Raw genomic sequence first — 72,089 nt, 5'->3', positions numbered from 1 at the left:
GTTTCATTTCTCATTATCCTGCTCTGGTTGGATTGCTAACAAATTAAGCTAATGCCCCCAAGCGGAGCCTGCCCTGCCCGTGAGGGTCACTGCCGAGCGATCTCTCCCTGCCCTCACCTCGACCCACCGGCCTTTCCTTACATTTTCTCTCCCTGCCCAGCTGAGGAGGGCAGCGGTAGAGCCGCGTTGGTGGGCACCTGGCACCCAGCCAGGGTCAACCCACCACAGTCTATCAGCTATGGAAATGTTCCCCACCAGACCCATCTTCCTTTCCCTTTGAAAATCTTCTCTGTCTTGGCAAAGGCATTTGTAGCAGGTACAGGAGAGAAGGTCATAGCTACTTGATTGCATTCTGGTAAATGGGAAACACTTGTAGCTGTGGGTCCCCTTAGGATCCATACTCACCCGGGGGATGTATGGATTTATGTGTCTATGTATGTAGACACTACATTTTGAACAGATACTCTAGGAGCATTTTGAGGTTCCCAGATCCAGGTAGGCATCCAGCCACATCCTGACTCCATTTTGGGATGAGATACTGCCTTTCCTGTGCCTCTTCCACCTTCTCACTCCTTAGGTATGTTGGTTTCCTCTTTCGAAAATGAACATTAGTGAAGTGAGGCCATCAAGGACTCACAGCATCCTTCATTTGGTCCTGTGTCTGGAGTAATTTCTGTGAACAGATTATTCATATGTGGACAGGGGTTCATACAACCATTACCCTGACTGGAAGGATAAAGAACATACATATTTTTTGTGTGTTTTCAAAAGTTATTTTAGGAATCTGTGTGTCCTGTCCTTGCTTTTTTGCCAATGATAATAATAATGCCATAGATACTGCAAGTTTCTTTTTCTGTGCTGTAGATACTTGCATATCATAGATATTATACTTCATTTTAAAATAAGTTTTAGATGAAGAAATGCATTGTAGATTTCCAAACAAGCTTTTCAACGACAAACATTTCATGTTTGTAATTTTCTTTAATATATTAATGTGTTTCCAAGACAGAATAATTCCTTAAGTATATTACTTTTTGTCATAAAGATTAAAACCAGACTAAATGAGATAATTGTTTTATTTTTCTTTTCAAGTTTTTCAATATTTTCTTTTCAAGATTTACAGAATGAGGTTGGAAAATTGTGTGTAGGCTGATGTTCTGTGTTGTAGCTGGTTATTACTCAGTGAGTCACAGTAAGTTTCCAGAGCTTGCCACACCTTAAGGTTAAACTGTCTCAAACCAGGCAGCAAACTATTAGCAGAGGTGCTTTGAATGTATTTTTTATTTTAAATGTAAAAAGACATACGTGTGTAAAACTTTACTGAGTCTACTCAAATCCTGTTTCCTTAGAAAGCCTTTCCTGATCACCGTCTGATTCCTCTGATAGCAATAAGCATGACTAAAAAAATAATTTAATTGAGATAGTGATCAGTGTTTCCCAGGAAGAATTAGAGGCCTCTCTACTGATAGGAATGAAGCCAGTATCCTATGGCATAGCTATATCTAGTTGTATTTTGGGATTTTGGAAAGACACGTCAGAAATCCACAGTGTACATTCAGGAAGGATGTACAGAGAGGTGAAACAGAAGAAAGGAACTATGTGGACGTTCTTCTTTTCTATTCAGTACTGATGCACTTGTCCGCATATGGCAGTCTGCCTGGCTCAACACTGCCAGGTGGTATTCCGAACAAATACAGGCAGTTCTGGAAACATTACACTAAAAGAAATGTAGTATCAAAACTATGACAGGTTGTCAAAGTCATATACTATCATATAACTTTTTTCAGTAGGGGCTTCATTCTGAAAATTGTTGGGTGCTTCAGTACTGACCAAACACAGAATGTGAATCTGCTTAAAGCGTATGAGCCACTCCCCCAGCCTCTGGGCAAGACCAGAATTGTACTTTGGACAAATCAGTCTAGGGAGACAAAAAATGGGATTTGCTACTAAAATCTAATTCAGAACTTAGTTTTGCACTCTCTCAGTCAATGCTGGTAGAAATTGATGTCCTGTCTGTGATTCCAGCTTGACAAATTGGAACTCAAAGCACTGTCATACATTGTACAGGTACTCCTAAAGTCTGATGTTTTACATGTGCTACTTGAAACTAGGTTATAGAAAACAATTTCCTACAGCCTTTCTGCAGTGATTTACTCTCCACTGTACCTGTGTGCTACCTAGTACTGAGGCACTCACCACTGCACTGACATTGCACCTGCCAGCTCTCTTCCAGTGCCCAGCTCATCTCCACTGGCAATACCCTCCTCATAGCAAAAAGGCCATCTTAATACAGGCATAGCTGAAAATAATCCTTAGAAATAATCTGTAGTTAAAGTAATATAATAGCCGAGGTCACTTATTATAGGAAATAAAAGCCAAAAACTGATCCAGTGGCCGTGGGACTCTGTATGTGGACATAGTTTTGAAGGGAGCTGAATGAACAAATTTGTTCCCAAAAGTTTGGTTGTGTCACATTCTGAATTTGTTTTGGGGGGCATTTGTCTCCTTGTTTGTATTCACATTTTTTTGAGTACCTTAAACAAGAGGTTTTATAGTAGAAGTGTTAATCACAACATCTCTTTGTAAATAGAATTAGAGCCTACTAGATTGCCGTAGCAGCCCTAGTCCAGTCTGCATGCTGTTTTCTATTGGCTTCTTAAATCTTTCATTTTTAGCTGTGTTCTTCTGGGGGTGTTGTATTTTCAAATGTGAAATTTAAGATATTTTCAAATGCAGTAGACACGCGCAACCCCCACCCCCCCAGATTTCCTTTCCTCATTATAAAGCAGTATTTGTAAATTTTACATTTAAAGTTACCAGAGAGAGAGAGTGTGAAACCAGATTAGGTAAATAAGTGTTGGCAATATTGTCTAATTAGGTGAAAAGTGTACTAAATTTACCAGAAAAGAAGAGGGGATTCACAAGACAAAAGTCTGTCACAGTAAAGAAAGGCAAACCCCACAAGAACGGGTACCTGAAAAATCTCTAAAATATGTATACAGGAAGAAAATTCAACAACCCCCCTTTTTTTTTTTGTTTCCTGGATATTGACATGTTTTTTGCTTGGGCTGGTGGAGTAATGGAATTTCAGAGGATTTTCAGAAGCCTTTCTGCAATTGCTTGACTTATTTTATTTGTTCATATGCAGGTGTTGAATGTTAGTATTCATACTAGTTTCAAGTAGCTACATTGACATATAACCCATGTAAACAAGTAAGTAAAACAAGGAAAATAATATTCTCCCAAGTTACTTACCATGTTTCTTCTCTTTGCACATTTAATGGTAGGCACTGATCATCTTTTGGCAGCCTATACTGCAACCCTTCACACTGTACGGCAGCAGAGGGACGCTAGGGAATGTTTTCTTTTTCTTTCCCATTTTTATCCTGTTCAGTTGCTGCCAATGACACTTGTTGCTCCTTGGAGAACTTGTCCTGCAAGTGGGAGCACAGAAGATGGTTTTGAGTTCACTTTCAGTTAGTGCTAAACATTTTCTACTTTGTGTTAGGGCTGGTACTTCAACTCCTGTTTTTTTGATGTATCTCAGATTTCAAAAAATAATAGCCTGTTAGGCATACAGCAGTAGGAGGTTAGTGAAGAGAAAGCTTATCTCGTCCTGTGGAAGGGGGTTATATGCAAACATGCAGGAACAGGTTGCTTTCATAGCTAGTTAAAAACTCTCCTCAAGGATTTTAGTGGTGATGTTAACAAAGCTAATACAGCTTTCCACAGGGACCTTGCAGAAATGAAGCCTTGAGCTGGAATGCAGGAGTGCCAAAAAAAGCAACAATACCTTTGAGGAACCCTGGAAAATTGATTCATTGAGTGGAAAATATGTTTAGGCAGGTTTTCTCTCTGTGTGGATTAAAATAATACTTTTAATATCCACTGCCAGGTCTGTAATCCTCTGTAAATGGCAGCTGAAGCGAAGACTCCCTGGAACTGTTGTACCACCATGTTGTACAGGTTGCTTCCTTTCGGTTGGCCTTGCCATGCTTGGCTTGAGGGTCTTTCAGTAGAGGAACATATATATGAGCACTTCATGCCATCACAGCCCCTTCACCTCTATTTCTGTGGCATATTGCAAAGCCACCAAAGTATATAGCTGTCAGGAAATAGTTGCAGAGACCTCTTGAATGGCTCAACTCATCAAAACCAATGTTGCTGAACTTCAGAAATTCTAAGACTATGTGGAAAAAGTTTCAGCCCAAAACCTTCCTTCTCATTAACTGATTGAGTTTTCAGGGATGAGATTCAGTTCTTGGCTGTAGACACTTACACCCAGGGTCTAAGCACTGACCTCCCAGCCATGAGCCAAGCTGCTGGTAGGGTAGAAGTAAGCTAGTCAGCCCCATTCGTGCAGTCAGGAGGGCTGCTCCCCTAGCCAGGCAAGGGTGTCTGTTTTAGAGAGAGCAGAATAGCTCTCCACCCTCCTCTGCCCATATTGACTAGTCTCCACCAGCTATAATGGGAGCTCAGACACCTGGATCACATGAAGACACATTTAGAAAGTATATTTAGGTGTCTACAGTCTCGACCTGAGTATCAAACACTTGTGGCTTAGGGATTTGGCTGCCTAAACATAGATAGCCTGTGGTGTCTGAGACATCCAAGGGGCGCTGCAGGGTAGGACACAAAGCCTACAGGACCTGTGGGCAAGGAGATGAAATCCAGGCAGGAATCTGCAGGGAACCTCAAGTGCCTCTAAATATCTATGCATGGGCCACAGACTTGAACCTTTAGTGATAATTCACATTTATGGATGCCTTCTAATCATTTTTCTTCTTTTTAGTCTTGTGTTGGCTTCTTCTTTTTGTTATTTATTTTCCATTTTCCATGAGAAGTGGCTATGTATCCATCAGTACAGTCAGGAATTTAGTGTGGCCAACTACAAAGAGGAAGCTAAAGCTTTTTATTACCTGATGCATATTTATTAAAGGGTCCGTGAATGGCTGATTCATCACTCTCAAAATAGAAGATCCTTTCCTTGGCCTTACTGCCTCCCCATGCCTTTCCCTCCCAGATGAACCCAGAGAGAAAAAAACCAGCAGAGGAATGATAAGGCTTCAAAGAGAAGTTGACCTGTAATATATGTAATAAATACACCCCGAACCATAATTATTTACTCAGTTTGTTGTTTTAAAACAATTTTCTGATGCATGTCTGCATCAGTGCTGGCCATGGAACTGGTTTCAGGAAGCAGGCTGACCATTGCTTAAATCATTTGAGAAAGGTCTCTGTACATCTGACGTAAGTGAACACATTGAACAAATAAACAGATGTGGAGTTTTCCCCCTCAACAGCCTTTCGTCTGGGGGCCCTGCAGCTGGGGATGGAGAATATGTTTAATGGCAATGTGACAACTACTCATACGCTTCCTGCTCTGCCATATGCCCTGGTTGCATCCTATATGATTTTCCACGTGGTGGGAGAGGCAGAGCAAACAGGGACTGACAATCTGTGGTCACTTCAGACATGCCAGGAGTGCTGGAAAAAGACTTGTAATGGGGCTGGGGAATGGATGATGATCTCTTATGGCACCTATAAACCTTGCTTTGCTCTGAAAAGTTGGAGCTTTTCTTTCCATGCTTAAAAACTGTCTTAGGTAAAGGTACATCTATGGCAGGCTGCTGTAAAAAGAAGCAGAACCTGAAATTTAATAGTCTGCTATGAGGCTTAATGTTAGTAGTGGTGGAAAGAGTGCCAGGGCTTTTTGAGAGACTGAGATATGATTAGAAACATAACAAACCCATCAATGACAGCTCACAAGGGTGGGTTAAGTTTGATGCCATATGACTGTTACCAATAGAAAGACTGAAAGCATGTTTATTTTTTTTTTTCTTACAATGCCTTTTTTTTTTTTTTTTTTTCTGGTGTCCCTGTTCTCTAACAGTTTAATATTCTGTTCACATAGAAAGTAGTAGGCACAGACTCAAATTTCCTTTCCATGGCTGCTTTAAAGAAAGCATTAGGGCTGAAAGAAGAACATGATTTCAACATTCACATTAGGTTTTAAAATGGAAACATGAAAAGCTCACATCCATATCAGGAGGCTCTACAGGCAATTTCCTAGGCAAGATAACTCTGATTTTTCAAAGTCTGTATTTTCTGTGTTGGCAGCCTCACCATGGGCTCCAGGGCTCCAGACCATTTGTCTCCAGGTCATGAGGGGGCTGAAGTTCAATGCCATAAATATGTGATCCCTCACTGCTGAGCATCTCTCTGAATAAAAACGCAGTCATTGTTCAAGTAATAGTAAAGCTGAGCACCCAAGTAATACTTTGATTCTTGATTTAATGTCACACAGGCAGATAGCAGTAGGGCCAGGACCAGAGGTATTGGCTTAGTTCATTGACATTACATAGGTATAGGTTTACTCTTATAAGCAAGTGTAGAAAACAGATAAATAACCAGATGAGTGTTATTTTGCAGCTCAGAATGAAATCTCTTTTGCAATCTGTGTGTCAGTTCTAAAGTTAAAGATTGGTTACCAGGAAACAGAAGTTAATTGTTCTCAAGCTTGTAAAAAAACCCAACACAACATGGGCCAGCTAATTAAGATGATGAAGGTAAAACCTGGTATGTCTCTACAATCAGAGAGGTGAGACAACGAGTGGGTCTAAAAACAGCTTGTTCCATGACGCACGCCTGTGCCAGATTCTGTTGCAGTTTGGAGAAGCAATTATGTAAATATAGACTTGCAAACAATTTCACAAAGTGACAAAAACAGTGTTAATTACCAAAAATGTTAGCGATCTGCCTAGCCAACCACAGAGTGATGAAATCATGCTCATGTTAAAAACGAAAGACTGATGTAACCCCCTGGTTTGGTTTTTTTTTTCAGAAATATTATCTTTCTTTGTATCTTTGACTTAATTCTCAAAAGCATCTGGATCTATTTTTTTTTTTTTTTAATCTAGGCCCAGGAAAATGACACACATGCACACAGCCAAAATAATGTGTCTGTTCCTGTTAACAGAGGGGAATGTCATGAGTAGTGCCTCTTTAGATCTCCAGACCTAAGAATCAGTTCATTTGTGTTCAAATTCTCATCCTGAACAAAATAAGATTTTTATTTTGTTTTTGGCAGAACAAAGATGCAGTCTATTTTCTTGCAATGTGAAACAGTAGTGTTGATAGTAACTATTTCATTTTTTTGACTTCCACAGAGTTTTTCTTACATATCATTGTACAAAGCAGTGTAATAAAGCTTTTTTTTAATCTTCATTTGATTCTTTGTCTGGCTGCCTGTAAGCTCGGCAGTTCAGTGTTACAATTTAAAAGGATCATTTCTCAAGAATTCAATCAGTGTCTTCATTGTACTCATTTGTTATTTGGGCATTATAAGCATAATTGATAAATAGTAAGAAACAGAGTACATCCTACTGGTACTAAATACTGGTATCCAGTTACTCTACTTTCCCCAGATTATGGCTATGGCTGTCATACAAGACTGACTAAAAACATTCTTTGGAAGAACTGTAGAAGTTCACATCAAGTTTAGAAAAGGTTCTGGATGCAGTTAACCATAAATAATGGTTATTTTGTAATATTCAGAAACATCTTATTTCCATGGATAAATTACTACTTTCTCTTTCTCTGGTGAAAATTTAAATAGTAGCTTCAAACAAAAGCTGCTTCTATTCCTGCCACAAGGTTATACAACACAGTGTTGATACAATTTGAAGGAGCTGACTTACTGCTTAAAATATGGATGCTGCATATGACTTAAATAATATGAATTATGTGCTGAAGTCATTACTGAGTTGTTACCCAGGCAAAACATAGTGTTGCTTCAATAAATATTTCAGGATTCAACACTATAATTCTTAGGAGACATTTTACAGAAATAAGATGGATAGTAACTTAAAAATTGCTATTGAATTAATATCTCACTGTTTAAATATTTAGCCAGAAACTTACTAAAATAGGATAGTTTCTCCATATATTTGTTAACCAAATAGTAAATTTACAAATGACAGATCATATCTCCTATCTTCGCCCTCCCCCATTAAATAAATGTGTATTAAAAAATCGTAACTGTTCTTCTAAAACTCTGGACAAATCTGTATAGCTGCCCATGTCATAGCATGGAGAGTGAAGTTTTGATGGGTATACATGTCTGTGAACAAAAGTAATCCTTTAATTCATTCTGATCTTTAATCTAAGATAGGAAGAAAAGTGTCTCTTTTAATCATAAAAGATTTTCTGTAAAAAACATCTGACAAATCTCAGAAACCTTTAACAAAACTTCTACAGAAGTGGAAATTCAGGCACAGGGGGATAGTGTGTGTTTGATGATAGTCCATAACTCTGAGCTCCTGCATTTCAGTCTCTTCATTTTGGAGTTCAAGTTTGAATGACAAGATACATTGAAGATTTCTAAGTGCTACACAGCCAGTCAAATGCAAAGCCCAGAAAATCTCCAATAGTTTTGACATTTCTATGACTTGTGATCCCTAACTAACAAACCAACTAGTAAAGGATATAACTCAGTCAATTATACATGCTATAGTGTGGTGTTACGCTTAGATAGATTCTAGGATGCATGACTAAAATGGACATACAGTAACTCCTGCCTGTGTTTAAAGGCTGCAACATACATATGCATGCCAAAGATACAGCTTTCAGTTGAACATGTGACAATATTTTTAGAAGATCAGGCTCTTACCTCATATCTACGTATGTATTTCCTATAGTGACCATAGGCTAATGGGATTCCCAACCTCCAATTATAAAGATAACCACAAAAAAACACGTCTGTACTTTGAGACTAGTAATGGAGGAAGGAAACTTTCAAACTTCACTTTTTAATGTACTAAAGAGTGGTGAGTTTGGTCCAAAACTAAGTAATTCAGCAGAATAGCTCCCACTGATTTCAGTGGGCTTTGAACCAGGGAATGGTCTCTAAAATGTTCTGTGCCTCCTGCTCAAATATGAGAAGCACAAAATGAAGGGAGAGAGCTTTTCTTTCTCTATTGCCTAGTGTTTGTGGTGACTCAGATACAGCGGACTGCTAGGAAATTGTACTTATACCACAAGGACAACACTTATTGCAACTCCTTAGTCATCAGAGAGAGAGAGGCTCAATTCAGTTGTAAAATTTGGTACAAGGTCACAGTCTGTAGCTTTTGGATTATTAATTTACTTGTTTAACCTATTGCTTTTTGAGATTAAGCCTATCTAGGAGTGGAAGATTAAAGCGTTTCTAAGATTTGTTCAATCCAGAACTTTGTGGACTAACAAGTTATTTCAGCAACACCCATCATTTCCAAAAGCTGATGAAATGAATCACAGGAATGAATCTGGCATCAGACTGCTACCAAATCAAATACTTAGCCAGCATCATGGACAAGTAACTGCATCTTACAATTGCCTAACACAGGAACTATCCTTTTTAATCTTGATTTTCAATCTGTTTGGGTCCTTTCACTCAAAAAGAAAAGCTGCTACATTTTATCTGTCTTCAGCACTTGTACTGCTGCCCATCACTTTGGTATCCACATTCACATCCCCCCAAATGGATGCACTACAAATCTTTGCACATTTGAAACCTTTAATTTAGTGGAGTGAGCTCAGCTTTTGGGCTGTGTGCAGCCTCAAGGATTTAATTAAAAAAAAAAAACAACAAAAAAAAATCCAGATTTTAATACTTACTTGATATTCACAAAGAACATTTTGGTTGTGTCATGCTGTGCTAATAGGCTGAAGGATTTCTTGGTTGGTTTGACATTCTGCTGCCCCTAGGTAGCAAAATGCTGCGGTCTCCAAGGACAACCCTCAAAAGTCAAAAGAGCTGGGTACCGACTCCCCGTGGGGCTTCCTTTATGTGAACTCAGCCAACCAACAACTCCATGACTTCAGCAGATGTTTTTGGCCTTCAGACCAATGTATGAATTCACCCATCTTCCCTCATTCCCTCAGTCATCTCTCTGGCTAAAGCCAGCATGGTTAAATCTGGATCCCTGCCGAGGACAACCAGGAACGAAGAGCCGGCCCACTGAGGTTTTCCAGCATGTACCAAGCAGATTGTAGTCGGGGGCAAAGGGTCCATGCTATATAAATGCCATAGAGCCTGTACCAGTGTTCTTGGCTCCCCATTGAGCTCTCTTTGATTGCAGGTTTTAAATATGTTATGTATTTCCAGATGCATTATTTATGTTTTCTTGTGTTGTGCAATTTGTGGCAGAATGAGGGGTCTACTGGAAAGCAGCCCTTGGTTTAGTGGCCAGCCCTGTAGCAAAATATTAGTAATACAGAAATCTGCTGCTCTAAGTGAAATTTGATTTAAACATAGATGACAGAAAGCACTCAAATAATTTATTATTTTTTTAAAGTTGGTGACATTCAGATGTGATTAACTAAAACTGTAGCTATTTTTAATTTTTCTCTTTTCTTTCTCATTATGTCTCATGTTGTTTCTTCTCTTTTTTCTTTCTTTTCCTTTTCCCCTTTTCCTTTCTCGGCACCTCCCCCTTCCCCTTCCCTTTCACTACGCTTCATGATAGGAGTGAGGATACAAGCTCTGGCTTGATCTGGCCATGCCTGAGCACTATCAGATGGCTGGAAGCTGGTGGTGGCTGGTCACCCTTGTGGCAGTGGTTCAAATGACTTTTTTTTTAGCCAGTGTGGGTAGGAGGCTGTGTCTGCTTCTGAGTCTAGACTTGGATACCATGAGCTACGCACACATCAGCTGGAGTTCAGGCAGCACTGCCATAAAACCGTACCTTCACCCCTTCCAGAAACTGAAGCTAGCACAGCCGACATGTGGTGCAATTCTGTGCCAACTTGTGACACTGGTGTTTCACAGTCAGGCATCCCAGATCTTATGGTTTCCAACACAGTTTAGCTCTACTTGCTTTCCAGTTTGATTTACTTAGTTAAAAAAATGGACTCTTGCTTCATGCCATACTGCCTTGCAATCAGTGGAAGCATTCAACCAGGACCATCCTGACTTTAAAGAACTGTAGCTTCCAGAAATGCAACCCTCATGATGTATTCTAAAATAGCGCTTTTTGTTTTCCATCCCAAATAGTTTTAGTGTAAATACTCATTTATAGATATGTGTATAAATTCCAGGAGTCTGGAAGCAAACGTGTACTTGAGGCTAGGTAATACGTGGCAGTACCTGCTAGCTAGCCTTGATCTTAATATTTGCTTGGCTATCTCCAAGCATGATTTCATTCTTGGTGCAATTTAATTTTTGGTGTTCCCTAAAATGCATTGTTTTTCCTACTTGTGTATTGTCACTATAAACAAAAATTAGGAAGTGAAAACAATCTGCAAAGTTACAGGAGTGATAAGTGATCATTGCATGATTATGACAATCTTTTTTTACTCGGATGACCATTAATTTGCATAAACTATCAACTTTGTGATCATCCTGCTGTGAATGCTATGTATTGCATACTGAAATTTACCGTACTGCTCTGTGTGACCACAAAAGGAATCCCCAGGGCCATATTTAATTTCACAGTCAAATGCACTACTTGACTAGCAGTCTTGAAATCCATGTGTATCCTATAGTTTGGATTTCCTCTGGGAACAGTACTGTGCAGTTAATTTAGCCATTTTGCTTTGTACATGAATCCCAGCATGAAGACTAGGGGGGGCAGGGGTTGGGAAAAAATATATGTGCAAGTTAAAAAAAAAAAAAAAAGAGAGAGAGAGAAAAAAAAGAAGACAGAGCAGAACCCTTAATGTTTTTTGAACAAGATGTAATCAGTTGCCATAATACTGTACTGTTTGTTTGACTTTTTTTTTCAGCGTGGTTACTGTTACTTCATCCCTGAAACATTTCCAAGAGAAACGAGGGATTGTCCACGAGATAATCACCGCTGTGTCTGACTCTTCTGCGTGTAGTATGGTGTGTCACTAAGAGATGTTATCTATATGCAGCCTGTGAACAAAAGTCAAGAATACTAACTGGTGAGTATAGCTTTGAGTGCACATCATTCTGGAACCGGGTAGTTTCTCTGAGAAGTTTCTTGCTGCTAGGCAAAAGTAGTGCTCTTTTTCAATATTGATATTTCAGTGTCTGTTCTGTTGAATGTGATGGCTTCTTCAATATTTTCAATGATAATTTAGGAGAAGGCCAATTAATAATTCCTGAACTGACTTGCCTGCAAGTCAGGCACAAAGTCCACTTGTGATCCTGAGCTGACATCAGCTCAGTCCAAGGGACACAGATGCTTATATGCGTCCGTGCTCCTATGCTCTCAGAGGTGGCCAGCTATAGCTGTGGTCCCTGATGTAAGCTGGATTGTCCCCACAGATAATTTAATTCTTTCCCTGCCTGCAATAATCAGCATGGGCAAATTCCCCACCCCATAAAATAAAAGACAGGGTTCACCAACATGGCGTTCTCGACATAACCATCTTCTCATCACATATAAATCCACGTTATAAAAGTGGATGTTATGAAACTGCCAACTTTGAGATGGGGCAAGTCCCCCAGCTCAGAGGTGTCATCTGGCAGGGGCTTTGCTCCCTGAGAAATATTGAGGATCTCACACAAGCTACGAGGGCCACCAGGGCCAGCTTTGAGGTGGGCATGGTTGCTCCTTAGCACAACACCTAGAGAGTAAATCTGCATGTATAGACAGCTTTTTTTATGGATGCTTTGTATATTTACAGAGGGATCTATCTCACCCAGCTTAGCGGCCACCTCAGTTTGACATGTTTGATGAAGTATTCCTTTCTAACAGGGTTTTTAAATTCCCTCTGTAGTCACTGGGGACAGAAAAATGCCTCTGGAAACATTCAGAAGATTGAGCTGTCACCCAACACAGTTTCAAAAAGGCAGGCTGGGTCCTAGCCTGTATCTGTATATAAGCATTAGTTTACAGTGTATTTTTTTTTAATTGCAGTTCTCATTAACTAAATAAAACCAAATCACGCTAGTCAGTTCATGCTTAAAAGTTCTCTCCTTCACATCAACAGAGTTCACTTGACCATCAAATAATTATACTTCCAGAACTGGGTCCATTAGAAATCTTGTGGGTTTTATCATTTGCCATGACTGCAATTTCAGCATCATGGAGGAGTTTGCTTTTATAATCGTAACAGAAATCAGTGTAATGAGAGTTGAGTTGCTGATGGGTCTGCTAGTAAAATCTACAGCTATTGAATTTTAGAATGATCATTTTCCAAAACCTGCAATGTTAGTATTAGAAAAAAAAGTACATTTCTGATATTTTTGATATTGGATGAACAATATCTGAAATCCAGCAAATAACAAGATAACAAGGTCTTTACACCTTTACTAGCTTGAGTAGGTTTTCACTTCACAGACAATCTCATAAAAGCATATTTTTGATTGTTGTGCCTCAGCTGACAAGGTCTGATGAGTGATGGCTGTTGGCCACTAATGTAAAATCTGACATGAGTTCGTTGTAATCAATTCATAGGTAATCAACTAGCTGTAATCAATCCATACAAATGATGAAATCCAGTCTTGTGTCAAAACACCTTGCAAAAAAGTTTTCCATGCCGCTTGATTTTATTAGATTTTCTATGGACCAGTGAAGTAGGTAATATGTTTGATGCATTTTATGCATGTCAGCATTTTTTTGGCTAAAGTTGAAGCATTAAATACCCTGGTAGAGAAAATTTGCTTCTGTGTTTTGAAAATGTCCTTGAAATTGTCAAGTATGTGCAAAAATTGAGTGATGATGATTAGCAAAATCGATTAAAAAATAGCAAAAAGCAATTATGCAAATTAGCAAAAATGCTTATAAAAATGTTGCGTAGGTGCAGTTTGGAAAGAAAGCCTTGACTTTGTTGTTTCTTTTCTGTCTCATGACTTAAAATACAAGCCATTGCTCCTACGTTGATGGGAAAAGTCAAAACATATGCTTTTCAGCTAACAAAAAATAACATGCAAAGCGTAATGTTATTGCAAGTGTAAAACTAAATGGAACTTTTCCATAAGCCATATTCAGAGCAGCGTCGATGGCCACAAGGCCAGCTTCAGCTTGCTTCTGGGGGTGTTTGAGCCCACATGGGCCATAATCCAAACACAGTAGAAATACAATACAACAATGTTTTCCCCTCCCGATGCTTTTCACGAAACCACCAGAAGTCATGCATTGGGATCACAATATCGGTCTAGCTAAGAAATTCAGACTTGGGAAAGCAGCTGGTAAAACTGCTTCATGCATCATGCTTTACAAAACTTAACTACTTTACATTTGAAGAGGCATAATTATCTGTGCTAAATATCGGTGGTTAGAAGCCACACTGAAAAAGAAGTAACATTTTGATGGGTTGTTAGGGAAGGGAAGAGATGAATAGTTTTTGGTACTTTGACAAATAATAATTGTGTAATTAAATACCTCAAATTGCATTCTTTATAGTGACTACGTGGAAACAGCACTTCTTACCCAGCCTACCTATTCTTAAAGTGAATTTAGTCATTGATGCCTTTAATTAATCAAAAGAACTATTTAACCATTTTAACATGTAGAAGCTCTGCTAAAACAGCACTGACTGGGGAGGGTGACCTGGAGAGTCTTGGATTCATTTGTCATCAACAGAGCTGTTGAAGGAGAAATGACTGACGGTGTCTCAGCCCTTCATCTGCAGGCAGACTACTCATGTCCTCATGTGAAATCCTGGGAATAGGATGGAAAGCAATGGCAATGAGCATTTGGCCTGTAACATTACCACCACTGGTGTTAATCGGCAAGCCAGGCAAAACATGGCTTGGCTTTCAACTCCTCAGATGTGTTGACAGAGCTGACAGTTAAAAGTACTCTCTTTTTTTAACTTGTGAAGTGAATGCGTTTTACCTGGAATCACTGAGTCACAACAAATATGGAAAAACCACTCCCATGCCATTTCCCAGAGTAGAGTGGTCATTTAATAATAGCACGTTTATACAATATTTGTTTCCACTGTCCACATTAGGGCCTCAAAGTGCTTTGCAAACATTAATAAAACTATCCGTAATCCTTTCTAGCTATGCAATTTATTTCCACTTTGTTAACCAGAGGCATGAAGAGACTGTTAATAATTTTTAGCTGTTACATGCAGTAGTTCTAAGTTGTGGCTTTCAATGTTCTTTAAAAAAAAAAACAAAACCACCACCCATGTTATCATTAAGCCCATTTTACAGATGGAGAAAGAAGGCATCAAAAAGCACCAAGACTAATTAATGGCCATATAACCATCTGTTTCGATACTGAAAGCCACCCTATCCATATGTCTTGATACCTATATGCTAGCATGAGCATTGTGTACATTGTTCTCACCAGTCATGGGGGATTTCTGGGGCAGTGGGAAGAACTGCAGGGCCAAAGGAGGAGAAGCAGCCACCCTGTGGTCATATCAGTGTGCTTTTTTAGGTTGCTTCCAAGAACTTGTTCAATGAGCACATCCCAAACTTGATAGTCCTGTGTACATCCACATGCTGGGCAGTTGCACACATTCATATTGCAGCAGAAGCCAGCAGGTGCTGCACATCTATGCTATAGACCCTGTGGTACTGACAAAGCCCTGGAGCAATTTCAATGCTGATTTGCTTGCTACATATATATATTTCTAAAAAACCAAACCAAACATACAACTGAACCATGCAGCCATATGTATCTTCTCTTTCTCCAGAGACTTGGGGAGCAGGATTGCTTGGATGACATGGGAACCTCCCTCCATCTTCCTACTTTTTGGCTAAAGGCTGAGTGAGGCCCATAGAGCTGGTTCGTGATCTGTAGTATTCACCACAAGCCTAAGCACAGCCCTAAAAATGGTGGAGGGCAGGTGTGAGGGGACTGTTCTTGGACTGAGGGATTGTGAGCAGGGGACTTGGGTCACTGAAGCTTTTACCTCAGGCACTGAGTCAGAGGAAAAGTCCCTTGTCATCAAGTGACACACACTTTATTCCTGGCAAGAGGCAGAAACTTTGCTGTCTTGGACAATACCATTGCTATTCCAGGCTGTGGATGATGAGCAGGTTTTTAAGCCAATGGCCTCGATGCCTTGCGATGGTCAAGACATCACCTGAAGCACCAGTCAGAGATGGCTTTGTCTCCCCATTTTGAATTGTTCTCAGCCCATGTCTTACTGTACTAGAAATGTGGGCTCTATGGCAGCTTCTTGGCTTCCAGCGGTTTGGGGATGAAGCTGTCCCTTGAGCCACTAGAAATGAGCGGCTGGTGGCTGATGGCTGCAAGGTGCTGGGTGGCACTCTGCTTCTTGCCAGTCCTAGCCTGAGGCTTCAAGAGAGCTTCAAGAAGTGGCTGCAGTGGGCTGAGTGAGCTCTTAAACTTCTTCCCATGGTATTCCAGCTGGGTTACTCTCATGGTGGCCTTTAATATACTGCAAAGCCAAAAAAATGTGGTAGATAAGAAATTTGTCCTTGATGGCTTTGCTAAAGATGGCACTGCTAATGATGCCAAACCAAAGCCACTTAGGGCATCTTAAGTTCCCAGTTGTTCTGTGTTTTTTCCAGTTTAAAAAAAGCTGAATTATTATTATAATTAAAGCTGAGTTATCCAGCTTTTCTTTGATTATGATAAGCTGAAGTGGGTACTCACCAATACTCTTTCTTGCCATACTTTTACCTACATTGTTGTAGACATACTTGCTACCAATGCCTCTTGGAGGAAAGAAAATCTAATGCGTGCATATGGTCAGTTTTCTTGATACCCTGTAATGTACTTTGACTTCCCTAACAGCACTGATGTGTGGGTATGCCTTGACCCTCTTATGCTGAAAATTCTTAAGTGTTTCTCTAAATTCATTAGACAACAGGAGTCTGCAAAGCAGACAGTTTTTCTTCTTTCTCTCTTTTTAAGTTTATGCATTACTGAAATGATTTTCATAAAGGGAAGCAGTATCAGTGTCTCTCCCTGTACTGGATAACCATGCCTAAGCAGTCTTGAGAGTGAAGTATCTTGGGCTCCTGGTTTCACCTTGGAGTGTTTCAAATGATACTGTCTCATAGCTGTTGCCTAAAATAGAGTTTGAAGAACGGCACTTAAATTAATACTGTTACATTTGGATCCAGGGTATCTTCACAGAATCACCCTTCCACCATGAGCTCATGAGTCAGCAAACTTTAAAAATAATTACTAGATTGTAAGATCGGAGTCTATGCAAGTGGTCTTAGACTTGTGCAGAGAAGTGTAAAGCCCCCAGATTATGAAGCTCACATGATACTGTTAAATCTCCATCCAAAAAAAAATGTAGGAAGAAAAGTTCAAATCTGAATATATATCAGAGCTATACAGGTCAGATTTTAAAATTATATTACAATTTTAATTTAGCTTTATTCATTGCATTTTTAGGTTCATACACCCAAAGATCACAGATGTAAACAGAGGCGTCATAAAGGAGGTGGCAAGTAATCCGCCAGCAAGATCTTAATGGATACCTTTTATTCCTGCCCTTTGAAGTCTTTTAAAGAATAATTGCGCTTGCTAAAAAAAACACAAGATGGCAGTGCTCAGTTCATTAACAAACTAAAGCAAAACTATTCTGCTGTACAGTGAAAATGAAATAGAGAAAAAAATATTAAGACACACACACTAGCAGTGGGTTCTTAACCCTTTCTGCCCATCCCACACTAAGTTTCCCTCTAAAGCGTAAAAGAATGTGACAGTAAAACCCACAGCGAACACCCACAGCCCTGAAGAACAGCCAAATTCTGCTTTGTTACCCGGAGATACAGAAGTGTTTTGCTTAGCCAGCTAATCTTCAGACCAGTGAAAGAAAGTGAAAATGACACCTGAATTCATCCCAATTTGTAATTTTTATATATATATATATTTCTTGTCTATGCTTGAGGCTTAGAGCTTCCAGGAATACACATATTCAAACTGCAGCATTTTTTTTTTTCTTTTTCGAAACAATATGTACGATAACAAATAGATGGATTTAGCCTCCTTTATGATTTTTTTCCACTTGTCTGGTAATACAGTGAATTTAAGGATTTCCTGCATCATTGCAGTGCAGCATTGTATTATGGTATTTTTAAAGAGGTCATTTTTTTTCTTAATGAATTTTCCCTCTGAGTGCACAACATCTCTATTAGGACACCTTCATTATTTAGCTTGGGAGCAGCTCAGAGCATGCCAAGTTGAATATCTAATAATAGATAGCACGAATTCTCCTTAGTTAGAGCACCATTCCATAGATGCAGCTAACTGCTGACAAAACAAACCCCAACCAAGGCACCCAGGCACTCAGGTCTCAGTGCCTGAAGGTCAGCACTTGGCTTCAAACCCAGTTTCCCACTTCTTGGGTTACACTCTGTGGCAGGTAAAGGAGTGGGGAAGCCAACAACCCTTCTGCCTGTCTTTGTGCTGAAAGGACATGGGTTCACAGAAACTACGCTGTCCTATAACACCATGTCTTTCACCATACCCCATCCTCTGCCTATGGTGCACCCAAGACTAAGTAGGATGGGCCAGTCTCTTACTTGTAGGGATACCCACAAGGTTAGTTGGGCAGCTGGTACATCTGATGCCTTTGTCAGGGTCACTGTGAAGCCATCACAGGACCACAGCACCCTCTCCTGAAGAGAATGGGACCATCTTGGGGGGGGGGGCGGGGGGGGGGGGGAAGGAAAAAAAATAGCACGGTATATAATGGTTACGAGTACTCAGATATTTCTGCCTAGTGTAGGGGAAAAATAATGGCAAAAACTTATGACAAAGTCCCAAGAGGGACATGAGTCTACTCAGTGACCAGCCTAAGCGTGTGTGGGCATCCTTACCCTCTAGAAGGGGGGAGGGCAAGGTATTCCTGGGACCCCAGAGTACTTCCAGAGACATGAAAAATCTAGCTACTTAATGATGAGTTCCCTTAAGTGGAAACACAGTGCTGAGAAGTGGGAAAATGCCCTTTTCCAGTATCATCCTTCCCCTCACAGTCCCCACTTGGCAATGGGTTGCAGCCAGCAGGGCATTTTAGTGGTGCTCTACACTTGGCAATGAGCTAATGTCCCCAAAGCCATCAGTTTTTTCCAGCCTTTTCCTCCTGGCAGCAAGGAGGAAATCTTCAGTCTTCAGGGGCACATGGTAGCCAGAGTTCCTCGCAGGCAGAGCTGGCCACCCTCAGCCCCATGCCTGCATGGTGAAAATGCCCACTCTGACGGTGGCAGAGTGCTCAGTGCCAAAACATAGTTGGGGCACATGTTGAGCCAGCATCCTGGCGGAGGATCTCTCCAAATGATTTAACTTCTATGCTACCTGGCTTTGCAGCAAATCCCAGCTTTCCACAGGTGCAGAAAGAAGCCTGCTGTTCCTCTTTGCTGTACAACAGTTTGGAACCAGGAATAGCTGACACCCATCCGATACCCTGGGTGCTGTATCGAAATCCAGAAAACTTGCATCTTTGGATGATTAAAATAATCCTTTGTTATGCTGGAGCAGGACAAATGGTGCATCCGGAATAACAGGAAAATAGTTGATGTCCTTTTAATTTTTGCTATGCTAACAAAAATGGTTAAAATAAAAATAGCTCCTGTAACAAAAATATGGTTTAAGAAACTACCATAATTTTAACTTGTTCTTAAGTTTTATTGAACATATTTTCCTCACATTAAATACAGATATTTCTTGTTCTATACATTTGCATTCAGAAGTATTTCACTTTACCAATGAAAAAGCAAAAAAAAAAAGGGGGGGGGGGGGAAGGAGAATTGAGTCACCTGCCATACCTATAGAGCACTGGCAAAGTAGTAACATGCTCTAAAAATGAAAAAACAACTGTTGCAAAGTCAGCACCTGCTGCTTTGAGTTTGGTATTATTATTTTTGCTAGTACTTCCATTTCTCATGGTTTGTAGAAGCAGATGTTGCCATTTGGGAATGTCTCTAGTTAACAAGACCCCTCGTAATCAATCACAGCATTTTTCCAACAGATTAATTCCTCATGGTAAGGTATGTGCTTGCACAGAAAATTCACTATGCACAGGATCTGAGCTAAATGAATGTAACATAGTTCCCCAACCCTTCAAGCTAAAATAGCAAATGACACAGTTATCTAGCTCCTCATTAGGGGAATGCAATGGCTGATTAACACTTCACTCCTTCACATCTGAGACCAAGACATCCACATTCCCACAGGACATCAGAATATTTTCTTCTATCCTTGTCAAAACTGCACAGTCAGAAGGTAATATGGCTGTCTCCCACAGGCTACTCGGCTACGCTGGCAATGTTTTTACAAAAGAAGCCATACTATGATGACTCAGTCTGCAGTACTTGTCTGTTCATACTGTGGGATTATGCTGCTCATTTTTGCGTGGACAAAGCAAGCTGGAGTACTCAGTTACTGTTTACAAACAACACATCAAATCAATGTTGGTACAAACAGAAGCAGAATTTGAGGGAGCTCACAATGTCAGCCATTGTTGTGGGATTTTAGGACTGCTTGAATGGGCTGCAGACAAAGGTGCTGAGCTTGTCTGGAAAATCCATGACCACACAGAGGAAATGAAACCCAGAGAGTTATTTGTGGTTCTTACCACTGTAGCTAAGTGTGGCATGAAATTAATTGCTTAAAAATTGCGCCTTGCCATTATAGTCACTGTTCAGACATGTCATTCATCGAACTAGATTCATGGCCAGATAATGTACTTGGAGATGGTGATGCAGGTGTGTGCCTTGCTGTAAGCCTTCTCCCACTGCCACAGCTCTTACACTGTGGTTTTGTAATAGATGAAGCTCACGTAAGCTAAGATGATGTGGTCCAGCTCTCCTTTCCCCTGCCCTTGAATGTCTGTTCCCGTCCATTTCCAGTGCTAGTACTACTGAGTGTGAACATGTGGCAAGTCAGTTCAGGAAGGTAATATAGCTAAAATCCCACCGAATTTGTCTCAGATGGATACATTTCACGAATTGGCACACCCTGTGATCACTGACGTCACAGCCTGGGACACAGCTGGTGGGGAGTCAGACCCAGCATGTAACCCCCCAAATGAGATGGAGAAGTGATTGTTCGTGAGTGCATTCAATGAGGACAGTTGGGATATGCTAATCTATTCCTTGTGATTTTTTGTGATTCCAACTATTTCCAGCATTGCAGGATGGGCCTGATTTCAGAGGTATGCAGAGAACTGTCTTGGGCAGTTTTCTGCCTACTTTTGTCTCTGATAGATTCCTGGAAATGTTGACACGCTGTTGAGGCATGTTGTGTGACAACTTCTGCTGGTGCTGAACCCCCTACAGGTCATTACTTTATGGCTTGTTTCTCATAAGCAGCAGCAGCACAAGACATAAAAATGGCTATGCAAGACCTTCCCCACCTCTGCCACTTTCGTATCAGTCCCCTTTTGTACCAGTTCTCCTTGCTCTTGGGGTGACTGGACTGTTATGACACTGGCCAGGTTCTAATTTTAGCCTTACTATCAGCTTCCAATTCCCAAAACTCAATTTTCCCTACTCTGTTCAAAGACTTAAATGGATGTAGAAGTAAATCTGTGGTCATCCTAAAAAAAGAATATAAAACCGAGAAAATTATCTTAATGAATGCAAGGACATGCAAGACAGTAGTAAGTTGCTTGTCTAGGGATGTGCCAACTTCTTATATCACATGAGTTTCTTTTTACTGGACCCATCCTTCTCAAATCACTGTGCTTTGTGCCATGGTAGGAAATCTCCACTTTTCCCATCGATCCTAAAGTTTCACAGCCACTCTTCTATCCTTTCCTTTTTTTACTGTCATTTTTTGCTACTATTTGTTCTATTTTTTCTACTTTTTTTTTTTTTTTACTAAATGTTCTACTAAAAAAACTAAAAGTTTTTTTCAAGACAACACTGCTCATCATAAACTTAGAGTTACAATCATGTGCTCTAAAATAGTTTGCTACCTTTGGCCATGCTTCAGCAGAAACTAATATGGCCTAATAGTAGGACAAGGACTAACTCTTCACTGAGAGGCTGGTTGGTCACTGGAACAGGCTCCCCAGGGAAGTGGTCACAGCACCAAGCCTGTCAGAGCTCAAGAAGTATCTGTGTGATGCTCTTGGTCATATGGTTTAGTTTTAGGTCGTCTTGCGAGGAGCAGGGAGTTGGACTCAATGATCCTTATGGGTCCCTTCCAACTCGAGATATTCTATGGATAAAGTTGAAAGTAGACAAAACCAGACAATCAAATCCAGTTTTGAATAATTAAGGGATGGACAGATATTATGGTGACAGGGAACAACTGGTCCCCATGGCCAGAGATGGACCGAGAAAAAAACACTCTGCCATTATTGACATATTGACAGGACTGCTGGGATGGATCAGCATTTTTCCTGTTGAAAGGATGCGTTCTTCCCTGCCTCTTTTTGTTACTTGACAACTTTGTAACCTTATCCCTGGGTAAAAAAGAAGTCAGACTTTGTCCTTTACTAGTTTACGCATTCCCATCAAGACTGAAGATTGCATGCCTGGGACTTTGCAGTAACAGTATCCAGCAAGAGGAGAAGCAATACACTTATTATGTGTGTCAATAAAATCAGCAAGTAAGTCTTGGAACACACACATGGAGCAAAACTGCTGAGTAAGGGAGAGTGACTTTTCCAATTATAACAACACATTAACATGCAGGTCAGAGGTTCAAATATTAAAAAGCAGTTAACAGGTCTCTTGAGAAGCACCGGTAAGGCACAGCAGCTCTGCACATTTGCAGACAATGTAAAAAGCCACAACATTATCCCTTAAAACCAAACACTTACGTGCAGAGCTCAATTAGTAAAAGCTGTTCAGGAACTGCAATGTTAGTTCTGCTGAGAGATGCCCTGCCTAGGAGCAGAAGTAACAGCACCGTGTTACTCTGCAGGACCCAAAGGTGCAGTGCAAGGCAAGGAGCCTGCTGAAGGCTGAAGTAAAAGCTGTCAGAAAGCCAGCAACTGGAGAAAAAAATCAGCCTTTTAACACAGACAGATGACCTTTCTCGTGACTGGCTTCATTTTTTTTATTGCCACAACTGCTTGAAGCAGCAACACATTGGTCTTGATAATCTTGAACCCAATTTCAAGCATGTTGTGCATCTCCAATTAGAGACAGATTTTTTCCAGGGAGACCTCTACTCCCATTTAGTTATCAAAACTGAGTATCTCTTACAGGTCTTACACAATTCATTACTCTCTTCCAACCTACAGACAGTTGGACTCAGTGTCATTGGGAAACATGTGTCCTTCACAACTTCTAGCTGAAGGGCTCTTATCAAATTTATTTTCCAACATGGATGGTTTGGTGTAAGGGGGTGCAGGAGCTGGCAAATGTACCCCGGGTTCCGCGCCTGACCTGCCTGAGTTCAGGTTTCCCACTTATCTCTTGGCCCCATGCTGTGGATGAGCCCATAGCCAGCTTCTCTGCCTTATATTGTTTTATGATTTTGACATCTGCCCTATGAGACATATGCTGATGGACTAAGGTCAGTATGGAATCCAGAGAAGGGCAACAAAGCTGGCGAAGGGTCTGGAGCACAATTCTTATAAGGAATGGCTGAGGGAACTGGGGCTGTTTAGTCTGGAGGAGACTTAGGGGGGATCATATCACTCTCTGCAACTACCTGAAAGAAGGCTGTAGGCAGGTGGGGGTCGGTCTCTTCTCCCAGGTAGCAAGTGACAAGACAAGAAAACAGCCTCAAGTTATGCCAGGGGAAGTTTGGATTGGGTATTAGGAAAAATTTCTTCACTGAGTGGTCAAGCATTGGAACAGGTTGCTCAGAGAAATGGTTGAGTCACCATCCCTAGAAGTATTTAAAAACTGCATAGATGCAGTGCTTAGCAACACGGTTTAGTGGTGGATTGGCAGTCTGAGTTAATGGTTCGACTTGATAATCTCAAAGGTCTTTTCCAACCTAAATGATTCTGTGATTGTTTCCAGTTTATCCAATTTGCTGTACACGTTGAGTAAGAGAGAGCTCAAATATTCTGTGTTGTGCTCTGAAGTTGCTTGAGCAGGAGCTTAATTTCAGTCAGTTTGAACATTCCAACATTAATGATTCTATGATTCTATGGTATACTGAATTTGAGATCACTGTTGTACTGCATCAGTGCTTGGCCTGCAGTTAGGTGCACATATGAAGTGACAGTCTTCCTAGATATTCCCTGGTTTAGGGGAGAAACTTAGTTCCCGTTAAACCCTGTTTGCTTGCTTAGTATTATACTATAACTGCATCTAAGCCACTAGAGAAGAGGCTTTAGTTTGTCTGTAAACCCCATGGTTTTTGTGGGTTTGTTAAATGATTTCATGCCCTGAACTTTGGGAAATAAGGGTCTGTTCTAGAGCCCACCCAAAAGATTGGTGGACTTCCCAGCGCAGTTATCAGGAAGCGTGAAGGGAATGCAAAACCTACATCTGACCAAAAGAATATGTAACCAAAGCTTCTGCGTGCGCCATGCCAAACAAACAAGTGCTGAGCCTAGCAAATTTTACAGTCAAGATGCTCCATCATGTGCATGATAACTTGGTAGATGCAGTTAGATGTTTCCTTTCAGTCCCAAAGCAGAGGATGTTCTATGGTGAAATTGTTTCTGCTAAGCAAAGTACCGCCTGGCTCTGTCTGAGATAAAGCTCTGTCTGTTGGAAGGAAAATCTCAGTCAGTCTGTGGCTATGTCATCCTTGCTCTGGGTAGAAGCTGTTTTGATGGGTAACATCTGTTATTTTCATTGAAATCTGAAAGACCTGTCTACATGTTTTGGTGTTTTTTTTCTTCCTCAATATAGGATGTGAGGGAGGGAAAAATAACTAAATTGACCTTTCAGTTGACTGAGATGCAGTGTAAAAAGACTCAAAGAAATGAATATCCTTACAATTATGCATAGTAAGGCATTCTTACTCAGTTTTTTCTCATGTAAAGAAAACCAAGAAAAACAGAGCTATTATGACTTTACCCACCTACAGACAAAGCCTGAGAAGATCCTATTTCTCAGACCTTTGTCAAATTTTCAGTCGATCTAGTGGGAATTCTTTTTCCTCCCTTAAAAGATAAATACATTAAGTAGTCTCAAAGGACAATAGCTTTTCATCTGAGAAAACAAATGCCATCACTCTGTCTCGTTCTCCAGTCTTGTCATCCTTCCCCTGCTCCATCTTTTATCCCTGCCCCTCTAGCCATGGGAATATGTATTTTGCTTTGCCATTAACCTCTCTTTTCCTGGGATCTTATAACATCTGCGGACAATATATACTGAGACAAAAATTGCACTTTAGGAAAATTGGTACAACTATAACCTATCTTTCTGTTTTATTTTAAGCAAAATGTAGTAGAAAACATAAAAAGAATGAGAGACTCACAGCCATTTAAATAAAGAAGTCACTGATAATGAAAAAAATATTTAAACTTGTCATTGCAGCCTCCTGAATCTGCCAACAAATTCACATTTGACCCTGAACTGCAAAAAGGAGAGGAGAGGAGAGGAGAGGAGAGGAGAGGAGAGGAGAGGAGAGGAGAGGAGAGGAGAGGAGAGGAGAGGAGAGGAAAAAGAAAAAAGTTAATTACATTTCAAAAGTGATATTGAAAATTATGAACACTCATATTACAAAAAAAAAAAATAACCTGCTCATGGAAATTTTACAGCGAGTAGCTAGTATCTTTAGCTCCTATCATGAGAGCTGGTGCTGGCTTTAAAACTCTGCTATTAGTACCAGAAACCACCTTACAATCCTTTACACTTAAGCATTCCCATCTATTGGATCACTATTTTTTGATGACCCAGAGCAGGGATGGATCATGAGTCTTGTGCTGCAGTTTTAGGCCATAAGATCAGCACGTGCTGTTGTGTTGGCTGGTGGCAAACCAAATCCCCACCCATGGGGAAAAAGCAAGCTGATAGGGGTTGGTATTGATTGGTGGTCGTCCTGTAGCCCCAGCCATTTACAACTCATACTTTGTGGCTCTTGTCCATATGAAGCTGTTGGTGTGTGGCAGAAAAAGTCAGTTTGCTTGGTTCTGTGCATCATATGAATGGCTCCTCCAGCTCATTTGCAAGTTGATGAGATTGCCATCTACACAAGCAGATACTTGTGTAGATACTACACTACTGAGGCAACAGCATAAAAGTGTGAAAGTTTCTACTGTAACCAGCTGTGTTGCAAAATTGTGGCAGTGGGTTAGCCTTGACTGCTCTGCTGCTGTAGCCACACAAGCCCTATAGCAGGAATTGCTAATGTTCCTGACCCTATGCAGAGCCACACCGCAAAATCTTCATCAGGCTGATAGCCACAGGAGGTTCACCACAGACCTTGGAGTGATAGATAGAACAGGACCTTTAGGAGTTTGCAGCCAGGAGATATTCAGGGATCTCCCCTCTCACTATAAAATGGGTTGGGTGTACAGCTGAGTCCCAGAGGACCCCACTGGTTTTAGGCTAAAAAAATTTGTGGAAACACATTTCTACCCACTTCCATGGGATCACACAACATACTTTCATTGTGGGAGACAGCTTTGAATTGCTTGAGGCTTGCCTTGTGTGTCTCCTTCCTAGATTTTTAAAAAAGGAAACTGAAAGGATAGAAGTCCCAGTGCTCAGCAGCGTTGTGCAATGTGAATGTGAGGGACTGGAACATTTTGATCCAGTACATGGGCTTCTGCCATTTGAACTAAAGGAGAAACTGCCTTTGTTGGTAATTCAACATAATTGCAGGGAAAACCCCTTAAAGCTAGATACTGAAACATCTGTAGTGCAGAAAGACTTCTTGTCTGCCAGCTGCTAATATCTCACTAGCCATGTCCAAAACAAATGGTTTTGACTAGATTCTTTTCATCTGAAGTTACCCTTAAGTTGGGGTATCAACAATTTCAACCTGTAGAATGAAAGATCTACTGACTGATAAGAAGCTAAATCAGAAAGTTATAACAAAAAGTGTTGAGCAAGCCTACAGACAGGCAGAACCACCTAGGTTATCTACCTAGGTGAGAAAACCATCCAAACACACTTCCAGATTCAGGATTAAGTCACAAGGATGTTGCTTTGTGCAAAATTTCAATGACCTGTTTATTTTTTCTTTCTTGACCTTTCTCACTTACATTCTCTTGAATTCTGTGACATTCATTCCAATGTATCTAAAACTGGATTCCAAAGCCAGTGCTGATGAGGTCGGATCATGCTCAGATTTCTTGGCATAGCTGCCTTACCTTGGTGTTGCAACTGCCATAGTTTATGATTTCAAGAGAATGATATATGATTTAGGCTACCTGTTACCTAAGGAAGACAAACTATGACTTCATAGCCAAGAAACAGAGAGAAGGTGTTAGTGATGCATAGACCTCTACTGCAAGTACCTAACCTGGCATTGACTTCACATTGAGAGCTGGAAAATTGCAGCCTACACTTCATGTATTACTCTGGATCTTTGGCTGTGCTTGCGTGCTTTACTGTAGACAAAGCTGATTTCTCCTTGCTTCCTTATAAACCAGCAAGCTCAAGGTGAGATCTAGAAGAAAAGCTATGTGTGGGCATTTTAGGTAATCTGCTGTCTTCCCACCATGCCCTCTTCGCCCTCTGGCTTGTGCTATGAAAATGGCAATTTATATTTGTAACTCCTGCAAGCATCATCAAGAATAATTATTAATGTTTTATCTACAGTGCTTATCTTCCCTAACATCCCAAGAACCACACAAAGACATTAAAAACATTAAACATTGAAGAACGCAAAAGATAATGAAGATAAAACACAGTCACAGAAATAATTAAAGCAAAATCTGAGATGCAATAGAAACCTCTTCCTCCACACACACACAATTCCTCCCTGCTGTCAGCTATCATTAAGCTGACTCCTGCAGCTGTGCTGCAAGACATGCTGGGTTATAGGCGCATCGATACTATGCAAATACACCCTGTACGTAGATTACCTGTTACTGTGGGAACAGACTAACCTGCATCCGCCACATTGCTTTCACTTTTACTGGACAAGGTTAATGATGAGAGTAAGTTTAAACTAGTTAAAGGTTAAGCAACTGATTACAGAACAGGAAATTGAGTTACAAAGAACTAAACCAACAAAATGTGATGCTAATGTCTTTATTTTGAGGGGGTTCTTCAGGGTTTGGTGTTTTTTTTTTTAGCTGGAACTGAATTGGACCTTTAGCTGTACCGGTATTATCTTCAAGATTTACAGAAGGTTAGAGAGCACACATTTATTTGGCACTGTAACTAGATATGCATACAAAATTACAAATATCAGAAGGTGAATCCTGCAACAAAGGTATTTCCCTTTTTAGCTTTCAACTTGGCTGGCTTGAAGACTTCTAAAACATCTGCTGGGGACTACCCATTATCTACACCCTGGTGATTAAAGATGTAGCAGCGAATGTGAATTGTCCACTCTTTCTATATTTTTTGTTGTCGTTTTGTTTTATACATTGACTGTAGCTTGCAGAAATACTTTCAGGTTAATTTTAGGGTTAATCCACCACTTCCCTCGAAAATTCAACCAGTAGTGACACCCATATAGACTATATAATGCAACCTCTAAAAACCATACCTGAAAAATTTTAACACAATTTTAGAGTAAACAACACTCGACCTTTGGGAAACCCTTACCAGAATGGAGAGCTACACTTGTTTTGTGATAACTAGCTCCCCAGGTATTGAGGTCTAATACTGAAAATGGTGTATTGCAAGCAAGCGAAAAGAGCAAATGGAAGCTGCACAAACCAATTTGCTGTTTTCACTTACACTTCAGAACTCTGAATGTCATCTTGGGTGGAAAATGCCTTAGCAGTTTTCTCTAGCTATCTGAATCCATTCTAATATATTGAAAAATGGCAGTGGCATTTCCCCAAGATATTTTTATGTGCAGTACTTGGTCAATCCTAAGTAAGAAGAGAAAAAAAGGGCTCTGATTATAAACAACTCGGTGTCCTCACTAGAAGTGGTCATTCCCCCCCACCCCCCTCACCCCCCAACATGTATTTTTTTTTCTAGAAGAATCCTCATATTCATTAAAATGATGTCTTTTTAATTCAGAAACATAAAGTAATATAACCTCTCCTCTCCTCTTTTTTCTTATAAAATGTTGACAAAACTTCAGCTGCAGTCATAATCCATTCATTTGCCATTTTCTGGTCAAGCTGAGCGGAGCCACTGAGTACAAGCTTTTCAGTATCCGCAAAGGCTTTTGGACCAGCAGGTAAAGAGTCTAAGGACTTTTATATGGGTATTTTCTCTCTTCCCATATGGTGGTGGCTGAGCTGCAAACCAGCTAGTGCACTTCAGGTGAATTACAATCTTTAGGTGCATATAGAAAATGGGAAATAAATCCAAACCAGTCCTGGAGTAGCAGTCTCCCCATATGCCAGGTTTTATATTTTAGGGCTGTTGCCTTGTGGGAAGTGTGGAAGAATCTTTTACTCAGTGCCAGACTGACTAAGGAAAGCTCCTTATCAGGTTCTGGCTTCTGGAGTAGCTCGAGAAATGCTGGATATATCAGGACATGCTGTTCGTGTTGTCATAGTTAAACAGGCAACTGGTAGTGACACAAGGTGCTATAAATATTTCTCAGGCTATAAAGATCCACACATGTCCCCTAGAATCAAGGTGGATTTAGAGTAAAACATGTCCTGGAGAAGCTGGAGGCATATATACACCTCTTCCTGTAGAGCAAGATGACTCCACAGTCCCACTGGCATCAGGTACCAACTCCCTTATTTCTGAAGACAGAAGTGATTTAGGATGAGACGTTGACCTACTCTGTAGAGAATTATTGTCACTGCTTCACAGGTGATGTAAGCTAATACATTTCTTGCTGAACTGAACTACAACCCTTGTGCCTTTTTCCGTGCATATATTCTAAGACAATAAAGGAATAATTTCTACTGTCAAAAAAAGTCTTAAATTATTATCTTCCAAGTGATACTTTATTTTGGACTGGGACCACATAGTGGTTATTATTGTTTGTGCATTTCTCACACAAAATCAGAAATAGGCTTAGACCTTTAGCGAACAAGCCAGAGGATTTATTATATAACCAGGAAAGCCTGTGATCTAAAACCAGCAGTGCTGCTCATGGATGTACAATTTTTCCTGTGTGTTTATGAGTTCCACTCTGTAAATGGTGAATTTTGTGATCAGAAAGTGAATTAGTGTCTTGCTGATTTATTAATATTTGTATACACACCCTTGATGCATTGTATTGAGGTAGCCTTGGCTTGGCTCTCAATTACATGGGCTGACAGCAGACAGCACTGCCAAATGGGGTATGTCTATGGGATTTGGCAATGGAAAACTTTTCATTTCATTTCCCAGATTTTTGACAGAGTTGAACTAGTCTCCAGATAACCCCCAAGTGACCATGCCTCAATTTCCCTGTCTGTTAGATGACTGCAATTATACTAATGTGTTTAGAAACTTACTTGAAGATTCATGGGTGAGAGAAGCACCAGTTGAAAAATGGGCATCAACATCTTCAGTGTTGTTATTACTTGTATTACCTTAAAGACATCACGTCCTGTTGTCTTAATGTTTGTAGTGTGAAGAGATCATGGACACAAAATGAAGTCAACAGGAGGGAGAATACATCCACACCTGCCAAAAAAACCCAGTTCAGGCACAGAAGTGCCAGAATGTAAGTGATATGCAGCCTTGTCTGAAAGTAGCGGTGAAAGCTGAGAGGCCAAGTAGCCCACTTTGAAAATCTTTCCTAAAGATGTTGTTGCTTCCATTTTTTTTTTTTTTTCTTCACTTGGGGATGTGGATGTTTATCAGATAATCAGCTTCACAAACAAAATTGGGAGCATGAGCTGGATTTTATCCTGGCCAGCACGTTTTCAAGTGAATCACTAAAGTGATTGTAAGAAAGCACTGGAAACACAATTCCTGGAAGTAATTCCCAGCTGTCATGTTGAATTATAGAGACACTTAGAGCTGCTAAATTTTCAACATCTCTGTTTAATCCTCTGTAAAGTGAGTAAATGAAAACATATCTCAGAAGGATGTAGTGAGTTACCAAAATGATATTGTGAAAGATTTCCTGTCTCTTCGGAAGAGGTGAGCTGTCTAGTTCAAGGTATTAGTGTTCTGCTGTGATGAAGCAATTCTCTCTCCTAGATAAAACAAGGCAAAATCCTGTAACTTGGTGTTTCACTACTTATGACTGACAGCTCACTTTGAATTCATAATTATAGCCAAAACCCACATCCATTTCTTCATAGTAAGTGTTTGGATTTGTGTAATTGTGATGTAAGAAGAAAATGTTTAGACCACTTCTTTAATTTCTGTAAAGAGGAATAAGGGAACAGCATGAGATACTGCTAGTTTCAAATAAGCACCATTAAAAAAAATGTTGTTTGTATTTTGCTTTCCTATATGTTACACATTTTCCAGGTTATGTTAGAAATACATATTCACTTCCTATGTAACGTATTTGTTATTTTCTGGTTTTCCTCCAAGACATCTTGCCATTATCCTGCCAGGACTGTATGTTGTCTGACCACTTCCCCATTGCAATTAAGGATTGAAACCACTTGCTTACGCACAACGGAGACCATCATACCTAACCCCAAAGGAGGCCAGAAACTCCTAGCACACTGCATTTCCCAGACCAACCAGGAGGCCCAGGGCACAGAAGGACAGTGTGCTATTTGCAACAAGGGCTGGCACACTGACAATCCACGAGTGGGGCACTTCAAAATAAAGAAAAAAATAACTCCAAACGATGCGGGGTGTGTGTGTGTGGTATGTGTGGTGGGAGTGGGGGGTGGGGGGGAAAGATATTTAACACATCTCGTAGAGAGGTACTGCCTGAACTTTCATGATAAAATGAGATAATAAAAGATAATAAAATGAGATAAACTACTCAAAATCTGTTGTTAAGAATATGCTACTGAAGAGCCAGCCCCAAGGAGTGATGTTTAACCAGAAGCTTTTCTTCAAATCATGCAGTATATATTTGGCAGTTAGTGTGCAGAATCACAGGCTAGATCCAAACAGACATCAGAACATGAAGCTTGCACAAGTGACACAGCCTTCCCCGGGAATTTCACTTTGTCCCTCTTCCCCCTTCCCCGCTTTTCTTCTCTTCTTTCTCCAGTTCCAAAGCTGAGGAGGAGAGATGATGACTTGGGGTGCTGGAGGTGGGATGTAAAAAAGAAGGACACAGTCTCTGACTCTAAATGGAAATATTTCATCACCTTCAGTGTGTTTCGAATCAGGCCCGTTGTACTCAACAAACGTAAAAGTGACTAGCATGCAATAACGTGAGCTTCAGAATCATATGATTGGGAAGATGAAAGTTACTGCTGAGTCCAGACTACAGTTTTCCTATGAGTGTATGTGTGCACAGATGTGTTTGGAGGCTGGGGATAGTACTGATCCATCTAGTTTATCAACCCATTGAATTAATCTTTAGTTTCTCATAAGGCAAATCTTGTCCTGTTACAGAGCTGTGGTGAGAAGTGTGTGAATCTGGTAGCCTGTGATGACAACAATCTGCAGTCATTTGTTCCATCTCTTCCTCAAAGCTGATGTGTAAGGACTTTAAAATGAAAATCAGTTTGGATCGCCACAAAACACTGGATCGTTACAAAAACACTGAACAGGATCAAATTGTATTGGATATCTAAGTCCACGTGGCAACATTTTTTAAATGCTCTTACACAGTTATAGTGTAAGGACATGATGTTTTCTTAGGATGAGGAAACACTGGGAGAGGAAGAAGCCTCTCAAATGACATACTGGCATAGATGCATACATATATACAGAGACCTTAGGTACGGGGAGTGCTCTGTCTACATGCATATTTAGTTTGAAAGTGGTTCTGTCAGAAGGATCCAATTCAATAGTTAAGAGGAAAGAAATGACTAGGCTACCTCTTTTCCCCCTCTAAACTTCTGTATTAGTCTGAAGTGAGCCACAGTTTGAAAATAAGAAACTGTTTGGATTTATTGTGTTCTGGAGCCATTAATTACAGCGTGTCCCATTTCTGTTTATTTGTCTTAGTTCTTCTTGGTGTTGAAAGACTGACCCTCATGGACATAAAAAAGATTATCTAGCTTCATTTGTCTCACCATCCTCTGCGGCTCAAGTCCTTGTGGTAGGGCACTTCCCCAGACTACATGACACAGCCAGATGTAGCAATTGGACACCGGGCTATGAAATAGCACTAATTTCAGATGTCAACCTTCACACTTCATAAAACAGGGAGCATATTACAGTGTACGTTAAATTCTGGAGCAAATAATACCAAATGACTATGCGGACGTATTGTAGATTTGAATAATCTGGCAGACTGTATTTGGAAATATTCTCTAAATTTCCTTTGTCCCTGCCCTGAGACTGTGGTAAGTAGCACAGAGACCAGCTGTCCAGCCTTGTTTTTCTAAGCCATTGACTAAACACTGAGTTCGTGTTCAAGATAACTGTGGGGAACCAGTTCATGAACTTCTTGAACTCAGCTGTCCATAAGTGCGGTGATGGGATTGAACAACTGCCATTTAATTAATGGTGAGTTTTGGAACTAGAAGTGAACCTTGGATCAAGTGTTGGGTTTTTTTTTTTTTTCATTAAAAGTTGTCTGGGTACCAAAAATAAGTAAAAGTGTTAAGCTGCCTAAGCTGTTGACCTCTTGCCAGGGAAAGACACTGCTTTGTAAAAGAGGGAGATAAAACCATCACCTGCATATACAGTCCAAGGACTTGCAGTGCATGTTGGCTCCGATGCCAGAGTATTTGCATGGAGCAGAATTCCCCTTGGGCTCCTTTCCAGATTCACTTTCCAATCTGCAAAATGTTTAACCTGGAGGTCTTTCCACCGCTGGTGTCTATATTACTGCAAGAGTTTGAAACTTCCCTTTTTCTTTGTGGGTTTCAGTTCTGTGCCCACTACAGACAGAACAGGGATTGGTCTCTGAGGGAAGAAAGCTGCATAGAACTTAAAGTTGCAAACTTGTATTGCAGCTTCAACCTCTAAGCCTCTCCATTCATGTTGATAACAATGCCTAGATGTTGAGCCTTTGTCCAATACAAACTCTTTATTATAATTTTTTAAATTGCATGATACACAGCCTTATTGTATAGATGCACACTCTGCTCCCCCAAGCTAGAAGCCACATAATTCCCACTGTGCTTTAAGGTACACGCTCCTTGCACAAGCAGAGGACCATCTTCCCCTTAGTATGAGAAAGTGTTTGACATCCATAAGTAGAAGTCAACAAAGAAGAAGGGCTGGCCAAGACCTTCTGAGATAGACCCCTGCTATTGCAAGACAAAAAATACTTAAATAATCCTTTTCACAGATGAAGTCAATCCAGTGAGGTTTTGAGAGAGGTTCCCCGCCCCCTCTACTCTAACTGGTAGATTATTCCAGAACATCACTCCTTAAATGGATAAAAGAAGAGTAACAAACCTATTGAGGGATCTAGAGAACAGTCTTCTAAGGAGTGGCTGAGGGAACTGGGGCTGTTTAGCCTGGAGAAAAGGAGGCTCAGGGGAGACCTTATCGCTCTCTACAACTACCCGAAAGGAGGTTGTAGCAAGGTGGGTGTCAGCCTATTCTCCCCAGTAACAAGCGACAGGACAACAGGAAACAGCCTCAAGTTGTGCCAGGGGAGGTTTAGACTGGATATTAGGAAAAATATCTTCACCAAAGGGTTGTCAAGCATTGGAACAGGCAGCCCAGGGAAGCGGTTGAGTCATCACCCCTGGAGGTATTTAAAAGACATGTAGATGGTTTAGGGACATGGTTTAGTGGTGGAATTGGTAATGTTAGGTTAACGGTTGGACTAGATGATCTTAAGGGTCTTTTCCAACCTAAATGATTCTATGATTCTATAAAAACTGCTTTCTGATTTCCTGCTGAAATATTCCTTGCCAGTTTATATACATTTGCTTGTCTGCAGACTTTTAGTTTAAACAAGCTCTTTTTCCTCTCTCATATCCCTAATTTATTTATGGCTAGCAATTATACCCCTTCAGCTTTGATTCTGAAAGCTCTCCACTCCTCTGATATTCTGGTAGCATTTCTCTGTTCTGCTTCCAGTTTGAAAACGTCTTTCTGGAGTGTGGCTACCAGATTGGGACAGATTGTGAGGACTCACTGGAGCCTTAACCCTGCCCCCCATGGAAATAGAACTGGAACAAGAGCATTGTATTTGGAGTCTCACCCAAATTCATCAGCCTGGTGATAACTGCCTTTGAATAAATAAAGCAAATGGATAGATTGCAAACAATTGTTAGTAGGAAGTTCTCAATTAGCAAAGTATTATTTTCATGCTTTGCCTTTATATGAGGCATCAAAGTATTTTATGATATGTAATTAGGATCTAGATCTTGAAAAGTGTGGCAGAATAAACAGCAGTGTTCCCTGTTTCAATTATTCTTTTATTGTGCTTTTGTATGATGAAGCAGAATAGCCTGTAATCATCTGCAAGTAGTTATTCATGAAGAACTTATCCTATTTCTTCAGGCCCCAAGCAAAATGATGATGAGGCAGTTGGTTTCTACTTCCATTGTACCTGAAACCATTGCTGATTCTGTGCACTCCTGGTGTACGTGTTAAAGAGTGTGTACAAGTTTTAGCACTACTGACCTACTGATAGCTGATTATTACCAATAAAAGGTAACAAGCACAAGTGCCTTTCTTTGCTATTGACTATGGTACAGCGTCAGGTGGCCTCGTTCTATAAACCCTGCCTTTGCTTTGTAGTAGTCCTGGGCAGCTTTTACCACAGTCTTTATTTGAGCTATTAAGTGACACTGGATAGAGGATCAAATGAGGTGATAAAGGAGGAAACAAATAGTGGATGTCTGTTTCAGCAGGTTGCTCCAGCTACCATGTAGGCTTTGATCATCTGCAGTGCCTTGGGGCTGACATGTTGAGTACCATGACACCAAACTTCATGTGATGCTTGCTAAAGCACTGGCGGACACTGTCTGGAACTGTGTCTGTAGTCTATGTCCTCCACAGCAGGTACTTTGAATGAAAGTCTCAGGGACCGGTGCTGAGCAGTGAGTTCCCTTGTGTTGCAAGGAAAAAGCAGAAAGAAAGAGCCTGATAATTAGGGCAAGCATCTGCAAAGACAAACACCTCAGCCCTGCCCCTCTGCTTTCAGGATATGCATTCAACATCACATAATTTACATTAGACCCCTCTCGAAATCATGCTGTCTCCTTTTTGCACTGAGCATCCTACTAACCTGGAAAACTCTAATTTGCTTTCCTTCTAATTAGTCTAAGCAATGTGGAATGGCTCTGACAGATGGGCTTACACAAATGCCTCTGCTCCCACGTCAGAAGAGCAGATGATTGTACTACTTTTGGGGGAAGTGGGACATACTGCTGTGCCTTCCTTCATGGAGGCAGAATTGAATCCAGATGCTCTTGTCCTATGCTTTAACCACTGAAATATGGGGAGAAAAGAGGAAGTGAAAGATGAAGACAGATGTTCCAGAGAGAGATATATTATCTCTAAGGAAGATTTTGCTTTTTATGGGAACACATGCATAACTGTCCCCCACCCCTTCCCCCACGATCTTCTTCCTGCTCCCTTCCTCTTCCCAATCCCTAAAACTGCCATGCAGACCGGGAGAGCCCATCCTTCAGCCAGCACACAGATATGTGGTTAGGATTTCTTCTTGAGGATCCTGGAATATGTGTGGGCTTGAAACCCACTGGCAAAAGAGGAATGTGAAGGCAAGTCTCCCACATCCTGTGGAGTCCTCTAATCCATGACCTAGTAGATGAAATTGTGTGCCTGTGGGAGAGCCCAGCACCTCCTCCCCAAGGGCTGTTCTGTGCCAAAAGCAGTCCAGTGCTCTGAGAGCACCTACTGACATGACTGGTGCCAGTGAGATGAATGGAAAACAAGTAGTTTGTGAAATTCGATGAGATTAGATGAAAGCACTGTCAAAACTTAAATGGGAAGAGTAGAGGCTTTTCCCTTCTAAAAGGAGATCCTCTTTCCTCCTCCCATATGCTTTGGGAATGTCATGTCCCTTTCGTAAGATGAAGATTTGTCTGCATCAAGTGGACAGTTAATTTATCTCACTCAACTTCCTTTCAGCTATCACTTCGTACTTAGTACCAACAATGGCAGTCATATTTAGGGATGTTACTTTTTAAGAAGCTTCTCTGTTGTGTTGACCCTCAGTGTTTCAGTCTTGCTCTGTTCCCATGGCTCTTCATCCAATTCTTAATGTTTCCAAGTCTCCCCTGTTCAGTATCCTCTTTAATCAATCTTTGCTACATCAGCTGGTACTCGGCATCTCCTCTTGTGAGCTACAGGCACTGCCAGGTATGTCTGACAGCTTCTGACTCATATTATCTGTTGTAATAGCTACCATGTTATGTCTTTTCTTTTTGTGTCACATGTACTTGCAACATCCAAGACTCAGCTCCCACCAAGGCTCCATCACTTGTACACACACCATCAGAATCCTCAGGCATCTTCAGGCAGTCTTAAACACAAGAAAAACACCATCGCTGGCTTAGGACAGCTTTGAGCCACAAGCTGATGGAGTGTACTGGGAAGTCTAATTACATGGTTGTCCTGTTCTTTTTTTTTTTTTCCTGGGCATAAACTATTGGCCACTGCTGCTTCTGAAATCAGAACATTATTCTCTTGTCTTAGCTGGGTTTACTCACTATTGATTTTGTGGCTATTGGTTTCTTGGGCAGCAAGAGAGCCTGGATATTGAATGAGCATGCAACTGTTCTGCTCCGCACCACTGTGGATGGTGAACTGCAGGTGCTAGGGCATGATCCTCAGTCTGGGGATTTTTTTGGCCTGAACCACCTTTCCAGACAGTTCAGGAGTCTCAGACAGAAATTCCAGGGTGGTGGCTGGAGCTCCAGAGCCCACTTGACTAACAAAGCTGTCCCTGTGAAAGACAGAGCCCAGGGAACTGCAGTTTGGTTTCCAAGGAGCAGGGCTTGAGCTAGCCACACCGCTTTCCGCAGCGGGACATGGCTACTCCTATTCTGCAGCAGCTGCCAGCCACATAGGCAAATGTGAGATCGATGGATCTCTGTCTGACTCAGTACTGCTTTTCTTGTCCTCCTGTGTGGGAAAACTGTCCTTTAGCACAAACGCTATCAAAAAAATTATATATTTTGGATTGTATGTAATATAACTAAATCTGAATAGCAGCAACAGGTTGTTCCTTGGCATCAGAGCAATTCCACCATTTCTAGGCACTGCTGCAGGCAGTAGATCTGCAGTAGCAGCTCAGAAGATGGCCACAAGAAGGTAAAGTAATGTAGCTCCTAACTGCATTGTAAATTGGAATCTTAAATTTTAGGCAGATGGTTTTAATAGAAACTTAGGACTGCATGTATTACATCATAAAGTCACAGAGAAGGAAAGGCTGCTCAGTGAAACTAGACAGAAAATGTTCAACTAATTCTGACGATGCCATTTAATGAAAAATACTATTTCTACAATGCTTTGGTTTAATCAATATATTGTATTGCATGGTGTTTGGTTTTTTTGTTGTTGTTTTTGTTTCATTTGGAAAAATAAAACTGAAAATACCTTGAATTTATGGTTTTACCAGCATAACTTTTCCAATATCCAACACTTCTGAGCACAGTGCTTCACTGCCTGTGCTCCTAGGATGGACTGTAATCACTGGGATGGACTCCCGTCTGTCTTTTGACTCCATCTCATGAGGCATCACAGGAGTCTCACAGCTCTGCAAGTCACCTGTAACTCAGTCATGGAGCTTGTCTAGCTGAGGGTACTTGAAACTGGTACTATAAAGAGATGTGCTGTGGCAGTCAAGTGATGCTAAAGGAATCTTTTCTACCCAGAAACAGGGGCCCTGAGGTGATGTGATCCCAATGTGTGAAGCCCGTACAATGCAGAAGAAAATTGTGCAAATTCACATAAGGTGACTTCGAGTCTGCTGACCGGAGAAACCTGATCCAAAACCTATTAGAGTCCTGAAGTCTTTGAGCTTTTTAACAGGCTCTGAGGACTTTAACTACTGACAAGCAATGTGAGGGTTTTTTTTGGTTTTACCAAATGTGGACAGAAAGAACTGTTCTTCCTTATTGCCCAGAATTTTCCCCACCACCCTGTTGCTGACTTCAGCTCTAAAATAATGTAAGAACACTCCTGCAATTTCATTGCAAGCATTTTCTTCCTGAACACAGAAATAGCTATTTCTACTACCTTAACGTAAGAGTTTTTACATAATCATAAAAGACTTTAATATACTAATTATTTCTGTTGAGATTTCAAAATCAGCTTCATCGCTTTGACCTTTGTCATACTCACTAGACTAGAAAGGAGCAGAATGGCAATTCACTGGGAAATTTAAATGACATTTTAATGCATTTTTCCACTGTTTTCAAATATAGCAATTATTTCCTGGTATATCAATTGCTGTTTCCCAGCATTTTCTAGAATGCTATTTTAAATAAAAGCATAAATTTTCAGTAAGGCGTTCTGTTTTATTGGACATATTTTGCCCCCTTTCTTCTTAAACTTACACATTTACTTATATTAATCACTGTATAGCATGTGGAGAAGTGAAAAAAATGCTTAAGTCCATTTCATGACATTTTTAGAGGTTATAGAATTTCATTTCCTCCTAACATACATGGAAAGCACCTCTCTCTATATTTTCACTACTTGCATCAAAATGTCCCTATTCACACTCAGTAGATTAAAGTTTCAGTATAGGATTCTCTTTACATCCTCCAAAGAGTTTATTACATTCCCTGGAAACCTTACTGTCCAAAACATGCTCAAAATTGATACATCTCAATTAAACATTTGTGCCAGGTCCAAAACAACCTTTTGTTGATGAAGTAATTTTGCCAACAATATTCCAACCAATAGTTACAGCAGAGAAGTTAGTTATGAGCATCTCTCCACAGAAATTGACGGTGTAAGTATATAACATTTGTTTAACAATGCTTGTTTAGACAATGATGCGGCTGAATGGATGCACTTACTGCTTTACTGAAATGTAATATTTCAGCAGCATAATCTCTCCTGAGTTAATAATGCTGCCTCATTTGAAGGATAAGCTGGGAGAAGAACTTTTAGTGATTCTCCCTATGTTGAAGGAGAACAAATGAAAATAATAAAAAGGATTTCTTTTTCTAACATTTTACTTTGACCTGCAGGCTTGCTGCTCTTTGACATTTTCAGATTTTTCAAGTTTTCGACTTTGCAATGAGAATTGACTTTGCAATGAGAACCTACTTTCAAAGCAGCCTTTTATGTAAACATTATGTTTCCTGTTTTGCTTCAAAGCAAAATGATGAAAAAATCCTAGCAGTTATGCAGTCTTATCACAACAGGTAGTATATTCACAATTTGTGTCTGCAACACTAGCATTCTACAGATGATAGCAAAGAGCTGTATTCTGCTCAGGGGCCAAGAGTTCACATTATAGAGCCAGGACCTGGTGCACAGGAACTGTTACTGATGTCATTATTCCACACAATGCAATGCAAGCCACATTTTTGAAGAAAATATGTTTTATTATGCCAACAGATACAGCTGGATAAAGCAGATATTAGATAAAGCAGATTCATTTTCATGTAGATCAACTACTCAGGGAGTCCAAAACAGAGACTGAATATGAAGGTATTTGTAGTTAATTACCCTGAAGTACACCTAATTGTTTTAAGCAGCTGGACATTTGAGAGAAAAGTGTTTGCTATTTTGGGAGCAGAGGGTGATCCTGACCCTGCTAAGAGTATAAGTGGTGACAGAAACTAAATGATCAGAGGCAACAGTAATTCCCATCAAAGAGCAGCAAGACTCGAGATGTGGGGAAACTCAGAGGTCTGTCTCGAATCCATCTCATGTGATGTCTGGTACCTGATAGAGTTATACATTTTAGTTCTCTGGCCCATCTTTGATCTTGCAGTGTCAAAACTGCAAGGTTAGAGATGGAGTAGTTGTTTTGGAAAGACAGTTTTCCAGCTGGTAACTGGATGTTGCTATTCTTTCCTAATTAGGTAGCACATGGTGGTTGTTTGGTTTTACCCATAGAATTCCTTAAGAGCAGTGAACACATGATGTGATGCCTATGACATTTCAGGATGCACAGTGTAGGATCTGTGGATTTTGATGGTTCTGGTGTAGCAGGTGTTTATCATGAGGGTTGTGGCAAGATATGAATCTGATTTTCTTGAGCTATCTGGTTTTAGCCAGCATATGCCGGTCTGCTGGGAATTTGCTTTCAGTGATGTAGCTAATGAGGACGACTGCCATTTCAAGGGAAGGTGGGGTGTTTCTAGGAGAAATCATTTCAAGGTATGATTTGCTTCCAACATAGGCTGCAATTTGCTAACATTTTCCAGTATACTTTTCTTGCATACTGTGGTATGAGTGATACTCAGTACAGGATTTTCTCTCTGTATTGTTGTTCAGATGGCTTCAAATATGTGGTCCTAGAAGAGTGTCACTGAACATCATCTGTAGCTCTGTGAGGGTGTGTCATGAATGTTCTCAGAGCAAATGAGGTGATGTCTGTGGGTTGGTTGTATATCAGTTTTTCTACTGTGTTTTGGATAGCTGATGGTTTGTGGAAGGAGGTGTGTTGGTCTGTGGATTTTCTGCATATGGTAGTTTGAAGGTTGCTATTTTTTATGTTGACCTTGGTGTCTAGAAAGTTGATGCTGATGTAAGTTTTCCAGAGATAGTTTGATGCAAAATTCTGGTTTCTGAATTTGTGGTAGAAATCAATGAGGGAATCCAAGTTTTCAGTACAGATGTCATTATGTATGTCCCTGAGTATCCTAGGAACTCACACTGGTTTGCTGGGAAGGTTAAAGTCTTTTTCTTGAGGTGACTCCTGAAGTCGGATATTCTGGTGATTGCATACAAGTACCTCGGTGCTTGTACTTGCATCTGTGATTTGGTGAGGATGAAATTGTTGTGAAGATGAAATAGATGGCCTTGATATATATAAGATACCAGCTGGAAGACTGGTATCACTTAGGCATGCAGGTCAGGTGTAATGCTTCCCTGGTGTAGCATAGTGATGATAATATGAAAGATGGTGCTAGTAAGAAGATAGTTTATGAAGCAGTGATCCTGGAGGAAGCATGCTTTTCTGAAGAGGATGCTTTCATCTATAACAAAGTATTTAAAGATGTTGTCTGCAGGCAGATCCTCATAGCTCTTCAGTGAAGTCTCCTTGGGTTTCCTTCTGTAAGAATATAAAAGAGCATATTAAAGTTTTAAGGTGGCAAAAGAAGAGTTTACACAATTTTTTCCTTCCTCCTGAGGAAGAGATTTGTGCTCCAAGGTGAAAAAAGCAGAGGTATTTCTTGAGTTCTTCTCATATGAAAGCATCAAAAATCATCTGCTAGCATCACCGATGTTATCTGAACTTCTCCTTTATAAATTCTTTAATAGCTAAGTGGTGACTGGATTTCAAAAAAACTTTTAAAAAACCCAGTTGTATCTTTCAAAAAATTATTCCACTGTTATTCCTCTCCTGAAAAAATTGTTATTGTAGACCAATGTAACATTAATTCAGGGGTGTCCAGCTCAGTATAACGTGAGATTGTTTTCATGGTTATTTTACAGGGGATGGTGACTAGTTTACCTTCATTTTGTTTTCAGAAAGGTTGAGACACACTTAGAAAAACAACTCCTCCAGTTCTCTACAGACCACAATGCTACCAAGCATAAATGTAAGCATTTGGAAAGAAGACATAGGCGTAGCCATTCCACGTTGGGGAATTGCTCCATGACTTCCTGATGGGTGATGCTGGGAAGCAGGTGCTCTCACCATCATTTCTCAGACATGTCTCATTGTTGGTGAAGTAATTGTTATTGCCCTATTTGGGTCCAGTGTTAAATGCTATCAGCTTATTTTGATAGTAATTTGTTGCATGGTGGTTTGGTGTATTTCAGAGAGTTCTCTTTAATTTGCTGGAGCACGTAATCATGTCTTGTTCAGTTAGCCTCTTTGGGGGGTAAAGTTTCTCAGTTTCTTAGCTTGGGCTGACCTAAACAGGATATTCTGTCACGTATCGAGTCAAAAATTAGACTGTTTTTCTACAGTCAAAATGACCTACATGGATCTGTGTTATTCTCCCATGTTCTTCAAAGCCTGAGCTGGACTTCCAACTCACTTGCTTTTATGTCTGAGCCATTTCCCCACTGAAGTTTACAGGGCTGCAGACCTAACATACCTGCGCTGCCTTTGCAACAAGCACTTTCATAGGGTTTAGGAGAATGTTTTCTATGAAGTGGGCTAATTAGACACATAAGATGGATCTATCAAAGAGACAGCTGTATCTCCAACGGTGTAGATAAACTGATGAGTGAAGGTCCAGGGGGAGGAAAGACTACATGGAGGCAGGAAAGACTGTAAATAGACAAACTGTAAATAGACAAACTCTAAATGAGCAAGTATGGGAAGGGGAGACTCGACCTTAATGGCACCCCCACAAGAAAGACCATGAGAAAGATCCTACAGACTGTAGCACGACTTGACAAGGAAGAGTTTTCAGTATTGAATGCAAGCTGAGGAGGTGTGGGGAGCGCAGGAAGATGTTGTTCCCAACCAAGCATTTGGAAACGCCGCTGCAGCAGACAGGCTGTGTGTGCGGAGATGGGGAGGCTCTCAGCTGGTCCCAGCGGCAGCCGGTTGCCAGCACTTTCCTGCCATTTCTTTAACCCAGCCCTTCAGAAGGACTCTGAACTGTGTTGCCTGGACAGCACAAGCCAACACCATTGGTGCTCATTTTAGCCTGGCCTAAGTGAGGGGGCTGACAGGCCTTTGGTCCCCTGAGGAGCTGGTCCCACCAAAGGGGCCAAGGGATGACCGAGGGGGCCACCCGGGGTGCGTGCTGCCTGCAGGTACCCAGGGGTTTGGGGGGAAAGGACCCTCCTGACGCGACCACGGGCTCAGAGAGGCCTCGGCTGCATCGCAAACCTGAGGGGGGCAAGAGTGAGGAGGGGGCCGAGGGGGCGGCGGGCAACAGCTGGCCGAGGGAGGCAGCCCTGCCCGCGCTCGGTTCGCTCATGGTGGCGGGAGGCGAAGAGCTGCGCTCCGCGGGGAGGAGCAGAGCCGACCGCGAGCTGGGCGACCGGCCTGGCGGTGGAGCCCGGGGCGCCGGGGGCAGGGGCGGGCCCGACCCGACCCGACCCGACCCGGCCCGGCCCGGCCCTCCCGCCGCCGGCCGGCGCGGGCCGTTCCCTGCTCGGGGAGGGGAGGCGAGGAGGGGGCGGTGGCGATGTGTGCGGCGGCGGGGAGGGGGGGCAGAGGCACGCTGCCTGGGGCTGATTGGCCGCCCACTTTATAAGAGGTGCCCGGCCGGGGCGGCGGGGCTGTTCGTGGAGGTTGGGGAGCTCGGCGGAGCCGCTGGCCGCCTGTGGAGCCGTCCGAGCGGAGCGCAGCTGCCCGCGCCGCGATGCGACGCGCCAGCCGAGACTACACCAAGTACTTGCGCGGCTCGGAGGAGCTGGGCAGCGGCGCCGCCCACGAGAGCGCCCCGCCGCCGCCGCCACCGCCGCCGCTGCCGGCCCATCCGCACCCGCCGCCCGCCTCCCGCTCCCTCCTCGCCGCCCTCGTCCTCCTGGGGCTGGGGCAGGTGGTCTGCAGCGTCGCCCTCTTTCTCTACTTCCGAGCTCAGGTAAGCGGCGCCTCTGCCGGCGCCCGGAGGCGGCGGCGGGGTGAGGGGGCCGGCGCGGCCCCTTCCCGCCTTCTCGGCGGGCGTTGGGCGCCGGCAGCCGCGCCGTGAGGGAGCGGCAGGGCAGGGCGGCAGCGACCGCCTCGCACCTTTCAGAAGGGGCTGAAGTTCCTCGCGTCGGGTGGGATTGAGGCGATTAATTAAAAAAAAAGTCAGAGAACGCCCTTATCTGGCTATGCGGTTGGCCCAGCTTTGGGAGGCTGTCGGGCTGGAGGGCTGCCCGTACCCTGCCCGGCTTGTGCTGATCCCCTGGTCTCTGGAGCTGCTTAGCCTGAGCTGCACTAGGTAGCGTGCCGGCCTGGGGTGCACGCTGGCGGACAGGGTTTCTTAGCCAGGTCGAACATGAGGAGACCCTGAGCTGGGAAGCAGCTTAATGAGCCGTCGTCTGAAGTCTTGTGGGCTTTGGTAATTCACCGGAGAGGGGTTTGACACGGCTTGGCTGCCATTTGTGTTTCACCAGTGGGAGAAATGTCTTTAAGGAGAAAAAAGAAACACAACAAACCACCACACAACGCCGCTTGGGATCATTTGCCCTTTGGTCTGCGCAGGGCACTGGGGAGCAGGGTCTGTGTGTTAGCAGGCATCGGCTGGGGGATGCCTGCGGCGTGCAGCTCAGGAGCTGGTCTCAGAGCCAGGCCACAGGCCTGCCGGGAGGACGCTTCAGGAGAGGCAGTGGTGCGTGCAGAAGGGAGCTCTGAGAGGTATTGCTGTGGGGGCAGATGAGGTGATGAGCGGTTAGGCTTTCGGAGAGATGAGGAGTCTGCTTCTTGGAAATGGGTCAGCTGGCTGCCTGGATTCACTCTGCTGTGCCTCTTACCCGACGGGCAGAGCCCTCAGAGGAAGTGGGGGCCTGCTGGCTGGTTGCTTCTTGGGTTGGGTGTTAGCTTTTTGCTTGGCTTTTTCGTTGGATGCTAATTAGTTCTGTTAATAGGGGCCTCGCTGCCTTCATGGAAGTGGTACGTCTGCTGTGTGTACCTTTCATTTGAAGTCAGCAGTGAGTGGAAACCCGTTTCTTTCGGTTTACTTTCTAGGTAGATGCGCTTGATCTTGATGTAGCAGACTGGATTTCTTAACAGAGTGCACTCTGAAAATATGTTGCACAAATGTATGCCCACTTAAACAGATAAATAACTATCAAACATACAGTAATGCTGCTGATCACTTATTATGCAGACCATATTTTCTTACTGACAATGGCTTTGTGTTTGCCATTTTTACAAAATAAAATGGAATGGCAGTACAGTACTTAGTTATATCCTGCATGCTTCAGAAGAGTGTCATTTAATTTCTGGGACTCATTGTAAGGTAGCTTAAAGCTTGTGTGACAGTGAAATAAATTAGTGCCTGTTTCAGCTTGTGGCAGAGAAATGGTTTTCACTCCAGATCTGCACAAACTTTAAAAGACATCATTGTCAAAACATATCGCTTAGAAATGCATAGCTATACATTGATTAGTAGGCTAGAGAGCCATTGCAATCAAAACAACTAATCAAAGTACACTTTTTGAAAACCCTAGTTCTCAGTTCTCTTTACCTTCCCCCTCTGTTGTTAAGATCTCTTCCTGATCATGTCAGTGCATCACACTGCCTAACAAAGGGTACAAAGAGCTTTCTTACCATAATGGCTATTTTTCTTCTGCTTTCCTAATTTGAAAAATTATGTAATGGGTGTAATTCTGCATTTGGCAGCTTAATTCTCTTGCTGGTTTCTTGTTCCTGTAGATCTGGATTAATGCTATTGGATAGAGTCCTTTGTAAACTTGAACTTCTGAAATATCTAAAAGAGATGATGTAGCTAGATGTAGACTTGACTGAAGTCATTGCCTGAAAATTCTAATGGAGAAAATGTCTTCTTTGCCATCACTGAAAAATAGAATAATAAGTATACTTCTGATGTAAGTATTTAATTCGCAATAATAAGATATGGTAATCCATATTTATTTGCCATTTTTTAAATTGTGAAGTAAGTCTTACTTAAATGTCTTGCAGATTGTTTTATTGACATGGGACATGATCTGACCTTTTCAAAAGATTGCTGTCAAATTTAGTTGTATTAAGCTATCTCAATTTATACTTTTCAGTATAAATTTCAGCTATCTAAATTTGTACTTTAACAGAACTTAAGTATTGTGGTGTATTTTGTTAAAATAATGAGAAGTTAATAATGGAAGCTGTGCATCAAAAGACTGGAATTGTTTGGTTGGTGAATTAGAAAGATTTGACTGTACAGGCTGATAATAAGAAATTGTTTTACAAGCTCTTTAAAACTGTACTTAAGAGGCTGAGTAAACTCTGACTCAGTTTTACCATACACATTTTCTCTGTATTTGCATAAAGTTATTTGGGCTGGATCATGACACAATATGAGCTGAGACAATAGTAGAGGTTTTGGGTTTTCCTTAGTTTTGTTTATTTTGTGGCTTGAGCATTTGGAATTTCACAAGACACATAACTAAAACTGACACTAGATTTTCACGGGTAAACACATGTTCATGGCTAAGAAATAATGCAGCACAATGCAAATGAGACAATAGTTGATACATCAAAAAAAAGATAAAATTCAGTTCTTCACTTTTTCTGATACTCTCGTCGTAGTGTTTTGAAATATAAAAACATAAAAATGTTTTGGCTTTTCTTTTTGGACTGTCTTGTGCAGTGTGCTGAATCCAAGAAATCAAACACTAACAAAATGTATTTGTCATAAGTGTTCACTTTGCTTATACTTCATGAAGAACATTTGCTCAAGATCAATGAAAATGCCATGAATATATAGTTAGATACTTGGAGCAGCTGGAGATCATCATGTAATAGTCTCATGCACAGCACAAGGTGAGAGACCAAAGTATTTAGTTTAACTGGTACATGCTAGAGTATAGTCTCCAAAAGCTTTCCTTTTAAACTTTTCTTTCTGGCTCACTTCCTCAATGTACTTAGGTCATAAACCGATAGGAGTTTGGTCTAGCACTGACTGGACTGGAGGGCAGTAGAACAAGCTGGATGCACTCAAAACCAAATGTGGGGACTGGATGTCTAACTCCCATATTTTAACCTAGAACTCCAAGCCTATCCATTTTTCCCATTAGAAAAAAGGTCTGTATTGTATCATATTGAAGAACTCACACTTGGATAAATGAGGACCTGGAAGTCAGATCTTTGTTGGTACTTTGTGGGTCTGTGGAACTCTCACTTTCATTACAGTATGCTTTTAAACAATTGCCTTTCAGATTTCATCTGAAGTTTCATGAGTATTGTAGAGCAGCAGCTAACAGAAAGCAGCCTTCTGGGGGTCATTAGCACTTTTTAGAAGCTTGGTGGTTACACTCATGGAGTACAAAGTGATATTTGATAATCTGGAAATTTGTTTAAGTTTGAAATTAAGTGCAAATATAAAGGCTAGATATTTATTGTAAGGAGTAAATACAGACTGTGGTACTGTAAAATCTCATAATTGAGGCAAAATTTAATAGGTAAAAGTGTCTGGAATGTATTGTATCATTTAAAATGAAACTGAATCCTTTTAACATCGGACAACTGGTACTTAATTCTGTCAATTCATTTGGTCTCACCCTCAGTGCTGGAGTTCATTTTGGCTGCCCTGAGTCAGGTGAAAAGAGCCCAGAATTGCAACTAGAATGATGAGAGATGCTGAAAATCAAGGGACACCAACAGAGATATGGTGTCAGACCAAGGTCAGACATGATTCATGTGTACACAGCAGTAACATAGGAAAAATAAGCTAGACGCTTCTCTCTTTTAAATAAGGTAATTCCTCTGGGGTATTTAGCTTGCTTAGGGTGTTACAAAGCTTTCTCCAATATTTTTTGCTGCATCTTGGTATTTCTTCCAGGTATTAAATGTTTAGGACTTCATGCTGAAGGTCTCTGCCTTGCAAGCTTCTTCCTGTAGAACATTCCAGTATTTCATCTGGCTCTTCGGAAGTTCTTCTCAAAACACTTCCTTGAAAGTTTTTTCTGTGCATCGCTTCTTGCCCACAGTTTTGGTCTCCGTGTTTGGTAATGTTTGTTTACAGCTATGGCAGTTCAGTACATGGTCTTTATGAGGATACAAGATGTGGGATTTCTGAGAATGCCTTTTCAGACAAGTGAGCCAATTTTCATGGTTGAAGGTGGTGAAGTCTAGGTGTTCTTTGAAAAAGATAAGGGCAGTCAGGTGGATTAGCTAGTCTAAATTCAGAGCTTCAGTTTTCAAGCACTACATCTCTAGAGACTTACAGTTTGTCAGGGTGGGATGCATAGCTTTAAGTTGTTGAAGCTATCATTTACAGTGTTTCCATTAAGACTTACAGCTGTATGTGCAGAGATTCTGGTTTTCTGTCTTAAGCATTCAGCAGATGAACTATAATCCTAGTAAGTGCTTCTGTACAATCTGCTGTTACTGTTCTGGCACAGTGTTGTGTGACACATTTGGCTGACTGCTGATGGGTGATAGCTGTAAGTCTACGTTGTGCATTGAGAGGATAGATTTAGATTAGATATTAGGAAAAAATTCTTTACTGTGGGGGTGGTGAGACACTGGAACAGGTTGCCCAGAGAAGCTGTGGATGCCCCATCCCTGGAAGTGCTCAAGGACAGGTTGGATGGGGCTTTGAGCAACCTGGTCTTACTGGGTGTCCCTGCCCATGGCAGGGGGTTTGGAACTAGATGATCTTTAAGGTCCCTTTCAACTCAAACCATTCTATGATTGTATGATTTCTCATGATGGATAATCAGGCCTTTTCAAATTTCATGATCTTCGTGTTGTAAAACGTAGTTTTCTTGCCTGCTTTTCAGAAGATGTGTTTAAATAAATCCAAAACTGTGATAGTAGTCTCTCACTAGTAGAATTACTGATAAAAATATCTACTGACAGTTATTTGCTGTGGCTTCTATCTTCTGTGAAGTGCGTGGAGGGGAGAATACAGACACCCAGATCCTGCTGAAGACACTTAATTCCCTCAGGTTCTCTAACAACCCCAACATAAGAGGCTGTATCTGGAATAACAGGTCCTATTTGGGGTCCCTCAGTACCAGAGGTGTATCAATGAACTGGAGAGTCCAGCAGAAAACCACTGTGAGAGGTAGGGACTGTAGTGTGTCAGAAATGGAAAACTGGATTCTTTAAACCTAAGGAAGAACATACTGACATGAGGGAGGCTAATAACTGTTTTTAGCTGCCTAAAGATGGAGCCAGCCTCTTCAGAAGTGCACAGCAAAAACAGGCAGTCATAAATTGCAGCAGGGAGAACTCTAGCTGGACATCAAAACCAGTGTTTTTAGACAGAGTGGTTAAATTGTAGAACAGTTTGCCCAGAGAGGTGGAAAGTCTCCATCAATGGAGATTACACAAAGCTTGTCTAGACAAGGCCTTGACCAACCTGACCTAAGTTACAAGTTGGCCCTGCTTCAAGCAGGGGGCTGGACTAGAGACCTCCAGAGGTACCTTCTAGCCCAGTTAATTCAGTATTAACTGCCTTTTAGCAGCTGTTGGTGAACATTTTGTGCCTTTTTTTTTCTTTCTGTTTACAGTCGATATTTCTGAGTTCTGGATACTAGTAGAACATACTGGGAGAGATGAGTTGAGGGTGCAGTTCTGCAGTTGTTTCTTCTGTTGCTGCTTTCCTGCTCTTTCATTCCTATGCCTGTCCCTATATGGGCCATGATGCTTGTGTGATACCTGGAGTGGGTTGGTTTCAGGATGCTATTATTTCAGGAAATTAGACCAGCAGTAATTCCTCCCAGGTTATTGATTTAGAAGAGGAAGCTGAGAACCAGGAATGAAATTTTATGGAGAAGAAGGGTGACAGCACAGAGGTGCTGGTTTAGATCTGCTTAAACAATTAATGGGGCTGCACTGCACTAGCTGACTTCAGAAGTCATTAGGGTAGTTTTTGGTGATTAATTCATAGATTTTATTTCAGGTTCAGCTGTGTCAGTCCATCTCAGGAAGATGTTAGTGTCTCCAAGCCATTCTGTAACTAATCTCTACCCCTCTGCTCAAAGCTGTGGCATCTGCAGGGATAACAGAGATGGCTAAACCAGGGCACAGGGGCTGATGATCTGGATGAATCCGGCAAACGTCTCTGGTCTGGAGACTTCAGCAGAAGGGTGGTGATGGAGGAAGCAGCATTTGGTGTTGCCATCTGTGCAACAAATGTTTCTCTGCTGTGTGTGTCTGTTGGATGGCTGCCTGACTGGCATACATTTAAATTCACCTCTGTAATCTTACCCTTGTGCTTTTAAATTAACTTGGTTCTTTTTGGGTGTTAGGGAGTCAGTTTTATGTTTGTGTGAACAAATGATATGTGTTTGATTCACTCTTGCTGTTTTGTTGTTGTTTTGTTCAGTGCTATGTTAAAGGAAACTGAACACTTGTCAAGCGCTATCCATAATGTCTTGGCGTTCCCTTATTGTAATGACAAATAATGTATTATTACCTTTTGTAATTCTCAGGTAAAATTGTTCCTTCCTCCTGATGCAGAGAGAAGTAAATGTTCTTAATTAGACCAGCTGATACAGTTAGAGAACTTAGACAAGGTTTTGAGTGCCCAAATCCTTCAAGCCTTAAGTAAAAGTGGCTTAAATACAAGTTGATAGTAACTGCTGAGAGTCTTAGGCTATCTCTGAAAGATATTGGTTAGTATCTCTTGAGTGTAAAGTATATGGAGTGTGGAAATAGAGGGTGAGGTGGTTTAAATAACATTTATGCAATTAAATTCTGCCAAGGCATAATCCTAATCCTTGGAATGTCCTTCTGGTTTATCTAACTAATAGAATTCAGGAGTATTCTAAACTTACAGTTTAAAATTATAATTGAGTCAATCAGAAAGGCTGATGGCTAAGAATATCTTGCAGATATTCTGAATTTACCAGTCTTTGTCCCATGAAGCGGAATTGTTTTGTGGTACAGTTTTATCATCCTTTCGTCTTTCTGAATTTGTGCCATCTTACTTGGTGACTGTTTAATGCAGCAGTATCTCTTGCCCACTGCATTGGTTTAACCCTGGCCAGCAACTAAGGACCACACAGCCACCTGCTTACTCCACCCCGCTGTGGGAGAGAGACTTGGAAGAGTAAAAGTGAAAAAACTCGTGGTTGAGATAGACAGTTTAGTAGGTAAAGTAAAAGCTGTGCACGCACAAGCAAAGCAAGGAATTAATTCACCACTTCCCATTAGCAGGCAGGTGTTCACCTGTCCCCAGGAAAGCAGGGCTCCATCATGTGTAATGGTTACTGGGGAAGACAAATGCCATCACTCCAAATGTCCCCTGCTTCCTCCGCCTTCCCCCTGCTTATTTGCTGAGCATGATGGCATGTGGTATGGTGTATCCCTTGGGTCAGCTAGGATGAGCTGTCCTGGCTGTGTCTTCTCCCAAAGTCCTGTGCTTCCGCAGCCTACTCGCTGGTGGTGTGGTGTGAGAAGCAGAAAAGGCCTTGGCTCTCTGTAAACACTGCTCAGCAGTAACAAAAACATCCCTGAATTATCAACACTGTTTCCAGCACAAATCTAGAACATAGTCCTACACTAGCTACTATGAAGAAAATTTAACTCTATCCCAGCCCAAACCAGCACACCTACAAAATAATTTGTGATAACTGGCTTCTGCTCTTCTGTTTTTCCTTTTGAAAATGATGTGCTAGATATTGTACATACTTTCCCAAAGTTTGACATTTGCTTGCCACCTTGCAAACTATAGTTTTTACAGGCAAGGTGACAGTGTATGTTGCCAGCGAAAATAATTGTGATACTGCACTAAGTGGTTGAAAAATGGAATTCAGGATTATGTATTTTACCGTAAGACTGGGATTTATCATTAACTTTTGAACACCACGCATCTAAACTAACGAACTAGGCAGCTCAAGAAGTTAAATAATTCTTCTGTCACATGCTTCTTGAATGAAATAAACCACCTTCTCTCAATTTTTTACAGTAAAAATTTAGATAATAAACTTAGCTAGGTGTCAGACTTCTTGGTGGTTGAAAATTCTTCCTGAATGAAATGCTTTTAATGTCTCTTGGACAGACCCTTAAAACTGGTTGTACTTATAATTTTGTTTCAGATGGACCCTACTAGAATTTCAAAAGAACATGCACACTGTGTCAGAACACTTTTTGGACATCAAGAAAATACAGATTTGCATGATACATCCTTTGAAAATCAAGAAGCAAAGTTGATACCAGAATCATGTAGAAGTATGAAGCAGGCTCTTCAAAGAGCTGTGCAGAAGGTAAGTGACAGCCAGACTATTCCTTTATTTTGTGCTCCTGTTGAACTTAAAACAATTTTTCCAACATCTGTATTCAGAGGTAAGTTCTATGACGTGTTTTCTAGTGTTCAAATAATACCTGAAGTTCCATCCAAGGTCATGTGGTCTTTGCTCATGAGCCTGGTAGTAGTTAACCAATTCTGTATTCAAACACATTTTGGGTTTTACTTTTTTAACAAAGGAAGACTTGAAGTTGCATTGAGAAAACTATAACTGCATTTAGTTGATTGGCCATTCTGACATTTGGATGGGCCTGAAGGTAGTAGTTTATCCTACTGTTTGTACAGGTTTGCTGACACTTTGGATTTTCATAAAGGACAGTTTAACATTTTTTTTTTTTCAAAGTAGTCTTCCTGTTTCTGACAAGATTCTCCCAAGTCAAGATTATTAGCAGGCAAAATATTGCCTGAAAGACAGAGGAGATAACATTTGCTCTCATTTGCTCTTGTTTCTTACTCTTTCTGCAGCCCAAAATGAGGGATAGTATCTCCTTTTTTATTTTTTTGCTCACTGCCAGTTTTCTGTTCTGTGAAGACCATTCCCACTCTGGCAGAAGAGCTGCTTTGCTATAGCATAACTGGACAGTCTTTGCCTAGCAGTTGAGAGTGACAGCTTGTTCCCAAACACAGATAGCAAAAGTAGTCAGCTAAAGAAGTCAGCCCTGCTGCAGTAACTGGCTTTGATCTTTTTGTGTGATGGTTTTTAGTGCTAATTATAGGCTATTTAACAGCTGAATGTCTGAATGCTGTGGTATTTGGTTTTCCTGGCTTACCAGGTCCATTATAACTTGGCTTCTTTACATCTGCATAGGACTGTCAGTTTTTTGTAAAGGTTATTACATTAGGTTTGAGCTGAACTCACACTTCACAGAGTGAATTGTACTTGAGTTAATTATATAGCACTTTAATTGTGCTAATGTCATGTTTGCTTTTAAGAGTACCCTGAGTGACAGATCTTTTTGTGCACAAACCCTAAAAGAGTTCATGTCTTGTCCCTTTTACTAGCCACCCCCTTTAAAAATTTAAGGGGGGGGGGGAAAGACTAACTCTGTAGGATTAGTTCTTTCCTTCAGCATTTTATAGAAACTCTCACACTACACCTACTTTGCCCTGTGTGCTGGTACTAGACGGCTTGTTCATGCAGCTCCCATGACAGACTAAGGAGCTTGTTACAGTAAGTGAATGGGCAGCCCTGTGTGTCTGTTCTGGTCATTTGCTGCTGGTTACTCAACAAAGGCATTGGCTTTAGCTGAGACTGCATATCCTGCCGTTCTGGATGGAGGTTAAATGCTGCAATGTCCGTGGCCAAGATAAGTAGTGAGTAGGGATAACTTTTTTGGCTGATGGTCATTAGTTTGGGAAAAATAAAATTTCCCTTGCCAAAGTAATCAGACTCTGAATTTCCTTTGAATGCAACGGAATGTATTAAGCAGCTGTGTCAGTATTCTGGGGTGTTTTGTCATCATATATGGATGACACATAGAAACATAAAGATAGGAAAATGCTCATCTGGACCTACATTTGCTTCTTTTTGGTATATCAGAGAAGTGAAAGAAAAAGTGTTAAGGCAAAATTATACTTTACCATGTTCTGTAGGCTCTGCCTTTTGTTGGCTCTGCCATAATGAAGGGCAGAGATGCACCTGAATCTTACTTCCAGTTGTGCTAATCCTCTGTGTTGGGAATTTGACTGGTGTGACTTGAAAGTGGTTTCCTATCATCTGTGCTTTCTTCACTTTACTGAAGGAGAATCTAACCTGTGTGTGTTTTAAGAACCAGTATCCTTATTTGAATTGAGCATATTGAATTATTTGAATTCAGCATGTTAAGTGACTGAAACAGAATGCTTTAAAATACCGTTTACATTTTGTGATTTTTCAAATTTTGTCTTTTGCAATTCAAGCTGTTCAGGAAATGAAAATAGACAACTTGCTTTTACTCAGGTTTATGGTCTGGCTACAGCTTTTAGCTTACTGCACTGGTTCTCATCTGTTTTCCTTGCACACCTGTAGACCTAGTGCTTAAATCTAAAGCAGGCATTGACATGGAAAATGAAAGTGCTCTTATGAAAACCAACATAGTAGGGCTGCAAGGTCAGGTCTAGATTTTCTTTTAATGAAAATCTAATGTTGAATTCCTTAATATATTCCAGGATAAAGATACTGCTTAGGGAGCAGCTTACTCAGTAGACAGCATATTTTCAATATTGCCCATAAACTTTCAAGCAGACAAATAATACACTTTCCTAGCCTGTCTGCTTACTTTTTCTTGCATGTAATCTTAAAAACCTTTTGGCACTCCACATGTACTAACCACAGTTCTTGTGAAGTCTGTTATGAGCCTGAAGTAGAAAGGACTACAAACATATCTTGGGTCAATTCATAAGTAACTTTTCTTGGCAATACTCCCAGCTTCTAGCAGCTTGGGGAATTCAGGCATAAACTAGTCTCCCACATGGCAACGGAGTACTTCACTAGACCTCTAGGGCAGCACTTACAAAGATATCTATATACTTAGCAGACATTTAAAGTGCATATAGTTATAGACAAACTCAAGGTTTCATGAGCGATTGGTGTAAGTTGCTAAAATTTCACTGTTTCTCTCCTGCAACCTTACATGCCTTTTTAGTTTCTGCAGGCAACAGAATACTCATTTGGGTAGAGGTTGTAGTGCTACTGATCTCTGAACTATCTTCTGATGAATATTGGTTCATGTGCTTTCTATCTAACTTCCTTTCTGATTAGCTTTCTTCAGATTGCTGAATTTCCGGCAAGATAATCAGATACTTCCTCCTGGTATTAACCGGATTTAAAGCACTCGGGTAGTAGAAGAAACAACTGCACAAAAGAGCTTTAAGATCACATTTGAAGCAATACATGAATGTCCAGAGGGGTTCTTTTCTGATTGGTCTCAAAAGGCTGCTTAGAGCTGCTCAAAGTAGATATTGTGATACTATAAAAGCCAAAGGGGAGAAAAAACTGTTTGCAAATATCATGTCTGCAAACGTAGCCTTCTCTGTGCATCCTCAACATCGGATGTAACTTGAAGAGGAAGAGTTGTTTGTTTTGAAGATGCTGAGATACTAAGGGTTAAAACCTGCAGCCTGCTGTGGATGAGGAAAGAGCAGTTCCCAACCTTCCAGGCACTTAAAGCATGATTTTATTTTTTAAAATGTGACAGTTTTTCAGCTTCCCAATGGCCTCTTCAATTTCTTGGATGAAGGAAGACACATTTTTCATTTTTGTGACCGGCTGCTTGTCTGTTTGAACAGTGACTGTGTGAAGGAGGTTGGAATGTGGGAAGCAGGCCAGCAGAATTAACTTGGTGGGCAGTGAGCAAATGATGCAAAGGTGTAGAAGTGCAGCTTTTTGTAAGACTAAGTGGTTTGATTTCTGTGTACAGTTTTTCTAAAAATAGCTCAACAGCTTGGTAGCACTCATGGTTCTGTGGGTGGCAGTCTTAAGAAGTCACTGATAATATTTTGTCAGCAGTTCTTATGCCATTATAGCAGTGTTCTAGTGACAGGTTCTGTTAAGCTGTTTCTGCTGTCTTAATGGTAGTACATTGTGATTAGGTATGAGATGCTTAAAGACATTTAGGTGCTAAAGAATGCAGTTTAAAGATCTGGAAAAACCTAGCTCTTAATTCCTTGCAGTAAGGCTACCAGGGAATTTTTATAATCCCACTAAGAGGCTATCTTTAGACAACTGGCTATGTGCAGGCAGCCACTGAAAAATGTGGTCCTTGAGTCTTTTGGAGTCAAAAGCAAGTATGTGCTGAAATGCTTTGAGGTAGGTTGTGTATCAGCACCTTGGAACTGTAGAAACATGAAGTAAAAAAAAAAAAAATCTAGAGAAGTGCTGAACTACTTACTTTTCAGGAGGAAACCCATAGGCCATCTTTATCTAGGGATTAGTTCATGTATTTCAGCTTCCTTTTGGAAGCAACAGAACAGAAAGGAATATGAAAATTTGTGGGGCTGGTCAGAATCCAGTAGAGAACTTGGCACCAATCCAGTGTTTGGAGAACTGATGAAAGATTTCTGTTTACTGGCCACAGGTTAGTCACTTCTAATCCAGTGACAAGCACACAGAAGAGTCAATGAACATGAGACAGTTTCCAGCTCATTTCAGTGTGTTAGTGTTGGGCTCACTCTTATAATCTCCCTTTTGTTGTAATGGCACTTGCATTCCTAATTGCATAATAGCATAGCTTCAAGAGGAGTATAGGAGAATATTCCTGTCGGAGAGAGATGCTCCTGGTATACAGGAAAGTAGGCTCAAGACAGTCAGGACAAGGAGAGTTGTTGACCCAGGTCTTCCTGGGTAGTGGTTCTGCTTACCAAGTGGTGATGTTGCAGATGAACAGCACCACCAACAGTCAGAAAGAAAGCAGCTCAGACTGCATTTCATGAGGACCACAGCTGTTCCACATGGCAGATGAGCAGTCAGGCTGCTAGGTGTCAGAAGGTGAGGTACCCAGATGTTAAAGCTAGAGCATCTTTGGAAGTGTGCAGAAGCAGAACTCTTTACTCCTAAAAAAACCGTAGGTTAAGAGGAGGATAGAAATTGGTCAGTTCAAGGACTTTAAGGGGTGCACAGTTACCAAATGTGGGATTTATTTTTTTTTAGTACTGGTTTAGATAATAGGAGATTAAAATGTACATGGCTGGTTTTTTTTTTGGATCTGCCTGGTAGGCTTTTTTTTCAGGCAAGGATGTTATCACATCCCCCAGAAAGAAAAGATATGAAAGCAGGCTCTGCGTCTGAGAAGTTGCCATTAAGAAAGCAAGAAAATGAAGGAGTCTTCCCTTTACAGGGAAAGGATTGGGAGTAAACGTGGTCCAGTAATCTCTGATAGTGTGGTCCATCTCCCAGTCTTTTAGCTTGTGTCTTGTTCTCTTTAGAGGCTTTTGCCACTTTTTGTAGTACCTAGTACTTGCAATTTTTTGTCATCTTCCTACTTCTGATGAAGTTAAAGAGTGTGTGGCTAGAGGCTGGTGCTGGTGTGTAGCTTCTAGAATTGAGCTTCATTTCATGCACCTAGAACTGACATTGATGTAGGAAGATCAGAGAGGGAAAGTGAATGTAAATGGGGGAGGTGGACATGCGTTTTGCTTCTTTTGAAGTTGCAATTCTGAGTTTCTTCTTGTCTCTACAGCAGAAGGCATCTTAATGATTTTTATCTACAAAATCAGCATATCTCTGCTGAAGAGTATGCTTTGATAGTCATACTACAACTTCCATACTGCTGTGGCTTTTCATATTGGTTTAGCATTTAAACACCTACTGAAAGGGGAAAGTGAGAGTAATAAATGTACCAGCTAAGGCATTACAGATTTCACCGTGGCTGCAAAATTACATGAAAGCAAGACTTTGGGTGTTTTGAAAGTAGGATTTCAAATTCTAAAACACGGCAGTGATTGAGAGCACAGTGGAACATTGCTGATCTGGCCAAATCTGAGCCATGTTTCATATATGTGGTATTGAATCAGATGAACAGCAATATATATGACACAGACAAAAGAAAGGACCTCTCTTACGTTTCAAAGATGAGGTATGATTTTCTATCCTCAGCAAAATGTTTCCTTTCATTAAACATTTTGGTGCCTTCATGGTATGAGCTATTCTGAATAGCAAGTAGAATATTACCCCTGATTTTTTAGAAAACATGAGATGAAGAGAGTGATGGGAGAACAAGGGACAGAACTGAGGACTGAATGTTACCAAGACTCAGTCCAGGCTTGTAACAAGAATAGGCTGCTTAGACTTTTGAAAGCTGCTGTTTTTATGTTTTCTCAAGATGAAAACAGGTATGGATTATTAAAAGCAAGGCTTTTTGTGGTGCCTGGTGTCTGTTACTTGCACTGTTCTTGTTTTTGAGTAACACTGGTTTCACGTTAAAATTTGTCTGCAGTTTTGTAGAATGCATATTTCCAAACTCTGGCACCCAGTCCATTTGGCCCAGTACCGGTGTGGAATATGCTTAATCCTTCAGTTCCTGCATACCTTGTTAGATGTGAGCCTTGATTATAAAGCCTTGTAGATCTGCAACCTCTTCCCTGTTAGTGGTCAAGTGGGAGGGGTGGAGGTTTTTAATTTACCTCATTACAAGTGAAATTCAGAGCTTAGCTTTAGTTATTAGTGTGGTTACACACTAGTCCCTATGTAGAACTGCTGCTTTCATTACCTTTTGACCCCAAGTAATTAAATCAGTTCATAACTCTGTTTTATGTGGTGCATTCTTAGCAGCTATTGTTCCATTATACTTTGAGAAATATTCCAAGTGCAGTAAGTAAGAAAGGTTGTAAATGTCCTGTGAGCACTACTTCAATAAATAGTGCAGTGATCATACACATCATCATTCCTATGCACCTTTATCAGAAGTGTTGGACAGAGGAAGTAATTTGATTTGTAGCAGCTAAACTGTGTGTTAATATTATACATCGTGTAAATATGAGAATACGAGTCCCAGGTATCTGAATATACTGCAGTTAGAACAGCCCCCATGTATACATACACACAGTGTGTGCAAACTACCTGAAATACATGAGACTACAAAACCAAGGCACTGAAAGCAGTGACTCTTTTTCATTTTAGGAAGTCCAGCGTGTCATGGGAAGAGCACCACCAAGACCAGAAAAAGGTAGGTGCTGGTTTACAAATAAGAAATATTTCAGTTCTAAACTTGTCTTTCTGAGGTAATGTGATTCTTTTATCTCTAGCTGCAATGGAGGCATTAGGAATGGATCTGTACAAGAGAAACAAACCTGAGAAGCTGCCATTTGCCCATCTCATTATTGATGATAAGAATATTCCATCTGGTAAGTTCATTTTTAAGAGAATTGTTCCAATGCTACTATAAATGTGTTAAACAATGAAGTATATGAAAATAGTTCAGCAATACCAGCAACAGACTGGGATTTCAGAAATGGCTTTTGATAATGAGAATAAATCGGTTGTGTTAAGGAATTTCAGAGGCAGCAGGGGTAATGCTAACAACAGGATAGCTTCCCTTTTGCCTCAGGTATCTTACATCAGTCTGTTATGTGCTGAATGGCCTCTATTTCACATGACCGGTTTTCATGATCAAGCTGTGAGGGCTTGGCCTACCTCTTCATGCTGTCTTCAGGTGAGGAATGGAGGTAGGCGTTGAGTGCTTTCCTCATTTCTTATTTTTGTTGGGCTAGTAAGGCCCATCTGGAGTTCTTCACTGACACTGGACATCAGCTGTAGGTATACATACACACAGACATATGTGTACATACATACAAGGATATATTATACATGACTAGCCATAATCCAGATGTTGCAGGCTGGAAGATGTTTCCCTTCCATTGAATCTAAGATTTTTCTGTTGTCAGATGAAGAAATATGTTGTTTTCTATTGTAAAATTCAAGAATGTCTTATGTCCATCTATTCTACCCTTCACAGCAGTGCTCCTTTTGTGTGCTGAAGTATAATTGGCTCTGTACTGGGTGACACAACATTTGTCTTCAGGGTGGATTTGCAAGCTGAGAATCTTATGTGAATACATAACGCACACGTCAGGTGCCCATCAGTGTAAAAACTTGCCATGAAGGAAGCACATCTTTCATTTTGGGGTGTTGAAGGCCTAGAACTGCAGTCCCAGCGTCATTACAATTTGCCCGCTAGTTCCCTGCCCTCTGTGGGTACTCCCATAGCATAGGACTGAATTTATAGCAAGTGTTTCCTTCTGCTAATGGCATGTTGGAAAGGTTTTTGTCATATTCCATTCATTATTATGTTGCAGTGCTGCTATAGACTTTTTCACATCAAGACTCTCAGGGCCTTCCTGATGTTCAGACATGCCAAAGATTCACAAGGGTCTGTCTGTATCCACCTAGTCTGTTAGCAGGAAGGTCAAAGATCATGGCATTGTACTCTGAGGAACAGGGTTTCTGTTCAGTGTGTTGACTTGGATGCAGTATGTTTCTGAGCTATTGAGTAGGGGGAAAAAAGAAATGTTTGTGGCTTTTATTTGCCCCTATGGTAAGAGGATGGCATTCTTTTATCTTGCCAGAGCTCTTGTTCTCTAGCCACAGGTACCTTTGGATAGCTTTGGGAATATTCTCACTAGTACGATATGAGGGAACAAGACATGATTCTGCCTTGGAACACACTCCAGAGGAAAAGATTAATTCCTGCAATTTTAAGATATCTTAGTATGTTTCTTTTTTTGCCCTGGGGCAATGTCAGTTGAGATTTTTCTCTCTGTATTCTCAACACAGTGATCATCATTGGTGTGGTAGAAGTAAACCAGAGTGTTTTCTGAAGCTATTAGAGGATCTCAAGACAGGAGGGGACATCGATCACCACTGATTTCTTCTTCTGAAGCTGTATACTTTCTGCAGTGCTGAACTTACTAAGCTATGTGCATTCCTTTTCTGTTTTATATGACCAAACCAAGGGGGAATGCTGTGTTGAGGCTTGAAATCTTAGATTTTTAGCAGGCTGCATAGTATAATACCTTGCTCTTGCTCTTGCTCAATTTAAAGACAAAGCACTTTTGTACAGCTTCTTGCCTGTAGGGATAGGATTCTTTCTCCCTTCAAGTGCATTGACATTGCCTTTATAACCAGAGAGCTTAAGCAGCTTGTCAGATGGCAGCCAGAACTTCTACAAGCTTTCTTATTAGCTCAAATGCCTCCTGACAAGCTTCTGTTTCAGTCAGATATTGCCTTTTGACATAGGTCAATAGTAGAAAATGCAGTATCAGTAAACTTGTCTTAGCATTTTGTCTTTGGAAGGATTCAGTTAATTTGCTAATCAGAGAGATCACTTACATCTACAGAAGTGGAGAGTGTCAGTGTCCCACTTTGAAATCCACCTTTTCCCGTGGGGAATTTACTTGCTGTCTACCTGCATGTTGCAGTAAACTGTATTTTTATCAGGACTAGTAGTGATAATTTTTACTGTTGTGCATCACTGCATTGATCTTCCAAGGAGTGACATAGCACATCTGTGAATAATATCAAGGGAGGCATTGCTTGCTCTATTCATACTATTTTTATTTTTTTTTAATAACACAGTCTGCAGGAGCTATCAGAAATACATGTGTGGCAACAAGCTGCTCTGTTTCTCCTTGGAGCAGATCAACCCCTTACCAATGTGATGACTTGAACATATTACCTCCTGATCTGGCGCGTATGACTTCTGACTCTTTTGGAAGAGCATTGGCCAGGATGTTAATTGTGAGCACAGCTTCTGCGGTCCTTGTGGGCATTGCAGCAGTGAGGGGCTGTGTCAGTATGGGTGCCTGGAACCCTGGACCTCTAGTTGTGGGGCACTTCAGTATTATGCTGGCTGGTATGAGGCAGTACCCACTTGGCTGGGTGGCATAGAGGTTAATGACAGGCATAAAGGATGAGGAATTTGCCTGAAGGTCACCAGGAGTTTCTTTCCCATTCCCTGACTGCAAATAGCAATTTCTGTTTTCTTCCCCTGACTCCTTAGCCTACATGTCTGAAATCCTTCTAATCTGAAATCCTTCTAACTTATTTTATGCCATCCATGAGTCTGGACAGATCTGGTCATAGTGTTTTAAGGTTCTCTGCTGTCATCACTCTGACCCAAAGAAAACAATGTCTGGGGGGTGGGGAGAATATTAATTCTTCATCACTGTCAAACAGGATTTTAAGTAGTTTGCCACTGAACACCTTTCATGAAGGGGCACTGAGCAGTGTCTGAGGGAACACTTTTATTTTTTCACCTGGTTCACAATAATATCAAGCTCCACATGGACTTTTGCAGCTAGGGGGAGTATGAGGAAGGGGGAAAATAACCCTTCCCAGATCTTGGTGTCCCCACCCATCATTTGGCTGCAGAAGCCATAGTGGTTTGGCTTGCTGTGTGTATTTTTTAGGTTTGCTGCCTTAGGTTAAAGCTGGATGCTTGCTGGTTGGTTTTTACCAGAGCTCATTATAAATGCTACCTAGGTTTTAAATGAAAACAGTGAATTTTGGTTTATAAATTGATTACAGAAATTACTCACAGTTTAAAGGAGAAAATCACAAACAGAAATATAAATGTTAAATATATAATTTGGAATGTGAACTGATACCTTTCACTGTCTTAAGGAAATGCTGTAGTATTCTGAGCTATTTACAGCTAGAGGTTCAGCTTAGTTGCCCTTTTTCTCCAAAATAGTTTTTCAGAGCAAACAGTGCTTTGGTCCTTCCCTCAGGCTTAATTTATACCTGAAAGCTACTAGGATGCAAAGAAATTATCAGTACAGGGCTACTTTCTCCTCTGGTCCCCTCGCATCATATTACTTCTCAGTAATTAATTTTATTGAAACTCATTTGTATTAGTTCATGCTCACAAATATACAAGACATTGTTTTGATTTGTAATCAAAACAACATTTACAGAAAGACTTTATTATCTTGACTTTTTTTATAATGCTTTTTACTATGTCTGGAATGTTATCTTACCCATTATCCTCAGACATCTTCCTTCTCTGTCAACATGACTGACTTTGTGCTATGTTTTTTTTTTCATGGCTCATAGTAAATTTTGTCACAGAAGATACTGTATTGCAGAGTTTCTGACTGTCCCGTGGCTTGGGTTACATTTCAGAGTTTCTGCTATACGGACAGCTGACTTTCCACTTGCATGCTCCAGTTTTCTCCTCTGTCTGTGTCTTGGAATAGTGATTGGTTTTGGTGTCTCCAAATTTAGGTGTATTACCACCAGAAGTGCTGAGAGCCTGCTTGAACCTTCCATTAAATGTTGCATGGCGTAACTCCTACCAATGTATCTTTGTGCTGTGCCAATGACTGTGGTGTGCCTCTTCCAAAGCTCTGAATTGTGGCAAAAAGGCAATCTGCCTCAGTTAATGCAATCATACATGCATATATAAAATGATGATATATCTATATAATATATATTATATATATAATATGTATAAAATATAATACAAGCATTATCATTTAGGTTGGAAGGAGCTTCCAGAAGTTATCTAGGCTAATCCACTGCTCAAAACAATAAGGGTCATCTTCTATCATCTTTTGGCTTGTCCCTCTATGTGAGTGTGGATGAATGATGAGTATTGCCCTCAACACCAAAACAGTGTGAACAAACTTCACCACCTCAGCACCTCAATTACAAATGACTGTGGCACCTATTATCTCTTTCCCCTTCTTCAGCAGAGAATCATGCATTCCCACTGAAGATGTCTTCAAAATTTCTACTTGTTTAACACTGGCAACTAAAAAGTTTACTTGCCAGGTAAATAAAATCTGACTAGCAACTACCCAGTGGGCCACCAGTCAGTCCCAGCACACCAGCATGCCTTTCTGTTCCATCATATGTATACATTCCTGTCCCATATCTCTGAATTGTGTCTCCTCTGATCCAAGCAGTGATTTCTTGCCTATCCTCCTGCAGTTTTTCTGGCAGAGTTAACACTGTACACAAGAAGTTCTACAACTTCCTCAGCTATCCCCAGTGCTTCAGAGGTGTACTCTGGTACCCCATCTAAGCATCTCTTGCGGGTGAATAATTCTAGACAAGAAGAGACTTAAGATCTTGGTGTCGCTTCCAATTAATTGATGGTTTTCAGAGGTTTTTGAGGCGCTGCACAGAAGACAGCTTCTTTGTATGATTTTTCTTGTATAATTTCTACCTGCCTGCACTGGAGCCATAAGGGAGCAAGTATTTATGATCTGCCTTTGACAGCCTGTGCTTCACTCAAGTCTTTGTGGAAGAATGCCAAAGCTTTTTGTTCTGGACTGCTATTGAAGTATTATTCTCATACGCTGCAAAAGTTACTTGCCCTTGGCAGTTAGGGAAGACTCATGGCTCTCAAATTCCTGTCCCTACTTCCCCTCACTTTTTGTGCAAACAAGTCCAAGAGGCATCTTTTTAAATAATGAAATGTACCTGGGGCTTTTCCCCTGCATGCTTCTGAGCATTGTTTCTGGGGCATGCCTTGATATATGCTTGGAGTTAGAGGGCACTGGGCGCTGACATGTGCCATGGAAAGTTTGGTGGGAATAGGTTGTTTTCGTTTGATGTTGGCAGAATAGAGTACTGAATATTCAAGCAGGCATTTAGATGCACTGGGAGCCTAAGGTGTAAGGTCCTCTGGTGCCTGTGTGGACCCACGGCTGTGGGATGGAACAAATAGTTAGTCTTGTGTGGTGAAAATTGCTAGTGGGTAGGAGAAAAAGTTGGGCAACTCTCATCTGTTGTCTTCTGCCCTGTGCATTTCACTGAATAAAAGGTAGTGTTAGTGGCTTGTGCCTATCAGGAAGGGTCAGGGCCTGTGCAGCTTTCTCAGGACAGTGCTGTTTCCTCTGCGTGTGTGTGCCCACCAGTCTTGCTTGGATCTCTTCCTCCCACTGTTGCCTGTCCCTCTGTTTTTTGCAGGCAGAGGCTGTGAGATGAGGTGGGTGCTATAGTGGGGTGGTGGTGAAGCTAGGGAGGTGATAGGGCTGTGGGATGTGTGCTGCAGGGCATGTTCCTCAACAGAAAATACTCTGAATCTCTACATAATACGCAAGCTGTAGTAGCATTGCTAACTGGGCTGGTGTTGCAGATCTGCTTCTTAACACTGTGCCACCAAAACTAATCCGAGGGGTCAAACATGACCTGATTTAGAAGGACCGAGAGAGAGCATTTGAGTCTTCCCTATCTGACCTGCCAGGCCATCTCTTAACACAGCCTCAAATAGCAGGATCTAAATGAAATGAGATCTGAGACTTGACCAGCTTGTACCATCTCTTGGAGGTTTCAGTGTGGCTACTTGATGACAGCACCCAGGAGGTGCCTTTTGGGCCAGGATTCCTGGGGGGCATTAGAACCTGTATATGCGAAGTTAGCTTTCTGTGACAGTGCTGAGCTGAAGAACTAATCTAAACATCTCCAGTCTCTCAGCACCTTTTTGTCCTCTTCACAAAGCACTCAGTCACCTTAACAGATACAGCACAACTTCCTCTTTACCAGGCCATCATCATGCAGGCAGAGCTGAAAGGATTTGTGTTAGAAGGAATTCAATAATGCTTCTTTACATATGTTAATTCTATTAATCTATCTTTTTTGATAGTCAGATTTAGTAACTGTTACATGTGTATTTTGATTCTCACATGCATGATGTTCTATGGAGAGGCAGAATATTATGATAATTTTCTTTCCTGATTTGTGGATCTCCAGTTTAAGACTGCTTGAAGGGGACCATTCTCCTCCACGCATGGCATATCGGCTCATTGCTTCTAGTTTGAAACTTAAGATACTTGAAAAAGAATAAAAATAAGAAAAGGAAAAAAAAAGCAATATATCCAGAGTCACATCTGTTTTCCTAGAGGATTTTTTTCTAAGACTTTCTGCGAGGTGTTAGACAAAGAATCTGAGTTTACCTCCTGAACAGCTGTGACTGCCCAGCTGTAACTATTTGTACACTTCTCAAAGAATAAGGATTGTGCTGTGGGCCACTATCCTACATATCTAGGGTATGATTAAACCAGATTGTGGAGCCTTATTCCAGTATATGCAAGCACTGGGTTAAATCTAAACATTGTTTTTGCATAAAAAAAATTTGTCATAAATACTTGAAGTGCTATCTAAAGTGTAGCCAACTTACTGTGCAGTACTAAAGATGCACAAGCATACTGACTTTTTTTGCCCTTTTTTGGGGGTTTCTCAAATGAAGATGTTTACCTTTGTACCACTACAGTCACAAGAACATGAAATATGGGAAGGTTTCATAAGGTTTCTCTTTGGAGAATTTTCAGTTTAACATCTTTTCAGATTTTGTTTAGTTATTCCTTACAAACATTTACAAGTTAAAGACTAATAACAAGATTAGCAGTTTTTTCATTAGCAATTTTTCCTTTCAAATTCCTCTCAAGTATTTGTTACTCAAATGAAGTTTTAGGTGGAACGCAGTTTCTGTACTGAGCTTCTTCCATGATTGCTTAGCGTAGTCAAACTGTTGGGGAAGTGTGTTGTACCATGGTCCAGCAGATGTTCTAGTGGCAGGGCAAACAGGTAGAAATAGTAAGCCAAATATGGCAGCTCATGATGGAAAAAAGTATCTTACGAATTTCTATTATAATTGTCTGTCTAATCCTCACTTTAGGCTATATAACTCTAGTTGCTGTTGATTCTAAAACCCAGAGGTTGCTTTCTAAATGTTGGGGTTTGTTAAATGTTTAAAAATAATAATTATTTTTTTTCTTCCCTCTTCAGGAACTCGCAAAGTCAACCTCACATCCTGGCATCATGACAAAGGCCAGGCAAACCTATCAAATATGACGTTCAATGATGGAAAACTAATTGTTAATCAAGACGGGTTTTACTACCTTTATGCTAACATTTGTTTCAGACATCATGAAACTTCAGGAAACCTGACTAAAAGAGGGCTTCAGCTGATGGTGTATATGACTAAAACAAACCTTAAAATAAGGCGCTCGGATGTGTTGATGAAGGGAGGAAGCACCAAATACTGGTCAGGGAATTCAGAATTTCATTTTTATTCTGTAAATGTAGGAGGGTTTTTTAAATTAAAATCTGGTGAAATGATCAGTATCCAGGTATCAAACCCATTGCTACTGGATTCGTCACAGGAAGCAACTTATTTTGGGGCGTTTAAAGTTAGGGATTTAGACTGAATCTTTCCTTAGTGTGCTGAAAACTGTTTGCGTTTTTAGTGGTCCAGAAACAACTTGAAGACAGAACTGAAAGTCTTTTGCAGCCCAATTGCATCTGTATAAGCCATATATCTCTAAAGACACGTTATTGCCCTGTGCAGACTCCAGCGTGAGTCCCACAAATGCATAAAGGGCAAAATTACATAGTTCTGATTCAGTCTTATAGCAGTTTTACTTCATATGTCTCCACTGGCTTCGGTACAGCCGTTACAACTTTCACATTGGCATAGTTGAAATCAGAGCAATTAGTATTGAACTTCTGTTTCCGAGTTCTGCCCTTTTTGACCTGTGCTACTTTTACTAGTTTTGGTGCAAACGTAGGACAAGACAAGAACTTGGCTCCCAGCTTGCATTTAGGCCTCAGTTTTGCTTGGGGTTGAGCATTCTGACCCTGAGATGGCAGAGATTACAAAAGTATGACTAATCCCATGCATTTGATGTGGCTTTTCACATGCTTAGTTAAGCCTGTTCTTGCTTTGCTGGATTAGGGTTGGAGAGTTCAGGCTGTGGCAGAAATGAGTTGCAGAACACCTAAACAGTTCAGCTTAAGTTTTTACCTGATTGAAAGGGTTATTCCAGGAAGAAGGGAGATCATCTGGCCTTGCAGTTCTAAAAGGTTAATTACAGGTCATTTTTATTATTGTTGCACAGTTAATTGCAAATATAGATTGCCAAAATACAGTGTGCCTTTAAAGTATTACTTTGTGCCAGAACCTGCAAAGACATTTTTTAGACAAAAAGTATGTATTTTTATATTCTGTAATATCTAAAGTTATATTTCAGGTGTAATGTTTTGTGTAAAAAAAAGTAAATTATATTGTCCTATAGTATTTGATACAAAATATTTAAAATCTCTTGCTGTTTGTATATTTAATGTTTTAAACTGTTTTTAATGTACAGACATGTTAAACTGGTGCACTTTTTAATCCCAATGGGAAAAATTGCAGCTAAAAGAGGTTGTTTGCAATTAGCAAATGTAATATATATCTTTGTTCTTTTTAACTTAATAGATTTCTGTTAATCTTGTCAGTATTATAGGGAGGGGGGGAATCACACCGATGTCATGAATAATTACACCAGAATGCTGGTCACTGGGTGCCTTTCAAACCTCAAGGGTAATTGACATTACAAAGCTGGCGTTACCTAAATAAAAAAGAAATTTTAAAAATTAATATGTAATAATCCATTGAAATGTAGGGGTATTTATAGTTACTGAACAGGCATATTTTCCTACAACAAAATCTGCAAGTTGTAAATTCTGCAATTAATGACTTTTTTAGCTTAGTTTCCCAAAAAAGTGAAGCTTATGTCATTGCATTGCCTGTCCTTGTCTCCCCTTCTAGCTTCGAAAGCTCCGCGTGCTTCTGCCAGCTCAGGCAGGTGAATGGCAGTGTTAAGAGATACTCTTACAGGTTTTATGAGAACAGACAGCTGAGAACGACTCAGCCATGATACATTATTTGTCAGTGGCTGGCCACTGTTCATATTAGGCAACAAATTAGTACAGGGAGACTCCTAGCTAGCTGCAACGTGTGTTGTTGCTTGTATAGTTGCTTGGCCAAAAGGGGTAGGTGCGTGGAACCTGAGAGGTGGGTATGTGGGATGTAGGGGAGAGCTGAAAGTACTACAGGTGATGTTTAGAGCACATCTGGGCAGGGAACAGCAACTTGTTGGGGAAGGGGTGAGGGAGGTTTTAGGAGTGTTTGTCTGTGCTCTAAGGGTGATGGTGGGAAAACCCGCTCTTCAGTGCGGTAAGAATCACAGAAGGCAAAAGACTCAAATCTGTAGGAATTGAGGCTTCATATAAATCCTCAGGCTTTTTTTTTTTATTTTTTTGGTAAAGAACCATGTTGAATTCAAGCAATTATTTTATACTGTATAATAAACTTTTCTTGTTAATGTTAATACTGTTTTCTTACAAAATATATTTCTAAAAAAAAATTAACTTTGTGATTTCTTTATTTTCCTGTGTCCCTGTATTTCTTGTGCAGCTTCAATCATTTTGTTGAGACTTCAGAACATACAGGCTGAGTATGGTGTAACTCACAAGTGAGGCACAAATTGCTATTTTGAGACAATTACAGTGAATTTTATGAAGCTTTGATTTGGCTCCAAACATGCATCCACCACTTTAAAGTGGAGTTACATCATCAGGGATTGGAAATTTAGCTGGAAATTAGGACTTCCCATTTATGTTTTACACCAAACAGTTGTCAGTTCAAGACCAGGTATGACTGAAGAATCTGGGGGTTTTCTTTCAAAATTTCGAGAGCTACAGGTCACATCAATCATATTTTTTCCACTGTAGAGATGTCCAGTGGCAGGCTGGGAGAAAAATGTCTGCTCTGTTTCTGTTCTGGGGGTTAAGCCCTGCCCTGCGGGGAGGTAGACTGGGGGTTTGAATGATTTGAAAGTTGAGTTAGACTTGGTGCTTAGGATTTAACCTTAGCAAATGGGCTGCCTGTGGGTGGTGGTATGTGAAGGAGAGGAACCACCAGTGTTAAACGTTATCTGCGTGGCCGCGGCTGTGGGCTGTGAGTGTGTGCTAGGTAAGGTCACAGCATGGGCAGCGTGTGTTGAGCCCCTGGGTTGGTTACCTGTGCATCCAAACCCACCGGAGCTTAAAAGAGGGCTTCTGTGCCTCAGCTCAGCAGCACACCTGTAGGCACCAGAATTTCACAAAGCAATACAGGGCTTTAAATTTTCCTTGGGTGCTGACTTTTGAGGCCTAAAAGATTTTGGGGTTGTGGTGGGTTTTGGGTGTTTTTGCTTTTGTTTTGCCTAAGCATCCTTTGAATGCAAAATTGTCTGGCTATGTGATGAACTAGGTGGGAGGGATGTGGTAAAATAGTCCTTGTGGGGCTGTATAAGTTACCATGGGGTTTATAATTAGAAACCGAGCTCTGGCTAGTCTCGCTCACTGCAACATAGAAAGCAAATGGAAGGTCCTGTTCTGCCTGTCTTGCCGTGGCCCTTGTCCCTTCTTACCTTTACATGCATTTAAAGGGAAGCCAGAGGCTCCCTGTGGAGCTGTTAGTATAGTTTGATCTTGCTCTTTATATCAGATATCTGAGCAGCCACAGATTGAAAAGCTTCAGTAGCGTCATTGAAGGCAGCCTGGGCCCATATGCCAAGGTGATAAAGTAAAACTACCTGCTGTAGCACTGACCTTCCTAAAACCAAGCCTTCCCCGGGAAGTGTCTGTTCTGTCTGCTTCATTTATTTGATTGCTTCGTCAGGACACAATTAATGAAGAGAGTAGACTAATCAGTTAAGAGAGTTACCTTGAGAAGAAGGTAATGCTTTCTTGGCTAAGAAAGGTACATGTGACTCCTAGTTTGTAATCTTCAGAAGATAATTTTGGTCTGTGGATAGAGGATGATTATTGGCTGAAATTTGAAGTTAAAAAAATCTTACTTGGCAGTGGTTTATTTGGAATTCAGTGTGTTTGCGTGCATGTAAACATCTGTATATTCTTACTGTGTTCTTGCTAAAAAAGTAAATTTCATATATGGGGTTACGATTGCATATTTTGGCACCTGGGTACTCCCCCCTCCGCCTTCCCAAGCTCTTTCCAGCCAGTGAGTGTTTCTTTTTCTGTCTATCCCACTTCCTTTTCTCTGGCTCCTTCCAGCTGCCAGTGTCTCCTGCTCACCCCACTCTCACTGACTTACAGCTCTTTATTCCTGGTGGTGGTGACAGCCTTGGGTCAGATCTAAGCATATATCCCCTTATTTGGCCCACTTTCAGGTGGCTTTGCCATGTCTTTGGGTGGAAAACAAGAAGAATTATGTTTGTCAAAAGATTTCTGAAGCATTGACACAAAGGCTGAGCTGGATAGGGAGAAAGAGAAGCTGTTGGGGAATAGGGAACCAGCAGACTGGACACACAAAGCAGCCCATTCTGTCCTTTGGTTTGATGCACCAGCTTTGGAGGGCTCCAGACAATTATTGTGTGCTTATACTTTTGCTGTGACGAAATTAGTCTCCAGCAAAACTTCACAGACGTGACCGTATGCAGCATTTTGCTGCAGTGATTTGCAAAAACTCATGCCTAAACCAGAAAGTGTTCTTACATGTGTATGCAGGCAATTTCTTGTTCTTTCTCCCTGCCTGTATTGGTGTCTTGTCCGGTATTTCCTGGTTGCAAGTATTTGAGATCATAACCTGTGGACTTTGCCAACTGTTGGTGAGTGCGCTGGGGTCTGACTGTCTAGATCCCATACCTTTGTGTAACGTTACCATTTGTGACTAGCTCCAAAGCAAAGCTCAGTCATGAAAAGCTGAGAAACCCGTGTCACCTTGAGGTGGTTTAAATCAAATTTCAGAGATTTCTAGGTAACTTCAGTTGTTTCTTTTTTCTGCTTTTTTTAGCCTTAAGTCTGCATGTGCTGGGGTTTTTAGCTGGGTTTCCAAGGAAGTATTTGTGCTGGGGTGGAGGTGAGGAGCTGGATGTCTTTGATTTGTTGCCGTCTGTTCACAATCCATTTTATGAAGTTTAGGGAGGGCATATTTTCCTGACATTTGTTCAGCGTTTGAGCCATGTGCTCTCTACCGCCTGCCCTCTTGTGTAAGACACGTTGCTTTTCCCCAGACCACGCATCA

General features: G+C 41.0%; 1 protein-coding gene across 2 annotated transcripts; it reads left to right on the top strand.

The window, feature by feature from the left end:
• The first annotated feature begins 44,106 nt into the window (after nucleotides 1–44,106).
• On the top strand, nucleotides 44,107–69,425 carry TNFSF11 (TNF superfamily member 11). 2 transcript variants are annotated; one of them, XM_055702963.1, is made up of 5 exons: nucleotides 44,107–44,493; nucleotides 52,607–52,774; nucleotides 59,411–59,456; nucleotides 59,536–59,634; nucleotides 67,025–69,425. In XM_055702963.1, the coding sequence occupies exons 1-5, from the start codon at nucleotides 44,272–44,274 to the stop codon at nucleotides 67,444–67,446; spliced, it is 957 nt and encodes a 318-aa protein (XP_055558938.1). In that variant the 5' UTR covers nucleotides 44,107–44,271; the 3' UTR covers nucleotides 67,447–69,425. The 2 variants fall into 2 exon arrangements, with proteins under 2 accessions (XP_055558938.1, XP_055558939.1); XM_055702964.1 differs by lacking the exon at nucleotides 44,107–44,493 and adding an exon at nucleotides 48,053–48,238.
• The last annotated feature ends 2,664 nt before the right edge of the window (nucleotides 69,426–72,089 follow it).

The sequence above is a fragment of the Falco cherrug genome, chromosome 2 (assembly GCF_023634085.1).
Source record: "Falco cherrug isolate bFalChe1 chromosome 2, bFalChe1.pri, whole genome shotgun sequence".
NCBI lineage: Eukaryota > Metazoa > Chordata > Aves > Falconiformes > Falconidae > Falco > Falco cherrug.
Note: the sequence above shows the minus strand (reverse complement) of the source record. Positions and strands in the feature narration are given on the sequence as shown.

Coding starts and splice junctions, on each gene's coding strand:
- TNFSF11 (XM_055702963.1), top strand. CDS start 44,272: ATGCGACGCGCCAGCCGAGACTACACCAAGTACTTGCGCGGCTCGGAG. Junction 44,494..52,606: donor TTCTCTACTTCCGAGCTCAG/GTAAGCGGCGCC, acceptor ATTTTGTTTCAG/ATGGACCCTACTAGAATTTC. Junction 59,457..59,535: donor ACCACCAAGACCAGAAAAAG/GTAGGTGCTGGT, acceptor TTTTATCTCTAG/CTGCAATGGAGGCATTAGGA.